We start from the raw sequence: 71164 nt of genomic DNA on the forward strand, positions 1-71164 counted from the left end.
TATAAAGACTCCCGTTCAGCTCGTCTATAAAGACTCCCGTTCAGCTCGTCTATAAAGACTCCCGTTCAGCTCGTCTATAAAGACTCCCGTTCAGCTCGTCTATAAAGACTCCCGTTCAGCTCGTCTATAAAGACTCCCGTTCAGCTCGTCTATAAAGACTCCCGTTCAGCTCGTCTATAAAGACTCCCGTTCAGCTCGTCTATAAAGACTCCCGTTCAGCTCGTCTATAAAGACTCCCGTTCAGCTCGTCTATAAAGACTCCCGTTCAGCTCGTCTATAAAGACTCCCGTTCAGCTCGTCTATAAAGACTCCCGTTCAGCTCGTCTATAAAGACTCCCGTTCAGCTCGTCTATAAAGACTCCCGTTCAGCTCGTCTATAAAGACTCCCGTTCAGCTCGTCTATAAAGACTCCCGTTCAGCTCGTCTATAAAGACTCCCGTTCAGCTCGTCTATAAAGACTCCCGTTCAGCTCGTCTATAAAGACTCCCGTTCAGCTCGTCTATAAAGACTCCCGTTCAGCTCGTCTATAAAGACTCCCGTTCAGCTCGTCTATAAAGACTCCCGTTCAGCTCGTCTATAAAGACTCCCGTTCAGCTCGTCTATAAAGACTCCCGTTCAGCTCGTCTATAAAGACTCCCGTTCAGCTCGTTTATAAAGACTCCCGTTCAGCTCGTCTATAAAGACTCCCGTTCAGCTCGTCTATAAAGACTCCCGTTCAGCTCGTCTATAAAGACTCCCGTTCAGCTCGTCTATAAAGACTCCCGTTCAGCTCGTCTATAAAGACTCCCGTTCAGCTCGTCTATAAAGACTCCCGTTCAGCTCGTCTATAAAGACTCCCGTTCAGCTCGTCTATAAAGACTCCCGTTCAGCTCGTCTATAAAGACTCCCGTTCAGCTCGTCTATAAAGACTCCCGTTCAGCTCGTCTATAAAGACTCCCGTTCAGCTCGTCTATAAAGACTCCCGTTCAGCTCGTCTATAAAGACTCCCGTTCAGCTCGTCTATAAAGACTCCCGTTCAGCTCGTCTATAAAGACTCCCGTTCAGCTCGTCTATAAAGACTCCCTTCAGCTCGTCTATAGAGACTCCCTTCAGCTCGTCTATAGAGACTCCCTTCAGCTCGTCTATAGAGACTCCCTTCAGCTCGTCTATAGAGACTCCCTTCAGCTCGTCTATAGAGACTCCCTTCAGCTCGTCTATAGAGACTCCCTTCAGCTCGTCTATAGGGACTCCCTTCAGCTCGTCTATAAAGACTCCCTTCTTCTTCTCGTAAGATTTAAAAATGTTCTGTTGTTGTTGTAGCAGTCCTATTGCTTTTACACAATGGGCTGAGGTGACAGACGTTGGCCGTAAGACTTGGGTCGCCTCGGATCGTAAAAATGTTCTGTTGCTTCGTTTGTTGCAAATATTTAAATTTATGCATTTTTTGTATTTCAATGTCATCGCTGGTAATTTTTTTTACCCGACAATCAAAATCAATAAATTAACTACATTATGGAAGGACATTGTGGACATGTGAATTAAACGCTCGTACATACTGACCCTTTACTACACAATAAAGATGCTAATGTTTCCTTTTTTCCTCCTTTCAATTTCTCATTTAGAATTCATATGGCATATTAATTGCTGCTGCTGGTGCTGCTGTCATTATTAAAGGAGGAGCTGTGGCGGAAGGGCGGACAACAAATTGGCATACTATTCCATTCTATTCTATTCTTCTTATCAAATGACAATTGCCCATTGTTGCTGCGACGATTATTAGTCAAGAAATTGTTTTGTCGTTGTTGCTGTTGGTTGGTGTGCCTTTGCAAAGTGATAAAATTTCATAAAGTGCTCTCTGCCACCCCCGCCCCCAACCCTCATCGAACAACTTAATCAAATAGAAGGCGGCATATTAAAGACGTCATTTGCGTTAAACGAACGGGGTGGTGTTGTTGTAAATATTTGTGACCCCCCAACCAAAGGCCAACAATTTTTGTGCAGTCAATTCCAATGGAAGACAAATATTGAAAGGGGCAACAACAACAGACACCAAGGAGATCAACCAAACAAAAAACATGAAGTCCATACCAGGCCGTCTTCTACCAACCAGAAATATTGTTTAAACAAAAATATCAAGTAAACGAAAGAAGACCCCACAAAAACGGCGGGCAGAACATTATTCACAAAATTGCGTATTTTCTTTTTGTCCAAACAAGGAGTTAAAATACCGACAACAACCACAACACCAACAAAATGCTAACCCGAACACAAAAATTAATATTGGGTGTTACCATACTCATAATGGTCGATGTGATATGGGTAACCTCCAGCGAATTGACAAAGGTAATTTCGAATTGAGTACTTTAATTTTGAATTTGAATAAATTGTTTGTTTTTTTTCGTTTTTTTCAGTTTCTCTACGACGATGAACACTTTGATAAGCCCTTCTTTTGCACATATTTTAAAACATCGATGTTTACAATTTATTTAGTAATCATTGGTTTGCTAGCACCCTGGAAGGAATCCTGCGATAGACAAAATGGCAACTATTCAGTAAGATAATTTTTATATATCGTTTTTTTTAAGAGCAAAAGGAAGTTTTATAGCAGACATAAGGATGGATTTATATGCCGGCAGAAAATGGTTTTTATAGGTCAACTGAAGGTGGTCATATAGACAAGTTGAAACGAATTTTTATAGAGCTGAACGTCGGGCCTTTAAATGTGAGCTATAGATCGGGGCTTTATATGCGAGCTGAAGGTCGGGGTTTGGAGGCGAGCTGAAGATCGGGTCTTTATAGGCGAGCTGATGGTCGGCTTTTTAGGCGAGCTGAAGGTCGGGTTTATAGGCAAGCCTTATAAAGGTCGGCTTTATAGACGCTAAAGGTCTGCTTTAAGGTTGGGTTTATAGCCAAGTTGAAGCCAATTCAAATATTCAAATAAATTTGAATATATATATAAGAAGCAATGGATTTTTGAAAATATTCGATATTATTATAATATTTCCTATTTTTCCCCTTTCCAGATGATGGATCAAAATTCCGAAGATGATAATTACTACTCCCACCAACCATCATTGGTAAGATAATAAATAAAATTTCAATAAAATTTCGTTATTAAAAAAAATGTATTAAAATTTCTTATTATCCTCAGAGTGATCCCACATTCGTTCCCATTCGCTCGGCAGCTAGTATCGGTAATGGTCCTATTTCCGGTACGGAAAGTGATGATTCCAGTATACGGTCAGTGCGTTTTAGTAAATTGGCCGAAGTGCGGGAAATGTCAGCACATGAGGCAACAGAGGCCCTAATGGCCAGACTCTCTTATACGGCCAGTATGCGTATAAGTCGTCAAAAGTCGCATCATAAAACAGCCAAAACGGCATTGCTGTTTTGTGTTTTGGTAAATAATACTCAATAGATTTTTCGATTTTGAAAATTGATATTAAATTTTTGGTTTCGTTTTTCAGTGGTTCTTGGCCAATTATCTCTTTCAAGTCTCATTGGAAATGACTGAAACAGCAGTGGTGACTTTATTATCATCCTCCTCGTCCCTATTCACCTTGGTGTTGGCAGCATTTTTCCCCTCAGCAACGGGTGATAAATTTACCATAACAAAAATTATTGCAGTGGGTTTGAATATTGCTGGGGTGGTAAGTTTTAAGAAATTTGTTTATTTTTTCCTTTCAATTAAAGTGTTTTTGTTCTTCATTTCAGGTCACAATAACAATTTCCGATATCCATGATACGAATTTTTCCCGTGGTGCTTTGTTGGCCTTGTTTAGTGCATTCTTCTATGCTGCCTATTTGGTGTTTGTCAAAAGAAAAAGTGACACAGAGGAGAAAATCGATATTCCATTATTTTTTGGTAAGCCGCCTTTGGGAAGATTTGTGAATTATTCTCATTATTAATTTTTTGTATTTCATTTGAATACAGGATTTGTGGGCCTTTGGAATCTTTTGTTGATGTGGCCAGTATTTTTCATATTGAATTTTACAAAAATCGAAAAATTCGAATTACCAAATCAAAATCAATTTGCCATTTTATTTTTAAATGGCCTAATTGGTACAGTGGTCTCTGAGGCCTTGTGGCTGTGGTAAGTTTTAGTGGAAATTTTTGAAAGAAAGAATTATAGAATATTTAACTTTTGAAGCTATAGCAAAGCATAGATTTTTTGAAAAATATATAGAGAAATATAGAGTCTTTATAGACGAGCTGAAGGGATTCTTTATAAACGAGCTGAAGAGAGTCTTTATAAACGAGTTGAAGGGAGTCTTTATAAACGAGCTGAAGGGATTCTTTATAAACGAGCTGAAGGGAGTCTTTATAGACGAGCTGAAGGGAGTCTTTATAGACGAGCTGAAGGGAGTCTTTATGGACGAGCTGAAGGGAATCTTTATAGACGAGCTGTAGGGAGTCTTTGTAGACGAGCTGAAGTGAGTCTGTATAGAGGAGCTGAAGGGAGTCTTCGTAGAGGAGCTGAAGGGAGTCTTTGTAGATGAGCTGAAGGGAGTCTTTGTAGATGAGTTGAAGGGAGTCTTTGTAGATGAGCTGAAGGGAGTCTTTATAGACGAGCTGAAGGGAATCTTTGTAGACGAGCTGAAGGGAGTCTTTATAGACGAGCTGAAGGGAGTCTTTGTAGACGAGCTGAAGGGAGTCTTTATAGACGAGCTGAAGGGAGTCTTTATAGACGAGCTGAAGGGAGTCTTTGTAGACGAGCTGAAGGGAGTCTTTATAGACGAGCTGAAGGGAGTCTTTATAGACGAGCTGAAGGGAGTCTTTATAGACGAGCTGAAGGGAGTCTTTATAGACGAGCTGAAGGGAGTCTTTATAGACGAGTTGAAGGTAGAGTCTTTCTTTACAACAATTTAAATTTTTCTTTCTCTATTGAAAAACTATTATTAATATTATATTATTTTCATTTTCTTCCAGGGGCTGTTTTTTAACCTCCTCCCTAATCGGGACAATAGCCATGTCCCTGCAAATTCCCCTATCAATATTATTTGATGTCTTCCTCAAAAGAAAACCCTACTCACCGCTATTCTATATTGGCTCTTTGCCAATATTTTTTGCATTAATATTGGTGGCACTCTTGATGCGTAATGATGAATCGGATCCGCTGATGCGTCTATTTAAGGTTATCTATAGAAAATGTTGCAGTTGTAAAAAACCAAATATTGTTAGGTAAGTGAAGATTACTCTCAATTCTAAGTTTTTATTTTCCACTACTAAATATATTTTATTTCTTCCTACAGAATAAATGATGAAGAACAACAAGAATCGCTTATTGGAAGCAATGACTGATCATTTTACTAAGTTCACGATGTCGATTTATACCCCGCGCCCGCCTTTTTCACTTATTTTCAATAAAAAATAAAAACAATACACAAAATTCTTCAATTTGATTGCAAACCTCTCCCCACACACACACACACTCAAATGCCTCCAAACATTTGCTCATTTCTAAAAGAAGAAGTAGAAGAAGAAAAATATGAAGTTCAAAACATTCTTGCACGCATTTAGTTGAAAGGTTATTTTTATTTATTCCCTCTCCTGAATTTCTTTGCTATTAAGATCTCTCCTTTATTTCATTACATGTTACTTCTTTAAATATTCCATTAAATCCTCTATTTTTTTTGTAGACAAAAAAATCCTCTCCCCTCCTCATCATCAGCTTACCACCCCTCTAATTGTACAAAGAAATTGTAAATTATTTGTTTTTTGTTTTTCGTTCTCTTTTAGCTGTTTTTTATATATCGCATAATTAGTAAAAATATACATACTCTCATTATTAATATTATTATATGTTTAATTCATCTACATATATAGATATATATTGTATTTTAGTAGTATTTAAGATATTTTTATTTTATATTTATTAATTATAATTATTATATATACACACACAGGATAACTATAAACTAGGCTTAGTGGAATGTTTTTTTATTTATTACGTACTATTTTTAAGTGTAACTGAATGCATAAATTTACATATTTTATTTATTTTTTTTTTAATTTAGAAAAAAAAACAAAACAAAAAACCCAATAATTTATGCTACAAATATTATACATACATATGTGGTATTTTATGTTAACAACAACAAAAATAAAATAAAACTGGAAACATTATATGAAATAATTTAAATAAAAATAGCATACAAAAAATATTTAAAAGAGGAATGGATTTTTAATATGATCAATGATGAATGAAGACTTTATAGATCGGATGAATGTGGTCTTTATTTAGACGAACTGAAGAAGGAGTCTTTATAGACAAGCTGAGCAGAGTCTTTATGAACGAGCTGAGGAGAATCTTTATGGACGAGCTGAAGGGAGTCTTTATAGACGAGTTGAGGGGAGTCTTTATGGACGAGCTGAAGGGAGTCATTACAGGCGAGCTGAATGGGAGTTTTTTTTTATTTTATTTTTTTTTTTTTTGACGAGATGAGGGGAGTATTTATAGAAGAGCTGAAGGGAGTTTCTATAGACGTACTGAGGGGAGTCTTTATAGACGAGCTTAAGGGGGTCTTTATAGACCAGCTGAAGGGAGTCATTACAGGCGAACTGAATTGGTTTTTTAGATGAGCTGAAGGGAGTCTCTATGGACGGTATAAAGGGAATCTTTGTAGACGAGTCTTTATAGACAATATGTAGGAGATCTGTTTTTATAGACGAGCTGAAGGTGGTCTTTAAAGCCGAGCTGAGTTGAAGGTAGTCTTTATAGACGAGATGAAGGGAGTCTTTATAGACAATATGTATAGGCAATATGTTATAGACAATATGTTTTTATAGACGAGCTGAAGGTGCTCTTTAAAGACGAGCTGAGTTGAAGGGAGTCTCTATAGACGAGATGTAGGAAGCCTGTTTTTATAGACGAGGGGAGTCTTTACAGATGAGAGATGAATGGAGCTGAGGAAGGTTTTTTAGAGACGATCTGTTGGGAGTCTATAGACCAGCTGAAAGTGGTGGATCTTAAAATTTATTTTTCAAAAATTCGCACTTCTGTGATTTTGAACACTATTCTTAAAAAATCGACCCATTAGGACCATACTAAATTATTTTACACTTTTGTTGGGGCCTTGAAAAAAAATTTAGAAAATATATATATATATATATATATATATACAGTGAGTGTAATAAGTATTTTGCCTCGATACAAATTTGACAAAATTCTAATATATATATATATATAAATTCTATATATCTTAGAATCTGACCTCCTTATTGCTATTTTCATTGCATATATTGGTTCCTAGATCAATATTAATGGACCATAAAGTTTTCAAAGTCTGAAAAATGGGGTTCCGCGATAGTTTTTTATTAATAATTTGTTTGTCGGATTTTGGTTTCAATAGTTTTTAGGGTCATGTCCTCGCGATATATTTTGCAAAACCTCCTTTTTATTATTCTAAAGTTATTTGGGATGTTTTGAAGCCGCGACGACTATATCTAATACTCTCATTTTGAGATTAGGACGTGAAATTAACAAATATTAAATGAAAAATTGTTGGAGAATGTATTGAACGTAAATGTGGGCAAATATTCGCGAAAAAATGCCGTGGTTTATTGGAATCGTCGCCAAATCGCTTTTAGTATGTGGTTACCCGCAATGGTAACTATAAAAAGACAAAGTGTGTGTTATATAATGATTTTTTTCAAAAATAATAATAAAAAGCAAAATACTTTTTTGTGATAATCATTTTTGGGTTGGTATAGATTTTGGCCGATAACTTCAAGACCAATAGGTCTTTCGCAGTGCTGGTTTTAGGCGTATATATTAGAATTTTGTCAAATTTGTATCGAGGCAAAATACTTATTACACTCACTGTATATATATATAGAAAACGGATATATTTGATATTTTAACCATACGTCTTTCTGGAGGCCCTAATTATAGATAATTTTATCTTGTGGATATTCATATATCCTGAGATATGGATTAAAAGTGCGTTTAGATTTACGAAATCCACTCGATCTCAAATGTCAATTCCACGTCAAAAATAATACACTGGATTAAGATGACGTATACGCTATTGAATTGACAGTTGAACTCGGGTGGGTTTAGTAGTTTAGTCCAAGTTCCTGAGACACTTGTTTTTCCCCATAATTTTTAAATTGAATTTACTAATAGTACGTTTAAATTGTACCGGATTTCTTAAGGAATAAGGTGATCTGGCCAAACCGTAGGTTCCGTTGATTAACTTCGTCGGATAGGAAGATGTCATTCAAATAACTGTCGACTGGTAACTATTTATCTTCACTGATAATCCCGTCAGATTCAGCTCGACCCATGATTGCTACTCGCAGATCATCCAGTTCATCTTATGGAGCAGCAGAGTCGCTAGGCGCCGTTGTAGGTTTCTGGGCTATATGTTTCGAGACAGCGGGTTTGACTTTCACCATACCCTCACCGCTCTTAGCAGGTTTCTCCATCGACACTACCGATGCGAACGAAGCCGAACGTTTTGCAACTGACGACTGCGTGGGTCTCTTGGCAGCAGGTTGTTGCTCGTCCGAGGACCTCATTCTCTTCACAGCTGTGATAGATTCGGTTCCCGGGGTCACAATTGCCGCAGAGATAGGCCCAGCCGACGCAGGCACCTGCTTCGCGCTCGTTACCTTTGGAGCATCCATCAACAACTGCCCAATTGTCACAACCTTGGATATCAGTTTCGACATTTCCAGAGGGAGGTTGTGCCTTATCAGTCTTCTTGGAGGCCTTTTTACGGACTCTCCGTCGGGCTGACTTCGACAGTCCGTCTTCGTGGATGCTGGTGTCTTAGGCGTCTCAGTACTCAGTTGTCCCTTGGGGGGTACTGAGTGCTTAGACGTTTCAGCCAAGAGCTTCCTGGATGTGCTAGGACCTTCAACAGTTTTGTCCTCTTTTTCCATATTTTGAACAATTTATTTAAACAATTAATTTAAAATCAACTGATTACATTTGATTACCTACACCTCTAACTTCCCATCTCTGCCAACACTGTCAACACTCTCTTGCTATTTCTTTCTCTGTGAGACACAAGAAAAGAGAGAGGTAGAATAAAATAATCACATTTTTCTTGTTGTGATTTTTATAACAATTACGTGTCCCAACACAATGGAATACCCACCAGTTCATAGCTAGCCGAACTGTTCTAACTCATTGTGGAATAAGGGAAGGAAAACCATAACAGCACGCGAAGACTGTTATCTGTACGAATGACAGATAAATGGGGGGAAAACGCTGCTCTGTTAAAACAACGACGTCGCCGTCGTCATCTACATGCCCAGTCATCACTAGAGGCTAAGGTTTTCCTTTTGGAAGCAAACAAAACATTCGTTAGTTGATACTGGACTTGAAAAGTTATTGCGCGCCGGACGTACAAAACCGTATTGAAAACAAGAACCTGAACAAAACCAACAGTAACAACAACAATGAAATTGTTTTTGTGTTTGTGCCTGGTGGCCGCCGTGGCTACCACCATTGTTAATGCTGATGATAGCAAAGGACCCAAAGTAACCGAAAAGGTAAGCTCAGAGCAAAAATCAAAATGGGGTTCTTGTGCTTAGGGGAACAAAGAAGTTGAAAGAAGAAATTGAAAAATTAATAAACTATTAAAAAGTGATGTTTCTGCAGCTACGTTCTTGTGCTTCTTCTTCTTCTTCCCTTTGCCAATTTCTGTGTTCTCTTCATAATTTTTATTTTGCATATTATAAATTATTATTTTGGCAAATGTTCTAATAACAACAAAATTGTGTGTATGTATATATGTTTTTCGTTCCATTGTTTGTGCTGATGATGACGATTATGGACTTGCTGATGCCTGCCCTGCCTTCTCTGCATAGGTTTACTTTGACATAACCATTGGCAACGAACCGGCCGGCCGCATTGAAATTGGCTTGTTTGGCAAAACCGTACCCAAAACCGTTGAGAACTTCAAACAATTGGCCGACAAACCCGCTGGCGAAGGGTAAGTTGATTGTCCTTTTGGCAATAATGAAGTTTTTCTTTCTTTTATGCGACTTTAGGAATGAAACAAAAGGGTGAAATCACAAAAGTCATCATCAAAAGAATAGAAGTAGTAAAGAAAGTAGACGATGATGGTTGACATATTAATTATGGCAAAAACAAAATTGCTGACTTGTGTGTGTGTTCGTCTGTTTGTGTTGCTGTTTTTTTAGGTTAGGTTTAATTAAGTCTCAAGCTTTTGTGTTTGCTGCTGCTGTTGTTGTAGTTGTTTCTTTTGTCGTTGCTTGCCTGGCCTGGCATGCACTGCAAGATTCTGATTCTAGATTGTGAAGATAATAACAACAACAGCAAAGTAGTACAGTGGCGGGTAATGTTATAGCAAGACAAATCATGATGAGTCCATTGACTGTTGTTGGATGGAGTGTTTTGTGTATGGATGGGTTGGTTATCAGAAGAAAAGAAACATTAGAACCGCTTGGCAGTGATATAAAATTTGTTATTAATTGATTAAATGTAATTTTTTAAGGTTTTGAATTGTAGGGCCCGGAATCGGTTATGTTATCAAATATATTTTTTCTTAAATAAAATAAATACATTTTCGTGAGGTTTGAACATGCATAGTTCCGTTGAGACATTTGTATTTCCAATGTCTTTTAGGCTTTATAGACCAGCTGAAGATGATCCCTTTATAGACTAAAGTGAACCTCGAGTGAAGCGCTGAATTTTTTAAAAGATCTACACATCCGATGGAATATTAAAACATATTTTAAAAATATTATTTTTATTTATTCTTTCAATAATAATGAAGCCTTAACGGCCAATGATATACGCCTGAGAATAATTCAATATCAATAAAAATTGCAAAATATATATTTACAAAAGGTGAATAATGAACCGAAATACTTGCTTGATGCTTGCTTCAAAACGTTTTTTTTTTTAATAATCCCTCGTTTTCGGTGGACCTTCAAAAATTAAACCAGTATAGGGATCGGTGACGGATATACTTTTCTCTTGCGGAAATCCATTCATCCTAAGTTATGATCCCCCCCCCCCCCCCCACCATTGCTCCGTCGAGACCCCCCATTTCTTCAATGCATTTTAGTCTTTATAGACCGTCTGAAAGTGGTCCTTTTATAAACAAAAGCATGAAATTACGTTTACAAAATTAAAAACCTGGATTGTTTTAAATGTCCCACATATGAAGCTCTTTTGGGAAAAAACACTTAAAGGCCTTTTGGCTTAGGAAATCAAATTTAGGCGCTCCACGCTCCACATATTACCATGCTGGAAATAGTAAAACAGCTGATTAAAACAAAATACTCTCCGAACTTTCATGGCCCATATTTCGGGAAGTATACATTTCCCCCACATAACATGTATATCACTGTAATTAACTCAAAGAGGACTAAAAATTATCCTAGTAGAGCCCCTAAACTTGACTTGTTCCCACCTTTTTAAATAAATCCTCGCTTTCGTGGGACCTTAAAAAATTTGTAAAAAAAATAATAACCGCTTCCGGAGGTACTTTACAAAATATGTTTTTAATAAATTATCTCTTCTGATAAGACTTAACGACTATGTTTGAGAAATCTACACTTCTATGTGGTCCTTAAACATTTTTTTGAGATAATTACACATTTGATGTGACATTAAAAAATTCACAATATTCTGTTCGAAAGCAGTTCTGTTGGATCCTTGCCAATATCTATGTTAAAGTCTTGATTACAAAAATGTAACTATTATACCCTACACAACTATGTTGTTTGGTAATTATTGTTAAAAATTTTGGGAATGAAATGGTCTGTTTTTCTAACAGCTCTAGAGGTAACAATAATATAACCCGAACATGACGAAATTTTACAAGGAGATATGTATCAGACCAAGGAACAAGTGTGGTCCTTATCGTTCCGTTTATGGTCAACAACGTAGCCTATAATTTTCGATGATGATCAGATGATATTTTCGAATGATATGGACCGAATACTTTATTTATATACTGAACATCACAAAATATGCATGGAAAGGCGATCTGACAAACTAATTTGAATGACTGTCTTGAAATTAAATGTGTAAAATAACAAAATGTCAATAATATGGGCAAATTATTACTTCCAGAAATAAAGATTCGGAAAATATGCCGCAGAGTAGCTTTTGCGGTAAGCAAAATATTATCCAGACTTGGAATATTGAGCGTATCATATGGTCGGTCCTGTCTGACCCTTATATAAACGTTCTCCTATATATATTTTATATATTTGAATATAATAGTTTTTGTGGGTGGGGGACCCTCAGTTGGGGATTTAAAACTCTTCAATGAGCACCCTTCCTATATTTGTATCAATCGGACAAATATAGGGAGTTGTGAGCTATATCTAAATCTGAACCGATTTTCTCCAATTTCAATAGGGTTCGTCCTTGGGCCAATTAAGTGACATGTGCCAAAATTCATCCAAATAGGATTATAAATGCGACCTTTGTTCACAAAAATACATGGACGGACATGCATAAATCGACTCAGAAAGTGATTCTATGCATATTCTCAAAAGGAAACATATGCACAAAGACATAATATCCTGTACCACAGTGTTATGTGAAGGGTATAAAAAATACATTAGAAGCATTAATAAAAATGACTTGATCTCTTTTTCAAATAATGAATTTCTTGTTCTTGTGATAAAAAAAACGTTTTGAAGACTGTCAAAAATGCAAGCATGTTTCTATATTATTTTCGAAGAATTGGTTTAGGTATTCCTTAGATATTGTGTTATTAAAAATATTTTTTTAATGCCTAGCAGTGTCATAACCTCGTGTTCAAATATCTTATCTGCCACGAAAAATAATTTAATTCCTAGATTTTGTCTACATCTTAGAAAAATATAATTTTCAATACCCAGAAAAACATAAATCCTTATCAACAAAAACCCAAAACATAGCATATAATGTAATGAAAGTGATGAACAACAACACGCATGTACATTTGAATACTACTATATACAAACTAATATACATACAGATGTGGCACTTCTTTAATGAAATTGTCAATAGCACTAAAAATTAGGTCACACACAACATCTCTTATCGTTAATATACGAGAGCTATATGCGGCTGCAACAACCAAAAACCACAATCAGTGGTACCCAATAGCCTATTTCAAGAAGATGATATATACTATCAACATTATTTGTTGCATTTAAAATAGTTTTCAATTTCTTTATTAAAATGCAAGAAAAAAACCCTTGTAGTATTCATGTGCAAGTTTATGGTTGTTTATATTAGAATGTTAAGGTCCGACGACGGCCATTATATATTTTTAAAATTTGACAATTTTTGTTTATTTTGTATTTGAATGGCAGAAGTGTCAGTGGTGGCAAGGTGGCTGCAAATTGTGTCCATATACAAACCTCTACTACACATGTATAAAATGTGTGTGAATGAATTGTACTAACCCATGTGGCCAAAAATTTAATGAAGACAAGAAATATGAAACAAAAACTAGAGCTATGGAATATAACTGAAAATTGAAGAATTCTTATTTCTAGTTATTTCAGGCATCTTGCATTGGAAAGTTCCTATTAGGTTAACTGAGGACCGACCAATACATTCTTCAAAACGAATGAATGTTTCGTATGCTGTAGACTAGCGTTTCTAAAATGTATCTTTTCTTAATGAAAACAAACAGAACGCTTTAAAACAATGCCGAAATTGTTATCTTTTATTCATGTATCTTCATCTTTTCTATTTTTTTCGATTGGGGCTAATGAAAACCTGTTTTTCAAAATTTCGCAAATTATTTGAATATACCGCTTCTATTATTATGTTTTATGCTAATGAACTTTTTGGCTGTCTATCAAGATAAATTGTAGAAAATTAAATAGTTTTAAGTTTGATAATTAAAATAGACTTTAAATCGACCTAAATTTAGAAAAAAACGAATGGTGTAGATAGGACAAAAATACGACCGAGGGAGAAAGTTGAAATTATGTTTATTGACATGAAAAATATTCAGAAAAAACGTTTGGCACTATAAACTATAAGGGTGCTATCCCAAAGTTTGGTTCCTGTTACAACCTTTAAAAAATATGTTTTAATCCGACCCTTTCAAAAGTATGTTTAAAAAATCCTTTCTTTATAGAAACCAAGATTCTATTGGCCCTTGACTTGAAAAAATATTCTTTAAAAAATCCAAGCCTTGGTTAGGCCTGGAAAAAATATTCTTTAAAACATCCTAGCCTTGTATAGGCCTGGAAAAATATTATTTAAAAATCGACGCCTTTCGTAGGCCCTGAAAAAATATTCCTTAAAAAATCCAAGCCTTGGTTAGGCCTGGAAAAAATATTCTTTTAAACATCCTAGCCTTGTATAGGCCTGAAAAATATTATTTAAAAACCACGCCTTTGGCAGGTCTTAACAAATATATTATTTAAAAAATCCACAACTTTGGTAGGCCGTAAAAAATATTCTTTAAAAATCCACGCCTTTCGTAGGATTTGAAAAAAAATATTCTTTAGAAATCCAAGCCTTTGGCAGGACTTAACAAATATATTATTTAAAAAAACCACAACTTTGGTAGGCCGTAAAAAATATTCTTTAAAAATCTACGCCTTTGGTAGACCCTGAAAAAATAATCTTTTTTAAAAATGTCATATATTTAGTAGGCCTTGAAATTTTCTTTAAAAAATCCACCACTTTGGAACGCCAAAAAAATGTTCTGTAGTTGTCTTTGAAAAATATAAAGGTCATTATGCTTTTTCGAGGACATTTCCAGGTCTTCCTTAAAATACCTGTTATTTTATTGAAAATACCTATTGGTTTTTATGAGAAGATATCAGGGTCTTTCAGATCATTTATTAGCTTACCTTTTAGCCTAACGTTCTATGGCAATATATTTTTCCCTATCTTTTCTTCCACTTTGAGTGTTGTGACTTATTTCCTTGTTAGAAATCATAAATCACATTTCTCTACAATGTGTCCAAACAACACATTTAATTCAATTTAGACAAATTGCAACGAATCCTCACCACCTCTTTTGTATTTCAATCAACAATTAATTGATACAAATAACAACAAAGTAGCAACAAATAATCTAATTCCAAATTTTTTATTCTCTCTCTTTTTTAGCTATGCTGGCAGCAAATTCCATCGTGTCATCAAAGATTTCATGATCCAAGGTGGTGATTTCACCCGCGGTGATGGTACCGGTGGCCGTTCCATCTATGGTGAACGTTTCGAAGATGAAAACTTCAAGCTAAAGCATTATGGTGCTGGTTGGTTGTCCATGGCCAATGCTGGCAAAGATACCAATGGCTCGCAGTTCTTCATTACCACCAAACAAACTTCCTGGTTGGATGGTCGTCATGTTGTCTTTGGCAAAGTGTTGTCGGGCATGAGTGTTGTACGCAAGATTGAAAACACCGCCACCGATGGTCGTGATCGTCCCGTTAAGGATGTCGTCATTGCCAAGAGTGGTTCATTGCCAGTTGCTGAACCCTTCTCTGTATCGAAGTCTGATGCTACCGATTAAATAGTAGATGTGTTGTGAGATCAACTTCCGAAGTGTGTCTCCGTATTGTAATAAGTTTTCCTTATTTAAGATATATTTTTTTTTTGTGGAAGAGAAGCAATTTTTTTATTTGTTATAATAACAGAGAAAAAAATATTTAAAGAAGAAATAAAATTTATTGTAGATTTTAACAGAAATGCAAATGAGATATCTATGTTAGGTTAACAATCAAACACACACAAAACAAAGAAACGAAAAAAACAGAGTTTATTAAAACAAAGTTGTTGCATTTAATTCTCATCATAGATTTAATAAAGAAACCCAGAGAATATTAGAGGATAATTTTATTATCTTTCTCCAACTCTAAAAAGAAAAACAAAAAAGATGTTCATTGTAAAGGCTAAATAAAAATTGATCTTTTGTGAATCTAAATAAAAATAAAATACAAAAACTATAAACCAAAAAATCCAATTTTTGAAGTATTTATTTACGAAACAAAGAAAAATCCAACTTGTCTCTTGTACAAAATACCTTATCAAGACATTGAAAACATATGTCATCTAAGCCTTGAAAAAATATTCTTTAAAAAATCTTAAAAAAATTTTAAAAATCCACGCCATGAAAATATTGTTAAAAAGTCTTTACCTTTGAAAAAATACTTTTTAAGAAAAATATTCGACTTTGGAGGCCCTTGAAAAATATTTTTAAAAAAATCCATGAAAAAAATATTTTTTTAAGAAACTCTGCACCTTTGATAGGCTTTGAAAGAATTTTTTTTTTTTGAAGAAATCTAAGCCTTTGATAGGCCTTGATGAAATATTTTTTTTAAGAAATCAAAAATATTCTTTAGAAAATTTAAGCCTTTGGTATGCCCTGGAAAATATTTTTTAAAAAATCTTTGAAAAAATATTTTCATTTTTAAATTCTGCACCTTTAGTAGGCTTTGTAAAAATATATGTATATCAGGAAATCTAAACCCTTAATAGGCTTTAATAACATTCTTTAGGGCATCTACGCCTTTGGAGGACCTCGAAAAATATTTTTTAAAAAATCCTTATTTTTTTTTTAAATTGCAACTTTAATACTCTTGTAAAAATAATGAAAAAATTAAAAATATTCTTTAAAAATCTACGCATTTTGTAGAGATTGACAAATATGTATGTAGTTATATATATTTTTTTAAATCCAAGCCTTTGGAAAGCCATGAAAAATATATATATTTTTTTAATTTACGCCTTTTGCATGTCTTGTAAAAATAGTTGTTAAAAAGTTCTCGAAGATCAGAGCTTTTGATTAATTTTTTTTTTTTTTTTGCATTTAGCAAATCCCATAACTTTGCGAACATTATGACCTTTAATTGAACTTATATTACAAGACCAAAGCCGACCAAACAGAGAACGAACGAACCCACATCTTTATCTTTTTTTTTTTTTTTGATCTCAAAACCGCTACCAACGGGTTATTAGCATGTCCGATTAACTTCTGGCTTGGCTTTTTTTGTTTACTTTGTCATCTTTGCTCAAACAATTCGAATGTTGGTGGCTAGTTGTCGCTTGTTTGCCTGCTTGCTTAACTGTTTAGCGATTTTTTCCGAAATAGAACTGCTGGCTGCTAATCGATCGTGATGAGAATTTCATATTGGCACAGATTGGTAAACAAAAAAATGAAATAAATGGAGTCAAAAGAGACGTAGGTTAAGACAATATTGAGTGGTTGTTGTTTTTGTATGGACTATAATTAAATTGAAAGTTGTAGTGAAGTGGGATACCATCTATCCAGAATTTTCCACAAAAACGTTTTGTAGATGAAAGTTTAACCTTTCACTTTTGATTGATTCGAACTCTTATAAGAACATCAATATTGAAATAAATCATTATTGGAAATTTATTTGAAAACAATTAGAAGACCCTTGTTCCTAGTTGAAGATGTGCTGGTAATGTGGAGCTAGACTGCTAGCACCTACGGCTTTTTCACATTTATTTTGTATTTTTCGAAAATGTATACGTTGTCTGTATGAGAATTTGTTTTTGCAAAAATTTACATTTCATGGACAAATGGACTACATCAAATTACAGTAGAGTCAGCAAAATCAAAAATCCATTATAAGTAATAGTAATACCCAAAATAAACAACAATTTGGGTATATAAACACCGAAGAATGCAATTATAAATGTACTTCTAAGCTTTAGTACAATGAATGCAATCTAAATTAGATTTAGATTATCTTATTCCACATATATTTTTGATGAAGATCCCTTGGCAATTTAGATTCTCTCACAATCCATAATTTGTAAATTAGTGTTATTTACTATTTTAGCGCCTAAAAATATGCTACATATATTTCACAAATTCAATTAACATTTTGTGGCCACATCATAATTACCACCATAGACAAAAAAGTTCATCACGATTTTTACTGCTATGGCAAATGACTTGGGATGTTCACAATTAGCCTTTGGCATTAGGGAAAGTAAAGATGATGGGTTTATTACCAAAAAACACAAAATCATGATTGAAAGTCATCGATAAGAGCAGAAAGTAACAATGGTCACTACTCTTTTATTAGAAAGGGGGTTGAGCCCAATTGGCATTTGAATTTTAAGTGGATTAAAAAATATCATGGTAGCTATTTGTAATGATTGATTACGTGACTATTGAAATGAAAATAATTTTTAACAATCCATCCAAGGAGTGAATTTTTTAAAAAATATTTTCTATGTCGACGTTGGAAAAAAATTATTATTTAAGAAATCCACGCCTTCTGTGCCTTGAAAAAATGTTCTTTAAAAAATCCACGCCAGGAAATATTTTTTCGGTTTTTGTCGACGTTGAACAAAAATATCCTTTAAAAAATCCACTTTTGTAGGCCTTCCACAGAAAAAAGAATACCTGCAGCACTTGCACATGAAGAAGAATGCCTACAGTTTTCCTCTAGGAAGAAGATAACCTCCAGCTCTCCCATAACAATAAATTACCTCCAGCTTTCCTATAGGAAGAAAATTACATGCAGCTCTCCTATAGGAAGAATAAAACCTGCAGCTCGTCCACAGGAAGAAAAATACATGAAGTTTTTCCACAGGAAGAAGACTGCTGCAGTTCTTCCACAGGAAAAGGAACTCCTGCAGCTCTTCCACAGGAAGAATATTACCTCCAGCTTTCCTATAGGAAGACACAAGCAGCTATCCTATAGGACGAAGAATACCTCCAGGTCTTCCTTAGGAAGAAGAATAGATGCAGCTCCTCTACAGGAATACCTCCAGCTTAACAATAGGAAGAAAATTACATGCAGCTCTCCTATAGGAAGAAGAATTCCTCCAGGTCTTCCATAGGAAGAAAAATACCAGCAGCTCTTCCATAGAAAGAAGAAGACCTCCAGCTCTTCCACAGAAGAATAATACCTGCAGAACTATCGCAAGAAATATTGCTACAATTCCTTTAAAAATCCACGCATTGGTTAGGCCTTTAAAAAATCCACGTCTTGGTTAGGCCTTTAAAAAATCCACGTCTTGGTTAGGCCTTTAAAAAATCCACGCCTTGGTTAGGCCTTCTTTAAAAAAGAATATCCTGGATAAAATATTCTTTAAAAAATCCACGACTTGGATAGGCCTGGATAAAATATTCTTTAAAAAATCCACGCCTTGGATAGGCCTGGATAAAATATTCTTTAAAAAATCCACGCCTTGGATAGGCCTGGATAAAATATTCTTTAAAAAATCCACGCCTTGGATAGGCCTGGATAAAATATTCTTTAAAAAATCCACGCCTTGGATAGGCCTGGATAAAATATTCTTTAAAAAATCCACGCCTTGGATAGGCCTGGATAAAATATTCTTTAAAAAATCCACGCCTTGGATAGGCCTGGATAAAATATTCTTTAAAAAATCCACGCCTTGGTTAGGCCTGGAAAAATATTCTTTAAAAAAATCCCCCCTTATAAAAGTAAAGTCTAAATTTTACGTCTCATTTTCCTCATTAAAAAATATCTGTAAGAGGATCTTCCTCATATACAAAAGTTTTCATTTTGCATTTTTCCTACTCAGCATATTTAAAAACAAAAACATTACAACAATTTTGCAATTAATCCACAAATGTGTATGTGTGTGTGTGAGTATGAGTACATGAAATTCTACAAAACAAACGATTCCATGCTCACCATCATGTTCCGGCTTTTGTGCTTCTTCCCACAAACCGCAAGATACTTGCACAATATCCCGCCGCTGAAGACATATCCCCACCACCTCCTCCAATCGCTCCCTATCCCCTCATTGCCATCAAACACTATTCCTCTTGAAGCCCCAAGAAAACACACAAAAAGCAGAACTATTCTATAAACACAGAACTTGAGTCTGGCAGCCACAGCAGAATTTGATATGGGGGAGACGAGAATTGAGAATTTGTTTTTTATTATTTTTTTGTGCGAGTGACTATTCACTCGCTCGTCAAACAACAACCGCAGCTGCCCGGGATGGACTCCAGAACAATGGAAATGTTCTGAATGAAATCAGTATAGAATGCGAATTCAAAAGTGTAACAACAAGTGGAAATTGGAATAAACAAAAAAATAAATTATGATAACAATTTTGAAATAAAATTTTGAAAAAAAGAAGAGCAAACAGAGGAAATATTAGATCATACAAAATATTAAGTGGAACGAATAATTATTCAAAAAATTGTTGAGAGATCACAATTTGTATAAACCAAAACTGATCGTGTTCAGCGAAGTGTTCCGAACTAATAAACATAAAAATCTGAGAGCAAAACTGCAGTAACGTGCAACAAGTAGCACATCAAAAAACAACAACAACAAAAACATTCACAAAAAAATTGTTCTGCAATTAATCCAAAAGATAAACTACATCTGGTCCCCCCACCGAAGACATCCGCAACAACATGCAACAACGTGACTCCAAATTGGTTAGTTTCTTGAAATTTCCAAATAATTAAAAATAAAATATTCCAAATAAAACAACAATTACAATTAATTTGAAAAAAATTACAACAACAATACCAACACGAAATGTTGACACAAATCATGGCCACAGTAGTGGTGGTTCAAATTTTCTTCCGAGATAAGACTAAGGCCGGACTAAACTAACTAACCCAGAGGCCAGGCCAGCATTCGACAGAGATTATTTCGAATCGTCAGAAGAAAAAAAAACTCAGCACAACACAACATGATGTGTCCCAATCATGCCTTGGTTTCGGGCTTTTTGTTTATGTTCCGGTGACATTTTGGGTCAAGGCGCCAGCCGCAGCATCGTAAATTAGTTTCAATGTTATTTCCCACGTATTGATTTGTAATTGATTAAAAATTAATGACAACAACAACAATTCGAGAATGACCTTCGGAAGAGTTGGGAAGCGCAACAACCTTCAGAGGCCTTGGAATGTAAAAAAAAAAAATAATTTCAATGACAGATTTTAATAGTGGTAGGAGGAGGTGCGCAAACAAATTTAAGGGGCCACTGAAGGCGTGGATTTTTTAAAGAATATTTTTTTCGAGGTCTATACAAGGCGTGGATTTTTTAAAGAATATTTTTTCGAGGTCTATACAAGGCGTGGATTTTTTAAAGAATATTTTTTCGAGGTCTATACAAGGCGTGGATTTTTTAAAGAATATTTTTTCGAGGTCTATACAAGGCGTGGATTTTTTAAAGAATATTTTTTCGAGGTCTATACAAGGCGTGGATTTTTTAAAGAATATTTTTTCGAGGTCTATCCAGGCCTAACCAAGGCGTGGATTTTTTAAAGAACATTTTTTCGAGGTCTATCCAGGCCTAACCAAGGCTTGGATTTTTTTAAAGAATATTTTTCGCTTGGATAGACAAGCCTAACCAAGGCGTGGATTTTTTAAAGAATATTTTTTCGAGGTCTATACAAGGCGTGGATTTTTTAAAGAATATTTTTTCGAGGTCTATCCAGGCCTAACCAAGGCGTGGATTTTTTTAAAGAATATTTTTCGAGGTCTATCCAAGCCTAACCAAGGCGTGGATTTTTTAAAGAATATTTTTTCGAGGTCTATCCAGGCCTTACCAAGGCGTGGATTTTTTAAAGAATATTTTTTCGAGGTCTATCCAGGCCTTACCAAGGCGTGGATTTTTTAAAGAATATTTTTTCGGGGTCTATCCAGGCCTAACCAAGGCGTGGATTTTTTAAAGAATATTTTTTCGAGGTCTATCCAGGCCTTACCAAGGCGTGGATTTTTTAAAGAATATTTTTTCGGGGTCTATCCAGGCCTAACCAAGGCGTGGATTTTTTAAAGAATATTTTTTCGGGGTCTATCCAGGCCTAACCAAGGCGTGGATTTTTTAAAGAATATTTTTTCGAGGTCTATCCAGGCCTTACCAAGGCGTGGATTTTTTAAAGAAGGCCTAACCATGATATTTATTTCGTATATTTTCAGGTCTTTAGTCATTTTATAAAATGGCTAAAAATATTCATTATCCTGACCATTGTGACTGGACAAAATCCGGCAGATGCAGCCAAAATCTTAGGCATCTTTCCACATGCCAGTGAAAGTCATTTTGTGGTAATGAGGACATTTATGATGGAATTGGCTAGACGGGAACACAATGTCACAATTTTTACCAGTCATCGATTGGATGATCGCCTGGACAATCTAAGGGAAATTGTGGTCGAACCGGAATTTCCATTTTGGCAGGAGGGTATGCAGAAAAGCACAAACATTTTTTTACGAAATATTATTAAATTTCTATTTTGCAGTTCAAAAACAATCCGGTGCCAAAGATCTGCAAGAACTCAGCAAATTCGGCGAGGAGAAGCTTAATAAATATTTAGCCCAAGCTGGCCACTTACTAATGGATTATTTCCTATCCAATTATCAAGTAAAGGATATTCTAGATATGCCTCCCGAACATTTCGATTATGATTTGATAATTGTGGATTTATTCTATACGGAAGCTTTGTTGGCATTGGGTTATTACTTCCGAACACCTGTAGTCGGTATTGTTAGTACAGATTTTGCAAATTATATGGAACGGGTTCAGGAGATAATGGTACCGGCGGCATGTTTACCCTATGATTTGGAAAATTATGATACCAGTATTGGATTTTGGCAAAGATTGACGAATATTAAGCAGTGCAAGCGGCAGCGAGAGGCATTCATTTCGGAACATTATGCCAGACAGGAGAAGATTATGCAGAAATATTTGCCTAAAATTCAAGGTATGGAGGAGAAAATGGGAATATAATCTAAAATCGTTGGGCGCCACTCAGTCTTGTTGTATAAATGAGAGGAATATTTAAAAAAATCTTATACATGAAAATTTTTTTTTTTCAAGGCCTACCCGAGGCGTAGATTGTTTAAAAATATTTGGATTTAAAAAAATTCAAGGCGTGGATTTTTTTTAAATATTTTTTCAAGTTGTGGATTTTTTTTTTAAATATTTCTTAAGGCGTGGATTTTTTAAAAATATTTTTTCATGTCGGCGTTTTTTTAAAAATATTTTTTCAAGTCGTGCATTTTTTTAAATACATTTTTTAAGGCGTGGATTTTTTAAAAAAAATATTTTTTCAAGCCGTAGATTTTTTTAAAAATATTTTTTCAAGGCGTGGATTTTTTTAAAAAAAAAAATTTTTTCAAGTCGTGGATTTTTTTAAAATATTTTTTCAAGCCGTAGATTTTTTTAAAAATATTTTTTCAAGGCGTGGATTTTTTTAAAAAAAATATTTTTTCAAGTCGTGGATTTTTTTAAAATATTTTTTCAAGTCGTGGATTTTTTTAAAATATTTTTTCAAGTGTTTCTATAAACGTAGAATTTTTTTAAAATATTTTTGGATTTTTTTAAATTTTGTTTCAATGATTTCCATATGTTGGGCGCCATTTCGGGAACAATTCAATTTTTTTACACCAAATCAAATCAATTGTAACATGCATCCCTCTCTTCTCCCCTCTAGGTCCCGTACCCTCTATCGTTGAACTTCAAGCCAATCTGGCCCTGCTGTTGGTTAACGACTACTACCCCTTGGCAATACCCAAACCTTTGATACCAAACATAATACCTGTTGGAGGATTACAAATTCGTGCACCACGAGAATTACCCTGGCATATCAGACGTTTCTTGGACGAAGCTCGTTCTGGGGTAGTCTACATAAATTTAGGAGACGAACAGCTTTGCAAAGAAATTCCCAAGGAAAGGCTTGAAGTCCTAATGCACGTCTTTAGTAAACGAGAGGAACGTTTCCTATGGACTTGTCATGACCTACAGAAGCTTGAAGGCCTTCCGAAGAATGTAATGTTGAATCACTTGGTGCCACAGACAGATATTTTGGCCCATCCCCATATTAAACTGTTCATAATGAATGGTGATTTAATGGCTCTGCAGGAGGCCATTATTCGCCATGTTCCGATTGTGGGTATTCCACTGTTCGACAATGAATTGGAAAATGTCCAGACCGCGGTGAAGTTACAATTCGGTTTACGAATTGATTATGGCAATTTTTCGGAGGTCTCCCTGAATTGGGCTTTGGACACAATGGCCAATAAGGAATTCTATGTGTTGAATATCAGAGATATATCGAAAATATATCGTGATCGGCCATTGGGTGGTCTGGCGAGTGCCCTATTTTGGTTGGATTATATTCTGCGTTATGGCAGTCTGCCGCTGAAGACCCAGGGCATCGGAATGCCTTTGGATGAGCTGCATTTAAGCGATTTAATTTTATATAATTTCTTACTGCTGATACTTATTTTGCCCTGCCTAGCGGGATTATACTTTTTGGGAATGTTTCTGTGGAGGAAACGTCAAACGGAGAAAATGTTTTCAAAACTAAATTAGTTTTTTAAGAATAATTTTTAAGAACGAATAAAAAAAACTGTTATTTTTTTAAGAAAAGGAAAAGGGGTGTTTTTCAATATGAGTCTGGATTTAAAAGAAATATTTTCAAAAAGGCTTTGGACTTAAAAAAAATTACAAGGATTTTCAAGGAGCTTCATAGTCGTGTTTTTATAACAATATTTTTTCAAGGGCTAACATTGGTGTGGATTTAAAAAAATCGTTTTTCAAGGTCCATCATAGGCGTGCATTTTTTAATAATATTTTTTTGAGGCTCCAAATAGGCGTGGATGTTTTAAAAATATTTTTTAAGGGTAAAAAATCCACACTTGCAATTTTTTTATTTTAAACAAAATTCGCGCTTGGAGAATGGCTCTTAAAAAGTATTATTTAAAACGACACGTCTTTGGTAGTCTTCGAAAAAGTATTTTATTAAAAATCCAAACCTTTTTCATTTATTTTTCCATAGATTTGTTACAATTTTAATTTATTTCTTCACAAAACTCCCAATTCCCAACATTTGCTTACATTACGTTACGTCTACGTTACGTTGCACACCACCACTTGCACATTCGCCACTAATCACAACAAGTTGTTGATACAACATTCGCATCTGGCAATGCCATTGAATACCATATTTTGTTGTCAACCATATGACTGACTTTTATTCCTATCCATCAACCCTTGTGCGAGAAAGACGACGAATTTTTGCTGTTTTCCTTTTGGTCCCACGGAAAAAGAATAGAGACCCCACATATTTTGGAGCCACCGATCCACAGCAGAGCACAGGTATTTCTTTACAATTGACCATAACAACAAATAGCAGTGCATCCATTTTTGGGACACTGGAAGTGACATTTCTTCCATCGCTCTCTCATATGGACATTGTTTTGCTTATACAACTTTAGGGAGAGGGCGACGGCGACTACGATAATGGCAACAACCGAGGAATATGAGGAGACGGTGCCAATGAATGGCGTTGTGTCCCTGTACACATGTAAAAGATGCAACAAGGTGGGTACAGTGTCCAAAATATAATCCCCCTATGTTATGGCTAATTAATTGTCTGTTTTCTTCTTGGGTGCTTTTCAGATATTCCCCTGCAAGCGGGATCAACTTCTACACAAAAAAGAAGTCCATTCACAAACCAAGTCTTCGTACGAATGCAAAATGTGCCAGAAGTATTTCTGCAACAGCGGCAATTTGGAGCGACACATGAAGGTGCACAACGATGTGCGCCCCTTCGTCTGCCGCATCTGTGGGAAGGCCTTTGCCCAGTCTGTGAATTTAAATCGCCACTATTCCGTGCATAATGGCGAACGACCATATCAGTGTTCATTTTGTACAAAATCATTTACCCAGCAATCCAATATGCAGCGCCATCAGCTGACCCATACGGGTGAGAAACCATTCCGTTGCAAACGTTGCGGCCGCTACTTCTCGCAGCGTGTCAACCTTAAGAAACACATCATGGGCCACTTGAATACGAAACCCTATTCGTGTCGGATTTGTGAGAAGTCGTTCATACAGCTGGGAAATTTCAAGAAACATTTGCATTCACATGTCAAGGAGGGTCTGGAGATAGATATGAAGGCCACCATTGAGGAGGCCCAGGCCATAGCCAAACAAAATCTAGAATTAGCTGATGAACAGCCAGTGTATGTAGTATTCAATTTTTACTGAATTATTTGAAATAACTTCTTTTACTCTCCCATTTCGGGTTTCTTAGGGGTTTTGAGTGTGCCGTCTGTCGTTCGGTCTTCAATAATTTCACCGATTTCGAAATGCACGAAGGCGAGTGCAATGATAATGCCCAAACGGCCTTGGAACAAAAGTATACCCCAGAACAGATACATGAGGTGATTGTGGAAGAAACGCAGGAACATGTCGATGATCATATGTTGCCGATTGAGACTGGCGCCAGCTTGGGAACATATGCTCCATTGAAATTCAGTGTATCCCAATTGGATACCCACGAGATAATTATTGAGACCAGTCGATAAAAAGTAAACAAACAATCACACCAGCAACAACAACAACACAAACACACAGACAGGAGACATATACTAAAGTACGTAACCCACACATGCAAACATACGTATATACGATGATGTTGATGATGATAAGGAGAACAGGTTTGGGAGCCAAGCCAAAGAGGCGCGCAAAAAATACGAAAATTTTTTGTCGTCTTTGTAATTTTTTTTCTTGTTTAGTTCAAATAATTTTAAAATTTAAAGTAATAATTCAAAATAAAAATAATGAATAAATAATAATAAAAACATACAATGAAGAAAAATTATTCATTAAAAATAAAAATAATTAAATACGAAAGTTTTTATAACTTTTTTAAGACAGAAGATAAATAGCAGATGAGGTGGTCTGCAGAAATTTAATATACAAAATTTAAATAAAAATATTTTTTTTGAAGACCAACATGGACGTAGACTAAAAAATATTTTTTGATTTAACCAAAAAGTAATTTTTATTTCAAAAATCAAAATAAGCGTGGATTTAAAAAAAAAATATTTTTTTTTTCGAGGAGCGGATTTTTTAAAAATATTTTTTTTTCGAGGCGCCGATTTATAAAAAATATTTTTTTCGATGCCTGGATTTTCAAAAACATTTTCTTTCGAGGCGTGGATTTTAAAAAATATTCTTTTCGAGGCGTGGATTTTTAAAAAAATATTTTTTTCGGGCGTGGATTTAAAAAAAATCGAGGCGTGGATTTTCAAAAAACAGATTTTTTCGAGGCGTGGATTTTCAAAAAATATTTTTTTCGAGGCGTGGATTTTCAAAAAATATTTTTTTCGAGTCGTGGATTTCTAATTTTTTTTTCGAGGCGTGGATTTCTAATATTTTTTTTCGAGGCGTGGATTTCTAATATTTTATTTTCGAGGCGTGGATTTCTAATATTTTTTTTTTCGAGGCGTAGATTTCTAAGTTTTTTTTCGAGGCGTAGATTTCTAATTTGGATTTTCAAATATTTTCTTTAGTAATTATCTTAATCTAAGATTTTCGAAAAATATATTTTTTAAAATTAATCCGAATAAAAGTTGTAAATAATGTTTAATTAATCTTAAAAATTATCCAATTATTTTTTTTAATAGCGTATTTCTGAAAACATAGCTTAAGCAAGGATTTTGAAAAATTATTTGTTTTATATAATTTATTTTCAATAACTATCTTAAGCGAGGTTTTTTTTTAATTTTTTTATCTGCAAATATTTCCAAATCTTACTACTGAAAACATATTTCCCTTTATTATATGATATTCAACGTGTAAATATCATATTAACGCCACATAGCTGGCAACACCTTCAATTATCACTTAACTGCAGCCAACTTCACTGGCTCTCCCTCTCTCTCTTTAGGAAAACAGCTGTTTTTCATGTGCTGTTGTACAAAATATTAAGTGTCAATACACACATTTCCAATTGTCTTCAACACAAAATTTATAATTAAAAACTAAAAATGGCTCTATCCGAAGGTGTTAAAGAACGTTTGGAGGTTGTCTATGAAATTGCCAAGACCACTTTCCATTGGGGTTTTGTACCCATGGTCTTGTATTTGGGTAAGTTTGTGAAAGAAGACGAACTATGGAAAAAACTGAAGTTTTTGTTGTGTTATGTAGTCATTTATGAATGAAAAATTTATGTTTCCAAATTTGTCTGCTTTATTGTAGGTTTCAAGAAAGGCGCTGAACCCGGTATGCCACCATTGTCCTTGATGTCGTTGTTGTGGCAATAGAGGAGGAGCATTAGCATTTTTTCTGCTTAGTAATAGTTTTTAAAATGCACCAACTCTGCCAGAGCGGGGTGCTTGATAAATTGTGGGGGTCAATCACCGGGTATAATCAATGTGTTCGTTAAACATCATTGACAATTGAGCATTTGCTTTTAATAAATAAAACAATTGTTAATAAAAAATGTAAGTGTCTGTAATTATTCTTGACAAATGGTATTGGAATGAAACTCATCTTTTAATCCAGAAAGGAAGAAAAGTGTTGAATTTTGAAATGCAAATGGATGAAGGTCATCATTGTAAACCTCATTTGCTTTATCAAAATATTTGATACCGAATGTAGATTTTAAAAGACAAATGAAATTGACATACCTGGCTTAAATTGCAAATTTTCATTATCGGATTTCTACATATTTTTAATAACTTGCAGTAATATATGGAATTTAAGAAGATGTTCAGTTCACGATTTATATTCTTCGGGGATACCGATGTTGACAGGATGTTGAATTCACACATTTCAGGCGGTTTTAAATGTATTATTTAATGTTGTTCAAAAGATACAATACGATTTTTTATTGTCTAGGTTCAAGCTTCTTTTCGTCGGCAAACCTGATGTTCTGTTCATCGACAACATTCCGAGGACAACATAGGACCTTTTTAAATACATTGTTTTAAAAGGTCCTACACTTCATAGCGCTTCCGGCCTTTTCTCTACCAAGCTCTCCCGCAATAAATCGGCTCTACACATATTTAAAAGTATTTCCATTGAAAATTTTGATGTTTTTTCAATTTGAGTAATATTACTTCGTAGCATTTTCACTTAATTTTTTCAATTCAATTTATTTCGTATGCGAGGCACACACAATTTCAATTTTATTTTTTGGGAATTGCAATTTGCTTCTGAATTACGGGTTTGTTTTTTATTATAGAATATGGGCGATGTATTTTTTTCTTGGAATTGTCCGCAGGATCTTAAGAATTGTCGTTTTTGTTGGACCTTATTTCATATTTAGTTTTTTTTTTAACCAAATCATGTTTAGGTTTGTTCCCAGTTGACACTATGTACTGTCACTGGAACAGGTACTCTCTCTTTTTTTCGCTCTTCGCTTTTGTATTAACACACAGATTTTGGCATATAATTTGTTGTTATTTGTTTGTTATTTTTCCCTGTTTGTCCTTTATTTTATGATGTAATTAATAAAGTTTATTTTAATTGATATCACTTTTTTTACTTTTGCACAAATCAATGGCAGGATCACTGAATTTTCCTTGTTTGCAAATTAACAGTTAGACGAAAACAGAGATGCCAGAGTATCAATGCAATTGTTGTGCATGTATGACAGCATTGCCATTAGAAATTGATTATTAAGGGTGCTGTAGACTATGGGTGATGTAGACCTTTAATGATTAATATTAATGTGATATTTGTCAAAATAAATAGATTTAGAAAGTATAAATTGAAAGTTTTTAGTGAGAGATAAATGATAATCAAATTAATGTCCTGGTGCAATTGAAACTTAAAATAACTTTGATAAGTTAACTAAATTATAATTAATTTAAATAAATTAAATTTTCTAAGTAGTTTATTACATTTTAAAATAAATGAAATTAAAAAAAAAAATGAAATGGACGATTTTCAGTCCATGAGCACTAAAACGGCATTTACTTTAGATTGTTTTGCATGTTTAACAAACTTTATGATGTTTCATTTGACAAATATGAGGATTTACTTAACAAATAGACAATGGAATTGACAATTGAAACCCAGTGGGTTAACTAAACCCGGTACAATGTAAACATACTATAAGTTTTCCAATATAAGAAATCTGTAATTTTTTGAATCGTCGTTAAATCGTCGGATGTTTACTGCCTTGATATGCAGGTAATGATGAAAAAATAAATCACCAGGTAAAGGACCACAACCAGTACGCTTCGAGAATCATGTTTTATGAAATTTTGCATAACCAAATCCAAAAATGCTATTTTTGAGGAACGAATCGCAAGATGGGCTTGGATCTTCAACATAACGAAAATGGTAGGGAGATTTGCTATACAATGGGAACTCAAAAGTAGTACTTCTTATATTTCGATTTTCTTAAACCACACTATAATATTAGGTTTGAGAAAAAGAAATCCATTATTTTTATATGAACTGTAAGACTTTATTTAACATGCTTCGGAATGTTCGATTTGGGCCAAATATGCACCGTTTTGTTATATGATTTATTGCCATTTTAAGGTAACTTCATAATGCCTCTCTCATAGAAATCCTGCTCTCTATTTGCAAAAAAAAAAAAAAAATTGGCAGTCGATTTTGGCAATCAACCCTAGATACCAATTTTTTTATCATTAAAGAAATTTTGCAATGCAAGAAAAATACGATAAATGGTTCGGTGCTAAGTCCGGAATGCATTAAAACTTCCCAACCAAGCTCCCGAAGTTTCTGACGAGTCACTGTAGATGTGTGTGGCCTAGTGTCGTTCTGGTGGAAAACGACACCTCTCCTGTCTTGGTCAATTCTGGCCGTTTCTGGTCAATTGTAAATGGTTTAAAACAGTTTTATCATCGATTTTTAACTCCCGGGCGATGTTACGACTGCTGACATGCCTGTCAACTTCGGTAATTTCTACGATTTTATAGAAATTTTCGACGACCGGCACTGGAAAATATCACCCTTTCAACGAGCATAAATCTGAAATTATTTTGATCGATACTTTACGAGAAAAAATAATAAATTTCTTTTTCCCCAACCTAATATTTTACTGCAAAGTATTTTACTAAATAAAAAATGGCATGCTATTTTTGTATATATGGTTATAGTTTTTGGAAAACGTATTCTTTTAAATAATCGAACACATTGTGAAAACAATTCAACTACTCATAGTTTCTTGAAAAGTACCCTTTGTTACCTTCTGATTAGTTCGATTCCAAAGATAAAAATTGCATTAAAAATTTTTAGATGGAAATCAAATGGTTTTGAATAAATTTAATTCCAGTTCTAAACAGAAAAAATGTTTACTATCCTTCAATGTCTTTACGGCGACTTTTAGTTTTGTCAATTGTGACTAAAGATGTTTTCAATTTTGTAGTGAATTTTTAATGCATTGCTGAATCATTCCATATTTTGTATAGTCGTAGTTTCTTCTAAAAATATGTCGAAATTAATGCTAAACCTCATTTCTTGTTGGAAACCCCTTTATTATTTTATCATGCTAATATCAAATTGAATTCTATATTTATATTTTCTTAAACACTTTTGAGTTTATCTCGATATTTCTTAAATTCTTTAATTTTTCATTGCGAATATTCCATCCGTTCCATATATTGTATGGGCTTAGTTTCTTGTAAACATATTTCAAAAGTAATGGAAAACTTAACTTCTTGTTGGAAACCTTTTTTTATACCAATCCTTCAAAATAATATTTCATATTTATATTTTATTAAACATTGTTTAGTTTATCTCTTAATATTATTTGAATAATTTTTATTTTCTAAATTTCTTAAATATTGCTATATCAACCACCTCATAGTGTTTCATAAATACCAATCTATGAAATCCCATAATCTAAAGCACCTTATAAACTAACTGTCAGCTGGCAATGCTCTTTTGCTACACACTTCATCATCTGGCATCATCTCTCTCGTCTAACTGTAAATTGAAAATTTATTGTCATTCTCGATCGTTTTTGCAGCTGAAAGAAGCTGTTTTCCCAATTGTGCAAATTTAGTTGTGAAATTATTGCGTTTATAATAAAGATTATGTTATTATAATTGTTGAAAAGTGTTTACCAGTTAATGCCAATGTTGAATTAAATAAAATTCGAATCGAATACAGTGTATTTATGAGTAAATAAATGAAAAGAAAATTTGGCAAATTTCTGTGGGTTTTGTGTGAAACAAGAACGTACAGAAACGGATGCAACAAATTGCAAATGGTTGTCGGCTATGTTTAAAATCGTTGTGATTTCCGTCGGTTGTGTGTGTGTGTCAGTAAAAAATTTGTTTAGTGTGTTATGTTGTTTGGTCGGCCATAGAAAACACGCCTAAAAGGCATGCCGAAGTTTGCGAGTGCGTGAAAGAGTTGAAATGTCATGAATATTAAAAGAAAAGGATAAACGTAAATAATGTAAAGAAAGAAAATGAGGTAAACTGTTGAGTTTTTGTGTTAAATTGAAACTAAAGCAAAAAAGTGAGTTAAAAAATAATATTATAATTTATAATAAAATAAAAAAAAATCGGTAATAAATAAAAATAAAATTTAACAAAAATATTAACAAAAAATGGCAAAATTGCAGTTCCTGAAGCAGGCAAAAGGTGAGTCAATATTTTAAATTTATTAAAAAACAAAATTCAAATATTTATTATTACATAAAATTGGATAAAAGAGCTTAGTGTTAAGTGAGTGAGTGACTGACTGACCCACTGATTGTGGGTCACTGATAGAATGTTAGAAAGATGTACAAAAGGGTATTTGGAAATTCGGCCTAAAAGTGTACGAAAAGTACTAAACTTTACTAAATTTAGTTCTAATTGTAGATATATTGAACATATATAGCAAGAATCTTGAAATTTTATATGGAATAAAGGTTGGGAAGTGGTGTTGATGTATGGAAATGGTTTATGAAATTAGTACATATTTATATAAAAAGTACAAAATGGTACTAAATTTAGTACTATTTGCGTTTAAATGAGATGGAAGCCAGAAAATCTGAATTAGAACTACTATTGGAGTACAGGATAAAGGCAGCTTTAAAAAATCGTACTTATGTGTACGAAAAGTACTAAATGGTACTAAATTTGGTGCAAGTTGGATTTAGGTGTCTTTAAATTGGTAATTAAAATGGCTGTTGGAGTGTAGGATTTAGGTAGTTTAGGAAATTCTTACTTATTGGTGCGAAAAGTACTAAATGGTATTAAATTTAGTACAATTTGGATTTTGGGAGAACGGATAGAGCTGAAAATCTGAAATTTGGAATTAATATTGCTGTTGAAGATTGAGGTATAGAGATATCTTTGGAAATTCGTATTTATGTGTACGAAAAGTTCTAAACGGTACTAGATTTGGTACACTTTGGATTTAGATGAACGGAGAGAGCTGGATGGATGAGATATGGAAGCATAGTACTTGTGTGTACTAAATGGTACGGATAGAGCAGGACTCAAGATTTTTTGAAATAAAATTACTGTTGGAGTGTAGGATTCAAACAGTTAGGGAAATTCTTAATTATAGAAACAAAAGTATTAAATGGTACCAAATAGTTTACAAATTGTGGTTGCGGGTCGGAAAAATATTAAACCAAGATTTTTTGGGCGCTGTTCAAAGGTGCCCCACGTTCAAAGGTGCCCCCCTCTCCCCTACTAAATATAGTACAATTTGGATCTGCGTGCTAGTATTAAATAATTAGCAGTTTTTGAATGCTAGCTTTAATTAAAAGAAAACAATGATGACTAATGTGAACCGATATTGATTACAGGATAATTACCCCGAAAAAATATTTATAGGAGTGGATTTTTTTAAATTTATTTTGCAAGGGCCTCAATAGGCGTTGATTTTTTTTAACATTTTGTTTTCAAGTGGCTCAATAGGCGTATTTTTTTTAAAAATTATTTTTTAAGGACCTTTCATGCCTTGGATTTTTTAAAAAATATTTTTCAAGGGCTTCAAAAGGCATGTATTTCTTTCAGATTTTGTTTTCAAGGGCCTCAATAGGCGTGGATTTTATTAAAAATTTTATTTTCAAGGACCTCAGTAGGCGTGGAATTTTTAATTTTTTTCAAGGTGCTCAGATTTCCATCATTAATATTCCGACAATCAGTTGCTTCAGTTCCATGGTTCATTGAACAAGAATATCTAAATGAAGCGAAATACATATCCAAATAATCGAACTACTACTGAAGCAAAAAGAACTAGTTAAACAAAATAAATGGAACTAGTACCGATTGTTTTTATTTGTATCATCGTTCCTGCGAACTAGTTCGTTCCGTTCCAACTCTAATTTCTAAGACGAATATTATTAAATTATTTTTTTTTCAAAAAATAAAACACATTGAACATTTTTTTTTGATTTAGTATATAAGATTTTCATAAATTATATTCGAGTTTCATTTTTCATGATGATTTTCATTCACATGGTTTTATGTTTTTTTTTAAGTGGGGGATAGGGGAAGAGATAAATGTTTGGGGGCGTGTAACACGACATATTTTTAAATATTTAATATTAAGAATAATCATAAAATATTAAAATAAAATTAAAAAAACAAAATAACTAGAATTATAACGATGCCAATTTTTTTTGCAACAAAAATACTTATTAAAATAATTTTTAATTATTGTTTTTTTTTTGCACTTGCACTTAATTTAAAAAACTACAATGTAAAGATTATTTAAATAAAAAACAAAACATGATTATAAACTGGTAAAAAAAGACGATGAGAAAAATACATTATTATCGATACTTTCAGGGTGTTATTTTTTTCATTATTTATTTCGATTTAAGATTTGTGTTCGTCTAGCCTCGGTGCAGACGGTTTGTTGTTGGGCCAGACGATCGGTTACCTCGCGTACACGTTCGCTTAGCCGGAACGTAGTAAACGGATACGTCGTCTTGCGTGCTGGTATTGGTGAGCTGGGCAATGAAGTTGAGTGTGTTGAGGAGGCTGAGGATGTTGGATGGCTGGCTGAGTTTGCTAAGAAAAGAATGACAGAATATTTAATTAATTTGTGAAAAAGATTGAGGAGAGAAAGACAAATTACTTTGTTTAAGACAAGCTTCATTTATAACTTTACGCTTTAGCTTTAAAACATCCATGCAATCTTTACTTTTAACAGCTGTCGTTTGATGTTGGGCGCCACTACTCACTTGCTGTTCCATACAGGAGAATTTATTGCGCAACATATTAACCTTACCGGATTTTTCATAGAGCGGTGATTTACTCGTGACTTTAGGCTTCTCTTTAAGTAAACTATTCTCAAGGGATTTTTTACGCATTTGTATGGTATTGGTAAAATCGGAACGCATAATAATCGGACCAGAGGGAGAGGTGTTAAGTACTTCAACATCTTCGATGACGGTAATGGTATGTGGCGGATCTTTCTCGGGTATTTCCAGCAACGGCTTCAATTCATTCTGATTTGCATCGAGTTGAGGAATTTGTTTCTGGCTGATTGTTGGTACCACCAATTCCAGTTTAACCTCCTCAATATTGTGATCCGCCTGATGGGCAATTTCTTCGAGTTTCAATTTCAACAAATCATGGGGTACGGAAATGGAGAGATCTTGTAATAAATCACTGGCATTGGCATGATCCACACTATCCTTGTTATTGGCACATTGACACTGCAGCGAACCCGAGGCACTGCAGTTGGAACATTCACTGTAACCGGAATCACTGCGTTCACTACACTGAGATTTGGTCACCACCTTAGGACTGCGTCTCGGTATGTCTTGATGGACAACAGCGGGCAATTCAATACTAAAATCATCATCTTCTTCGTGCAGTGATCCCATGGGAGCCGATTGAAGTGTTTGGTTCGCGCTGAACATGGATGACATACCCGAAATTGAAGGTCGTGGACTGTTGGGGCTGCTACCACCAGCTGCACTCGTGGTGGTTGAGACAGCGGAATTGCGTCTAGAAGCTGATAAGGTAGCCATGCGGCCTAAAGCTCTGATAGCATTACCAGTTTTCTAAGCCATTGCGAACAAAAATTAGCCAAAGCAAACGAAAAGAAAAACATAAGCAAACAAAAAACAAAACAGATAGCGGAACAAAACACATGTTAACAATTTAAATGACTAAGCCATTAAAACTGGCAAAAATAACATCAACAATAACAAATTCATGCCGAGTAGGTTAGCAATTGGTAACAAAAAATTCCTCCAATACTTACTTGCCATTTGCGGCGTATAATAAACTTCTTAAGCTTATCGGTGCAGATTTTCTTATTGCCCAGATTTTCATCATAATGACCCTGTTTCAACCATGGCGATTCTAGGCACTGCTCTGCTGTCCAACGATCTTCTTTGCGATGTATCAGCAAATTCGATATGAAATCCTTGGCCAGTTGGGAAACACAATCAAAGGCCTCATCATCGAAATCATATTCGGCACGGGTAATATTGGAAAAGGTCTCGACATCAGTATCACCCATAAATGGTGACAGGCCAGATAAACTGAAATCCAAATAATTAAAATATATCTCTCTCAAATCGTATCATCGAAGTCCTACTTACAGCACATAACATATTACACCCACACTCCACATATCCGATTGAAAACCAATCGGTTCATAGCTAATAATTTCAGGTGATATAAATTCCGGTGTACCGAAAAGAACTCGCACAGGCGAGCCGGTATTCAGACGCTGAGCCAAACCGAAATCAATAATTTTAATCTGGTGGCATGTTCGTGTCTTACACATAATATTTTCGGGTTTCAAATCTAAATGCACAATCGATTGGCTGTGCATATAGGCAACTCCTTCGCAAACCTGGCGCACAAACAATATGCAATCACGTTCGGTGAGGGTAAAATCATCGGCCACCACGCGTTCGAATAATTCGCCGCCAGTAATGCTGTGAGGAAGAGAGACAAACAATGACATTAATTTTACAGTTATGTAGTGATTTAGCCAAAGATGTAGATTCGTGTGACGATGTGGGAGCTGGCTGCCTTAAAAATGTCATGGAGTTGGCAGAGAAGTAACAACATTCCAAAGGCAAAATTGACCTGAGGAAGTCTAACCGAAGTAATGATACCACTTGATGCAAACTGAATATGAAGAAATACCTCTATAGGAAATCTGGCACTGTATATCGGGATTTGCGATCGCTTACAAGGTCTCATACCATTTCCGATTAAATAAATTAAAAATCAAATTCAAGCCTCCAATACTTACTATTCCATGACCATTACAATTTCACGCGGACTCTCGAACGATGCAGCCAATTGCAGCAGTTTGGGATGTTTCAATGATTTCATTATGGAAATCTCTTCCTGGACTTTAACACGATCCTTCGATTTAATACATTTAATCATTTTAGCAGCCAAAATACGTTTGGGATCCTCCTTCTCCTGGACTTTGTAGACAACACCGAAACGACCCTTGCCCAATTCTTCGAGAATTTGAAAACGATCCTTGAAATCACCGCCAGATTTAATGGATATTGGCCTTTGGAAGTCTAGACAAAATATAAATTTCTTATTAGTAAAGGGTTAACAGAAAAAGAGAAGTTTGGGCAGCTTACCTTCTGTGGAATCTTCTTCAGTTTCATCCGCAATATGTACTGGATCGCTGGGTAAGCCTGGCTCACTGCGTCCATGTATATTTTCCGCTCTTACACGAAACCGATAGGTAAAGAGTGGTTTTAAATTTTTCACGGTATAGGCCAATGAATCCACAACGCTGGCAATTTCCAGCCAATCGGCATCGTTTTCTTGTTCTTCAAGGGACGGGGCATTTGGATCCAATTGTTGTCGTTCAATGCTGTATGAAAATTAGGGGGAATTTGTTATCAGTATAGTAAAGAAAATTTCATAACAAGAATATAAAAACTGTTGGGCGCCACATTTCACGATAGGATACCACAACACATTTGCCTAGTTTGGAGAAAAATTTTAGTTGCTCATCTGCTATGAAAAAAAATTGGATTACTGTTGGGCGCCATTTGGGCGCCACATTTCATGATTCGATACCACAACACATTTTGTTAGTTTTGAGGAAAATTGTAGTTGCTTATCTGATATGATAATTGTTTGGCTACTGTTGGGCGCCATTTGGAGCTTGTGTTTAATAAGCAGGAACTGAGGAATAATTTGCTGAGAAAGCATTGGGTAGCCAAATGGTTCAAGTCCCTACAGCCCAAATAAAACTTCGATTATTGAGGTAAATCTTAGCAAAAACCTATAAATATCGATCGATGGTCCTAGTGAAGAATATGGGTACCTTTATTTTTGTCTTACGAAGTGATTTCAGGGACCTTTTACCAACTTTTTGGGTAAATAACTTCGTCACAGAACATTTTTAGCACAAGTCCATGTTTTTATACAGTCCCAGTTTACGCTTCATTTTCAGTATATTCAACGATCTGGACCAAAGTTTAAACCTCTTTGTCTGTAGCCTGGTACTTCGTTTTCTTCCGAGAACAAATTGCCCACATATAAAAAGTCCTGATCGATCATATGTATTTTGAATGTGGTGGTACTAATCTGGTGTATTTACCTACCGTTGGGCGCCACATTACACTAAATATTAAGGTTTCCACACAGAACATTTTCAATATAAGGCCAAGTTTCTACATAGCCCCCAAACAATGATTAAGCACCTTGCCTAATTTTCCTATTTCAATTAACACTTATCCGTTATCAGTAATGCTTGTGCCTACCGTTGGGCGCCACTTTCCAAGAAACATTAGACCATTCAGGGTATTTTTTGTTATTTATCCACTAAGCGCCACTTAAATGCAGTATTGCCTGTGCCCACCGTTGGGCGCCACTTTACAAGAAATATTAGACATTCAATATATATTCATTATTTATCCGATCTTCGTCTAACCATAAGCGCCACTTCAGAGATTTTTCCTACCTTAATTAATACTTATCCGTTATTAGTATTGTCTGTGCCCATCGTTGGGCGCCACTTTTCAAGATATTTTCGTTATTTATACGATCTTCGTCTAACGCTAAGTACCACTTAAATTCGGAGAAAAGTTCTCATATTGAAATTATAACTTCTTCACAGAACATTTTCGATATAAGCTTATGTTCCTAGATAGGTATGTTCAAGGTACTAGCTTAATTTCCCAAACTGAGTTCGGCCTAGCTGATCTTCATCTACCTTACCGCATTAGAAAATGCAATCTTTTCATATTGAAATTATTTTCGTGCTCATCTCTTATCAGTAATGTCTGTGCCCACCACTTTACCAGAAATATTAATTTGTCGGAATTGAAAAAGTATTTCAGGGTGTTTTTCGAGTAAAAACCAAAATGCTTAGCCCTAGTCCAAATTCCCATAAACCAGTTCGAACCAGTCGATCTTCATATATTGTGCAATTAATGTTTTCATTTTGAAATTATTTTCGTATTAAAAACAGATGATATCAGTTATGTCTGTGCCTACCGTTGGGCGCCACTTTATCCAAAATTAGTATTAAGAGCATTCAGAATCTTTTACTTATCTGATCTGCATTTTCTGTTGGTGACCCCATTACAAAATTCAATGCAAGAAAATGTTTAGATACCCAATTGAATTCGTAGCCCCCAAATTCCTTATCAATAATGTATCTGCCTACCGTTGGGCGCCACTTTACAAGATTCTATACAAGAAACGTTTGGTCATATTGAAAAATTGTTCGATGATCACCCGATATCCACCGATTGATAACGGATGATATCATTTATGTCTGTGCCTACCATTGGGCGCCACTTTATCTGAAATATTAGAGTATTCCGAATCTTTTACTTATCTGATCTTCATCTTCTGTTGGTCAGCCCGTTACAAAATTCAATGTAAGAAATTTTTTGGATATTCATATATATTATTCCTTACTAATAATGGATCTGCCTACCGTTGGGCGCCACTTTATCCGAAATATTAGAGATTTAAGAATCTTTTATTATCAGATCCTCCTCTTCTGTGGGCAAGTACTTGACAAAATTCAATGTAAGAAAATTTTTGGATATTCAATTATATTCGTACCCCCCCCATTCCTTATTAATAATGGCTCTGTCTACAGTTGGGCGCCAATTTACAAAATTCTATACAAGAAACGTGTGGTCACATTGAAAAATTGTATATCGATGATCATCCGATATCCACCAACTGATAATGGATGATATCAGTTATGTCTGTGCCTACCATTGGGCGCCACTTTATCTGAAATATTAGAGCATTCTGAATCTTTTACTTATCTGATCTTCATCTTCTATTGGTCAGCCCATTACAAAATTCAATGTAAGAACATTTTTGGATATTCAAATATATCATTCCTTACTAATAATCGATCTGACTACCGTTGGGCACCACTTTATCCGAAATATTAGAGATTTATCTTCTGTGGGCCAGTACTTGACAAAATTCAATGTAAGAAAATTTTTGGATATTCAATTATATTCGTACCCCCAATTCCTTCTAATAATGGCTCTACCTACCGTTGGGCGCCACTTTACAAGATTTTGTACAAGAAATGTTTGGTCATATTGAAAATATGTTCGATGATCATTCGATAACCGTCGAAATTTAATTTGATCATGGAATTGGTTATTTAAAAATTTTACGCCTATTGGGCGCTACTTTATAAACATCGTTGAATTTTTTTTATTTGTATATGACAAATACCCTTCACTATACACTTACATAAATCCAGTTATCATACAACCACCATCATATGGTGGACCACACCATGCAATCGCCACGCGATCCGGACCTTGGGAAATACTTGGCTTGCCACTGGGCGGCTCAGGTGGTCCCTCAACGGCCACTGAGGCCGAGGCTATATCGGCACCAAATTCATTCATAACTTCTACCGAATATTTGCCACTGTCATCGGTGTCGATATCGGAAATCTGTAATATCGATTTGCGGGATGAGGTGTTGATAATTGTATTTGATGTTTCCATAATGCGGCGGCTCTGAAAAAATAAAAAATAGACAAATTAGGTTAAATTATTTATAAATTATGGTTTAGCAAATTGTTTTTATTATTTTTAGTTTGGAAAAAAATTAAAAAAAAATACATTGTGTGTTTTGAGTTGTTGTTTTTTGTTTCCTTCGAAAAAAATGTGTGTCGTTATTGTTTTGCGGTTTGCAACAACATCATCGAAATGCTATTACGTTGCCTTACCGCAACCTCTGATCGTGACACGATGTTGAGATCCAATGGTTATTCTGGCTGGCTAATGTGAATACTAATAATAATGGAATATATTTGTTGTTATCTAGTTTGGAACACGGGGAGAGGAGGTTCGGAGATGAGGCCTATGGCTATGCCTGTCTTTACATATGTTTGAATAGTCTCTAGCCGAACACGCATACATTATAGGACACATCAACAAAAAACGTTTACAATAATTGATTGCTGTTTGTTGCTGACAACAATAAAATTTAACGCCAAAACCACCACTTGCCTAGCATGCATTCTAGTCCAACCGATTCCGCTGAATATTAATTGCTTTCTAAACGGTTTCTTTAGACCTAAATTTTAAAAATTGCATTTTAATTGATGGGTTTCATCTTTTGTGTTTTTTATTGTTGGCAAATATCCCATTTGTCTAGATATTCTGGCCAAAAACCTTGGGAAAATATTTAAAAACTGTTATTCCTCGGAATTGTGGGAAAAAGTCTTTCAAAGAGGTTTTCGAATATCCCTAAAAAATTATTGTATTCCCACTAAATGGAAGACAATTGAAGCCACCTGATATTGTAATAACCAATCTCGCCCTCAGCACTTGAGGATAACTCAAAATCGAAATGACAAGAAATAGTGCCTCCAAGAGGAAAATGGCAACACTAAGGAAACAAACATTCAATGAAGCGTTGTTTCCAGGTAACGATAGATGGCAGCCTCACCAACTATGGCAGTTTGTCTTTTGGAATATTTACAAACGGTTAATTCGGGGATTTGGAGTGGCTTAGTGCAGTGTATCAGACTACAACGCGATGAGTCCTGTGTTTGAATCCCAACGTAAGAACAATAATTTGTAGTTTTCTAATATTTCTAAACGCTAAACTCGCTGGGTAAAAGCGTCCTACTTTTAAGTCAATTGCATCACTAAATAGTGATGAGAGGAGATAGCTCCACCCAGAGAAAAATGACAATACTAAACGAGCTAGGACTACAACCATTGCACACACAAATTCAAGAAGGCTTTGGTGCTAGGCAACGATATATGGCGATATATTGTCTGTCCCGCCACCTGGGACAGACAAATTTTCTCAGCAAATCTACTTTTGGCTAAAATTTTCCATAACTAGACGAAAGGGAACATTCCGAAGCCCCCTGATATTCTAAAAACCAACCTCGGCATCAGCACATTAGGATAACAAAAAATAGAAATGATAGGAGATAATGTTCCTCTAGGGACATTGAAACCAAAAATAGGCTAGGACATCAACCACTGCACAAACATTCAATGAGGCGTTGTGTCTAGGTAACGGTAGATGGCAGCCTCACCACCTATGACAGGCTATATTTTGGAGGTTGAGGTTGGTTAGGGCAGTTGATGGGATTTCAGACTACAAACCGATGGGAAGAAAAAAATCATTTATATATTTTTCAAATATTTGTAAAAAAAGACTTTTATCCCCCTGCGTCCAAAATGCATCCAAATACTCCTGGCATTCTAAAAACCAACTTGGAATCAACATAAACATAAAACAAAATATAAATGACAGTAGATAGCGCCACCTAGAGGAAAATAACACAGAATAAACAAGGATTACAACCATTGCAATACAAATTCATGAAGATGTTTTTTCTAGGCAATGCCAGATGACAGGTCCACCACCTAGTGCTGGAATAAAAGGGGAAAAATCATCGCAATATTGTAGCAGCCATGATCTAGACAAAAACAAGGACCCTGGCTGATATAGACTTCGTTATTGCCTCCGACAAATCAATTCTTGGCGAACATTTTGCAATAGCCATAGGGGAAATTCCGAAGTTCCCTGTCATTCGAATAACCAAACTCGGTACCAATATCAACTCATGAGAATAATACCAAATAGAAATGACAGGAGATACCGCCACCCAATGAAAAATGACAACCATACATAAGCAAGGACACCAACCACTACATGCAAATTCAAGGAGGCATTGTTTTTAGCAACGGTAGATGGCAGCATTACTAGAGGGTATTCAGGACATACGAGACAACGCAGAGACTGCAATTGCGAGGTCTCAGGCATATAGCGAGCAACGGTCTAAGGCAAAAGGGAGCGTTGTTAATACATATAAAGCAGGTGACTTTGTAGTGATACGAAATGGACCAATAAAAGTTAGTGCCGAAATAAAGACGTTCTTATGAATTGAGTAAAGTGATAACAGATATAGAAAACTGCCAGATCACACAAATACCTTACGATGGAGTAATTGAAGCCGGCAATACAAGACCTTGGAAATCTGAAGACTCAGCTAGGGGCACCTAGGGCTGTCCTTACCAATATTAAATTATATTATATTGTATATAGTAGAATGTAAGTAGTATAATTAGTAGGTGACCAAGTCGGTCACAACCGTCAGGTTGGCCGAGCTGTAGTAGATTTGTTTAGATTCGCATCATCTTTGTCAAAATGCAATCATATACTTGATTACCGACTTTCAGTTAGATCATAAGATTCAAATGTAACGAAGAAAGAATGATGAAAAAAGAAGATGCCAGGAAACGAATGGATCAAGGTGATGTATGAAAGCTTTGTGGAAGATCTATGCTCTCAAGAGAAGAAAGAGAAGAAACAAGTCCATCTCTCGCAGAACCAAACTCTCACTCTACAAGACGTTGATACTATCCGGGCAGTTATACGAGTTGGGAGCATCAATACCTGCGCAAGCAGATGAGAAAGCTGTTGGAGTGTTTAAGAGAAAAAAAATCGAAAGATCTATAAATTAAACTGCGTCGATGGGGAATATCGGCATCGAATTAAACTCCATATCTATAAAAGCATATCGACATATTCAGCGACAGTAATGGCTATGTTATGAGGGAATCTTGTGGCATCCACGTGAAAGCAAATCTGGGCCTGATCATCATTTGAAGTCGACAGGCGTACAAGCGATGGAATTGTAACAAATAATTAAATTATACGAATTTTTCTCATGCAATTATTGGAATCAAAGTACAATTCCGACAACTATCAACCGTTATAAATATCAACCAATCAATTGTCAAGCGGTGTCATCTTTTTATGCCAAGCAAAAACCTAACCTAAACATTCCAAAGGCACAGTTTGCATATTGATCAGTTATCGCCAAGTACAACTTAGTTAGAAGAGAATCTGGAAGCAAAATGTTGTGGCGGCAATGAAAATTCTCCAGAATCAATAAAATACCATTGGACCACCTAGTCTATATGTGATTAGAATAGCATTCAATCGGCTGAAGAATAATAAAGCAACAGGTGACGTTGGGTTACCAGCAGAACTATTAAAGTACGGATGACAAAAGGCTGATTAGAAGTATGCATCAACTGATTCGTACAATTTGCCTATTGTCACATGATTTGAACCTTAGCATCATATGTCCAGTACACAAAGATGTGGAAGAGAGATAAAACCGGAAGGCGCAAATTCATCATATAAAGGATTGCAAATCGGCGAAGCGTAGATGAGGTTGAATAAGACGCATCAGTCGAAGGGGCCTGCAAGGAAGATAATGTTGTTCAAGAAACTTCTATCAATGAAGCTGTAAGTCGGAGGGAAGATGGTGGATCATCTAAATGAATTTAGTACAATTTGTGAGAATCTGAATAAAGATGAAGTTCAGTTGCCGGGCGAGATTTTGGATTTAATTCTGCTATCAAGCTGCCTACATTCAGTGCCTTAAAGGTGAAGTTATTGGAAGAAGGGGCAAGACAAGATGAAGCAGAAAGAGCTGCCAATGATGAGTGAGCAAGTGCAATGAGAGAAAAACAGTTTAGGAAACAGAAAATGTACAAGAACACAGATAAGAAGAAATTTGTCAAGAAATGCTACACTGTGGTCAGCCAGGACATTTTGCAGCTAAGTGTACGCAACCTATGAAAGGGGAAAAAAGTTCCTGCCTCATGACACGGTTAATGGGACCCAATAGCAAAAGCAAAAAGGAGAATATTATTAAACATGATTGTTGCATTGATAGTGGAGCGACCAGTCATTTATGCAGTGTGCGAAGTTGTTATATTGCCGAACAATACAAATGTGAAAGCTCTAGGTCGTGGAGACGTATTTATAGGAGAAATAAACGTAACTTTCAAGAATGACCTACACGTTACGTCCACACCTCATAATTTTATATCGGTGTCTAAAGAAACAGAAAATGGCTCAAGAATAATTTTTGAGATGAATTCAGTAAAGATTTGGGATGACCAGCGCAAGTGTATAATAACCGCGGCACACGGAGAACACAAAATAAATGTTATAATACTTCAAGAGCTAACGGGGAGGCAATAAATGGCATAATCGATATGAACATGTTAATTTTAGCTGCTTGAAGGAAATTATAAAGAAGAAAACGGTACGTAGAAATAATACAAAGGAACTGAGTGACCCGATAACGTGTGCAAAAGGGAAGATCTGTGTGGAACCCTATTCTCAAGATTATCAAGAATTGAGAAATGAAGTGTCAAATCAAGATGTTGAAACGAGCGAATGTGAGCCAGTAAATTATTCTCAAGAACGAGAAGAAAATGTGGTAGCTGGAGAAACTCAGGCAAATGAATTAGAAGGTACACCGGGACAACGTGAACCAGCGGAAAATGTTCAACATGCCAATAATAGTGAAATCGAGCCTTTAAGAAAAAGGCCAGGAAGATCTCGAATTGTATGTGATGGAGGCAAAGGAAGACCACGAAAGCTGTACAATGAAGAAAATGCAGTAAGAATATGTGGTGTTGAAACATCAGAAAATGAGAAACAGGCATCTATGAAGGTAGAATATGATTCTGAAATGAAAGGCGATACTTGGCACTTAGTATGCAAATGGGGTAACAAAAGAAGATGCGTATATTCAAAAGATGTCTGAATTGAAGTTCCCTCCAAAGGGACCTATGGTGGAATACAACGACATTCAAAGTCTACAACGTTTTCTGAAAAAGCCTACATATATTTGAAGTAATAATAAAGAAAAAATAGACCTTGTTTATGAAAGTAAAATCGAGTTGAGAAGGAATGTTGAAAATATGCAACACAATTGTAAGAGTAACATAGTAGCCTCTGCATATTGAAATAATTTATTGTAACGTAGTATTCCTTGCCTTATACATATTTCGGTATTGTTTGTCGTTATAAATATTTGGAATGTTTGTCTCTATTGAATTGTCTTGCTGTAAATATTAATAAAAAATCTCGTCGGAAGTTTATCTGTGTGTTTCTTTTCTAAGATAAGAAGACCTGGAAATTCTCAATAATAACATTATTGGACTTGGGAAATCCACCATAGACCAGATATTCACAACTCGTGGGATTCTAGAAAAGTAGTAGTTACCACCAGGTAACTTTGAAAAATATTTCTTTAAAAATCTACGACTTAGTTAGATTTTTAAAAAATCTTCGACTGGTGGTAATTTGAAAAATAATATTATAACAATTAACTCCAGTTTGTTCGTTCAGAAAATATTTTTTTACAAAATCTACTTTTGATGGACTGTGAAAAATGTCTTCAATTATTTTTTGTTTCGTAGTTAACCTTCATTTGCAAAATCGTGATGTACTATTTAAAAACCTCAAGTGTTTGTTGCAAATACGAAAAAAAAATTGAAACAAAAGTTACGATTTATGACCCCACAGGCACGGTTACTGCAAAGGTATTTTTTTTGTTTGTTTTCCGCCTCTATTGTCAATAACACCCATTATCTTTTGGGGAGATACAAAAGATCGCAAATTAGGCAGACAGATAGGTTAACACCACAGATTAACACCAGCTAACATTCCGTGTGTAGGCCTGGACCAAGATATAAATAATCTAAAACAATGGCCAAGTATGAAATACCCTATCAAGATGTTTTACTTATCCGCTGGAAAAAAAACTTTGCCAAAAATGGTTAAAACAACCACCTTTCAGTATCGGTATCTGGTATGACATGTGGCTAATTACAACAACAACAAAACAGATACATATTAATGAGCTGCGTTTTTTACTTTGACGTCATTGGCTAGCTCTGGAGGAAAACAGAAAATGGCAATGGCCATAAAATCAGATGTTCCTAACCAAAGATAGATATCGAGATAGGAAACTTATTACCTCACAACAATAACAACAATAGTAATAAATAATAATTACATTTTAAAAATAGAAATTGAAAATTCCATAAGGTGTTGTTGTCATTTTTTACTTACCGCCTTATACCAAACAATTTGTGGTTTTGGCAATCCTTCATAGATCACGGACAAGCGGACACAGCCACCAATTAGGGCGGTGCAGTCTTGTGGACCTTCTAAAATACAAGCTGGCTGTTGGAGTTGACGATGATGTTGATGCGGATGATCATTAAGATGATCATTGGAGGAGACCTCACACTCTTGGTCTTGCTGCTGTTGTTGGTGCTCCTCTTGTTGTTGATCATCAAGGGGTTCAAGAGCAAACAATTGTTGTGCCCTTTCGTCAACAACAATGATGTCGTTGTGTTGTTTCGTTGTTGTTGCTGCGGGTGTTTTGTTGTTGTTCGGTATCACCGCTAAAGTGGTATATGCCTTTTGACTCGAATACGGTTTACCGGGATGTGTTACGACCAACTGAACTTCACCGCTGTGGGCCAAGGTAACATTATTGATATTCAAAATGCGTAGACCATCTGATGATGTGGATTCCAACTGAAAACGAAAATAAAAATAATAAATAAAAATAAGTAAATAAAAAAAATATGGAGAAATGTAAACATCAATAAAAACATATGTTATGTGGGGTATTGATCGACCCTTGAGAAAAAAATGTTTTAAAATATTGAAGCTCCAAGGTCATTTACAAATTTCTAAACTTGATGGTCTTTGCAAAAAAAAAAATTTTTATATACGCCTGATGGTCCTGGATACCAAAGACCACCATCAAGAAATACGTGGTACGATCAGGAGTGTCGTAATGCTACTGATATGAAAAACGCAGCGTGTAGGGCAACCCTGCGGGCAGTAGCAACACGTAATGCGATGGAGAACTATCGGGAGAAAAGGATAGAGGAGAAACGTGTTTTCAGAAAAAAGAAGAAAGAACAAGAAAAACGTGAGCCTGAGCAAATCGAGATATACAGGAGTCAGAATGAAGTCCGAAAATTCTACCAACGGGTAATACACCAAATCAAAGGCTTTGGTGCAGGCACATCTTCCTGTAGAAATGAAGAAGGAAACCTGGTGACAGATACGGACAGCGTGCTGAGGATCTGGAAGTAGCATTTTGAAAAACTTCTGGTATCAAATAGTAGCGTTGAAGAGGGTACCCCAGAACCAATAATAGCAATCAATCGGCTGAAGAATAATAAAGCAGCAGGTGCCGATGGGTTACAAGCCGAACTATTCAAGACTGGTAGTCAGATGCTGATAAGGAGCATACACCAGTTGATTAGTACAATTTGGCTAGAAGAATGCATGCCCAATGATTGGAACCTCAGCATCCTGTGTCCCGTACACAAAAAAGGAGACAAGACGATATGTGCCAACTATAGAGGAATAAGTCCCCTTCCCATCGCATATAAGGTGTTATCCAGTGTGCTGTGTGAACGACTGAAGCCAATGGTCAATGACATTATTGGACCATACCAATGCGGCTTCAGACCTGGCAAATCCACCATTGACCAGATTTTCACTCTGCGCCAAATTCTGGAAAAAACCCACGAAACCCACGACAATAAAGCCGCATTCGACAGCCCTATCCGTTCAGTGTCGTGTAAAGCCATGTCTGCGTTTGGCATTCCTGCGAAATTAATACGGCTATGCAGGATAACTTTAACTGGCACAAGAGCCCTTTAGTACCGAACGAGGATTCAGACAAAGTGATAGTTTGTCGTTTGACTTTTTTAACACCCTGCTGGAAAAGGTTATGCGAGAGGCAAAAGGGAACAGAAATGGATTTTCACTCTGAGCAAAATCCTGGAAAAAAACACACGAAAAACACATCGACACATTCCACCTATTCGTCGACTATAAAACCGCATTCGACAGCCCTATCCGTTCGAAGGTGTATAATGCCATGTCTGCGTTTGGCATTCCTGCAAATTTAATACGGCTATGCAGGATAACTTTAACTGGCACAAGAGCCCTTTAGTACCGAACGAAGATTCAGACAGGGTGACAGTTTGTCGTGTGACCTTTTTAATATCCTACTGGAAAAGGTGATACGAGAGGCAAAAGTAAACAGAAATGGCACTCTGAACACCAAACAACACATGTTACTCGCCTACGCCGATGACATCGATATAATGGGTCGAACACTGAGAGCGGTAATAGCCACCTTTGAATAAATTGAGAAGGAGTCTGCCAAAGTGAGTCTGGCATCAACGCGCAAGACGTCCAGTAGACTCGGACCAAATGTCGAACTTGAGAACTACAGCTTCGAGGTAGTCAAAGATTTTATATACCTTGGTACCGCCATAAACAAAACGAATGACATCAGTTTTGTAACTCGGAGAATGATAGTGATGGCCACCTGATGCTACTATGGTCTGAACAAACAACTCAGAAGCAAAGCCACGCCCCGCCAGACCAAACTCACACTCTACAAGACGATGATACTACCCGTGCTGTTATATGGATCTGAAGCATGGGTGCTTGCGCAAGCAGATGAGGCCGCTCTTGGAGTGTTTGAGAGAAAATTTCTCCGAAAGATCTATGGACCGATCTGCATTGACGGTGAATATCGCCGTCGAATGAACCATGAGTTGTACCAGCTATTCTCGGACATCGACATTCTTAGACGTATTGAGCTGCAGGGACTACGTTAGCTAGGTCATGTTGTGAGAATGGATGAAGATGCCCCAGCCCAGAAGGCATATAAAAGCGAACCAGCTGATGGTTCATGCAGAAGGGGAAGGCCACGGATTAGATGGAAAGACCAAGTGGAAGACAACATTGCCGAATATGGTCTTTCAAATTGGTAAAACTGCGCAAAAGACCGACGTGCATGGAAATCGTTTTATACCCTCCACCATAGTATGGAGGGTATGTTAATTTTGTCATTCCGTTTGTAACACATCGAAATATTCATTTCCGAACCTATAAAGTATATATATTCTTGATCAGGGTAAAATTCTAAAACGATCTACCCATGTCCGTCCGTCTGTTGTAATCACGCTATCTTCTGAAGGAATTGAGATAGGGTGCTGAAATTTTGCATAGGGTTGTCTTTTGTCAAGTTCGCAGCTCATGTTCGAAGATGGGAAATATCGGTCCACGTTTAGGCATAGCTCCCATATAAGGGTACCCCCCAATTTTCGGTATTTTGGTGTTCTTGAGGGCATTTTTCAATCGAATTCGATGAAATTTGTTACATTGGTTTCTTATTGGGTACCAAATATCTCTGCTAAAAATTATAAATATAGGTCCACTTTTTCTGTTAGCCCCCATATAACGGTACCTCACAATTTTCAGTAATTTGGGGGTTTTGGTCGTATTTTTCCACCGAATTGGCTGTAATTTAGTAGTTTTAGTTCTTAATAGGTTCCAAATCTCTCCACAAAAAATTATGAATATAGATCGATTTTTTCGGGTAGCTCCCATATAAGGGTACCCCCCAATTTTCGGTATTTTGGGGTTCTCAAGCGCGTTTTTCAACCGAATTCGCTGAATTTTGTTACATTGGTTTCTTATTGGGTACCAAATATCTCTGCTAAAAATTATAAATATAGGTCCACTTTTTCGGGTAGCCCCCATATAAGGGTACCCACAATTTTGGTTTTTTTGTGGTTCTTGATCGCGTTTTTCAACCAAATTCGCTGCTATATGGTATTTTATAGTCGTATATGGTAACAAATCTCTCTACCAAAAATTATTAATTTTTGGTAGGGAAATTTGCCACCTTTTTGGCGTAGTCCCCATATAACCCCTTTTTTTATATTAAAATAGTTATCCGATTTGTTCTGCGTTTTGGGTTTGGTTCTAAGACTCTGTTGCAATCATTTCATCTGCGGAGGATAGCGATATAAAAAATTAGAAAAAATTAGGTTTGTAGAAATGTCGGTATAGGTCCAATGTTTGGAAAGTTCCCTATATTTTCATTTCAAGTACCTGTCAGTATATCTATGATTGAGGGTATCCAATGTTCGGCGCGGCCGAAATTAAGGCTTTTTCACTTGTTTATATTAAAATAGTTATCTGATTTGTTCCGCTTTTTAGGTTTGGTTCTAAGACTCTGTTGTAATCATTTCACCAGCCGATATTTCCCAGCTCGGCTTATGGGAAATTTTTAAAAAATCTACGCCTTATGGTTCATTCCAAAAAATATATTTTAAAAAATCTTTAATAAATAACGCCTTATGGCAGCTATCAAAAAAAAAATATATATATATATTTTTTTAATAATTCAAAGCTATATATTTTTTTAAATCTACTTTAAATTTTTTCAATTAGTCCCGTGGTCCCGCTTATTTTTGTTTTAGTGTTTTTTTCTTCATTTAATTTCACAAACAAAACAAAATAATCAAATAAATTAAACACTGTGTCATATTCGATAATTTTCGATTCAAAATATGGATCATAATTATTTGTTTTCGCTTTCCTTTCATTTCAATAAAAAAAATCACTTAGTTTTTTTAATATCCATTTTTTGTATAAAAACAACAACACAAACATTAATTTTAATGAACAAAAATCAAAAATAAACAACAACAGCAACCACCACAATAATATTCAACGAAATTCTATAGCTCAACGAAAACGAACCAAAAAAGGAAAACCCAAGTCCATCGTCAGCACAAAAAAGGAACAACAAGTCAATGCACAAAATAATAGGGAGGAGAGCAGCAAAACTTTGAGGCGATCAAGCCAGAATGCCAACAAACCCAATATACAATTTCACAACAACATCAACACGTACAATATTGACAACAGCAACGACAGCCCGGCACTGAGTGTTCTAAATAATAATTCAAAAATTTCTAATTGTTATTAAATAAATAAATTTGAATTTATTTTTCGTTTTGTCGCGTTTTGTTTGTTTATTTTCTTTTCTTTTGTCACCATTCAGCCCGACACGCTTGCCTACCGACGGACGATATTTTTCAATTGTCGCGCGCGATACTTCAATCCGAAACAATTCTTTTTTTGTAGTAGAACACCGAACACTGAACGTGTGGAAAATCGCCGCTGAACTAAATTGAAAAATCAATTACAAGTGGATTTAAAAAAAGAAACGAAACTAACGAACAGGAGCAACGGCATAACCACTGCATTAAGAAGAGATAGTTACTGGCTTGTGGTATAGAATATTTTTAGAGTCAAGAAAATAGGGTTAAGACGTCTATGCCTCTCTCTCCTTAGATGAATGGCATTTTTATTTGCAAAGAAAGAAAATTGAGAGAGCGAGAGAGGTAGAGAGTTGAATATCAGTTAAGAATTGTTCTCTGTTTATATTGGTGGGGATACACTGCGTGTGGGAATAACAGTTATTCTCCCGTTTTGCAATGTGGTTTTACTGGCATTACACTGGGCAACAGAAATTTGATTTTTAAAGAAAATATTTTTGGATGGTATCAGCAAGAGTTACATTTTGTATATAACAATTATTAGAAAATATTTTTGAAAGTTACTCTCCCGTGTAGATTTCTAAAAAAATATTTTTGGGATGTACTATCAGGCGTAGATTTTTTTAAAAAATATTTTTGGAAGTTACCATAAGGCTTAGTTATTATAAGGCATAGATCTTTAAAACATATTTTTGATAGATTTTTTAAAAATATTTTTTTAACTAGCATATACCCGCTACTTCGTTAGCGAATGTGGGATGAATGTAAAACCCTATACCGACCATTATTAAAATTTTAGAACCATTTAGTACATATGTTCTCTTTAGTACGTTTTTCAAATCTACCTCTATATCTCAACCGTACACACCCATTCCGATCGCAACAGAAATCGACCTCTATACTAAATTTGGTTTAATTTTTTACCCTTTGTACTCAAATCAGATATAGCTTCACCCATATCCAAATTGAGTATCAGTTAGTGCACAATAATATAAATTTCCATAACTACCTACTTTAACGATCATAAGTACGAATTCCCACATACCCCAATCTTAGTTCCAACATACCTCAATCTTAATTTCAAATTTCAGAATTCTATCGGTTCACCTAAATCCAATTTGTATCACATTTAGTACCACTTACCAAATACTGCATATGTCAGAATAATTAATCAATCTGCTCATTAATATCGACCATAAATGAAATTTGAGTACCAAATTTCATGATTCGACCTCTAAAGGTTCACCTAAATCCAAATTTAGTTCCATTTAACACACACTTCAATCATCCATAAAATCGTATAATCGATTTCATTTCCATTGTTTTCCATTACTAAATACTTCATATAATCCAATGAAAAGCTTATTTCCCCAATTTCAGTATTCCAGACTTATCGGTTCAAACAAATCCAAAAGTATCAAATTTTGTACATAGTTGTACCAATTTCCCAAACTTCCTACATACTCCAATCCTACACCGCCACAGTCACCCTAAATCCAAGTTTCAGGATTCCAACTTTATCGGTTGAACCACAATTCAAATTGTACCAAATTTTGCACACAGTAATACGAATTTCCAAATTTTATCGGTTCACCCACAATTGAAATTGTACCAAATTTGGTACACAGTAGTACGAATTTCAAAAACTTCCATCTTAACGCAAACCAACACCACCACAGTGATCCTAAATCCATGTTTCAGGATCAAATCTCTATCATTTCATTCACAATTCAAATTGTACCAAATTTAGTACACAGTAGTACCTATTTCCAAAACTTCCTACATACCCCAACCCTACACCCCTAAAGTGATCTCAAATCCAAGTTTCAGGATTCCAACTCTATTGGTTCACTCACAATTCAAAATGTACCAAATTTAGTACACAGTAGTACCAATTTCCAAAACTTCCTACATACCCCAATCCTATACCTCCTCAGTGATCCTAAATCTAAATTTCACGATTCCAACTCTATAGCTTAATCCACAACTTAAATTGTACCAAATTTGGTACACATTAGTACAAATTTCCAAAACTTCCTATATACCCCAGTCATACACCCTCACTGTGACCTAAATCCATGTTTCAAGATTCAAACTCTATCGGTTCACCCACAATACAAATTGTACCAAATTTAGTACACAATAGTACCAATTTCCAAAACTTCCAACTTAACCCAAACCAACACCACCACAGTGATCCCAAATCTAAATTTCAGGATTCCAACTCTATCGCTTAATCCACAACTTAAATTGTACCAAATTTGGTACACATTAGTACAAATCTCCAAAACTTCCTATATACCCCAGTCATATACCCCCACAGTGATCCTAAATCCATGTTTCAGAATTCAAACTCTATCGGTTTACCCACAATACAAATTGTACCAAATTTAGTACACAGTAGTACGAATTTCCAAAACTTCCAACTTAACCCAAACCAACACTACCACAGTGAACCTAAATATAAGTTTTAGGATTCCAACTCTATTGATTCACTCACAATTAAAATTGTACCAAATTTAGTACACTTAGTACAAATTTCTACATACCCCAACCCTACACCCATACATTGATCTCAAATCCAAGTTTCAAGATTGCAACTCTATCGGTTCACTCACAATTCAAAATTTACCAAATTTAGTACACATTTCTAAAACTTCCTACATAGCTCAATCTTACACCTTAACAGTGATCCTGACTCCAAATTTCATGATTCTAGCACTGTTGGTTCACCTAAATTTCAAATTGTACCAAATTTAGTACACTTAGTACAAATTTCTAAAACTTCCTACATACCCCAACTCTACACCCCACAGTGATCCCAAATCCAAGTTTCAGGATTCCAACTCTATCGGTTCACGCACAATTCAAATTGTACCAAATTTAGTACACAGTAGTACGAATTTCCAAAACTTCCAACAAAACCCAAACCAACACCACCACAGTGATCCTAAATCAAAATTTCAGGATTCCAACTCTATCGCTTCACCCACAATTTAAAGTGTACCAAATTTAGTACACTTAGTACAAATTTCTACATACCCCAACCCAACACCCCTACAGTGATCTCAAATCCAAGTTTCAGGATTCCAACTCTATCGGTTCACTTACAATTGAAAATGTACCAAATTTAGTACACATTTCTAAAACTTTCTACATAGCTCAATCTTACACCTTAACAGTGATCCAAATTTCATGATATCTATTGGTTCACATAAAATTCAAATTGTACCAAATTTAGTACACTTAGTACAAATTTCAAAAACCTCCTACACACCCCAACCCTACACTCCCACTGTGATCCAAATCCAAGTTTCAGGATTCCAACTCTATCGGTTCACGCACAATTCAAATTGTACCAAATTTAGTACACAGTAGTACGAATTTCCAAAACTTCCAACTTAACCCAAACCAACACCACCACAGTGATCCTAAATCAAAATTTCAGGATTTGAACTCTATCGCTTCACCCACAATTTAAAGTGTACCAAATTTAGTACACTTAGTACAAATGTCTACATACCCCAACCCTACACCCATACAGTGATCTAAAATCTAAGTTTCCTAAATCAAAATTTCAGGATTTGAACTCTATCGCTTCACCCACAATTTAAAGTGTACCAAATTTAGTACACTTAGTACAAATGTCTACATACCCCAACCCTACACCCATACAGTGATCTAAAATCCAAGTTTCAGGATTCCAACTCTATCGGTTCACGCACAATTCAAATTGTACTAAATTTAGTACACATTAGTACAAATTTCTAAAACTTCATACATATCTCAATCAACAGTGGTCCTGACTCCAAATTTCATGATTTCAGCTCTATTGGTTCACCTAAAATTTAGTGCCATTTAGTACCCATAAGTATTATTTTCTTAAACGGAATCCTTAACACAATCCCACACCCCTACAATGATCCTGACTCCAAATTTCATTGTTCGCGCTCTATCGGTTCACTCAAATCCAAATTGTACCAATTATAGTACTATTTAGTACTTTTCGTACACATAAGTAAAACATTTCGAAAACTACGTACATATGTCAATCCTACACTCCGACGGTAATGTTAATTTCAAATTTCAGGATTCCAGCTCGATTTTTTATCTGCAAATTAAATTTGTACCAAATATAGTACCATATAGTACTTTTCGTACACATGAGTACACGCTTTAAAAACCATCTCCTTAAATAGACCCTACTTCTCAACCTTAATTTGCATTCCAAATTTCAGGTTTTTAGCTCTATCCATTCACATGCTATGAAATTGTACTAAATTTAGTACATTTTAGTACTTTTCGCATACTTATAGTTTGAATCTCCAAAAAAAACCCTTTGCTATATCTATTCTACACTCCGTCAGTGACCCTCATTGAAAATTTAAGAGTTCTTGCTGCACCGGTTTGCCAAATACACAAATGGTATCACATTTAGTACTTTTCGTACCGTTCTAGTACGAATTTCCAAAAACCCAGCCTTATCCCAGATATCGCATTTTTAAATTTCCACGTTTGGCCAATATCTGCTATCCTTCAGAACCTTTGTTGATGGAGAATTTCTGTTGCCATGTGTTAAACGTCTTCATGGAGAACATATTGTCACAAATAGATCATTTTCTTTAGAACTCGCAAAAAAAACCAAGGAGAAATAGAGAACGAGAAAATTCTCTCTCTCTCTCTCTCCCGATACCATGTAAATAGTACACTAGGGAATTTTCATGCACCCAAGTGACGTTTGAATCGAATGATGATGATGATGATCAATTATTAAATTTTGACAGGGTCGTCATATGTTTGCCTTAGATAAAACAGCAATTTTCTTATATCGTATTGTTGTTGCTGCTGTTGTTTATTTTTATCTAAATCTTGGAAATTTGTTTGAACAACTGATGACTGATGGCTGATAACAATGCAAAAAAACCTAATGTACAACCCGACAAGTGTTGAAATATTTTAATAGACCACCATATTTTTTATTAATTTTTGTTGTTGTTGTGTTTGATATAATTTATGTACTTTGTACATATCTGTTCGGGTTTTTATCTATTTTTTGGGGGGTTTGTTCTCTTTTCTTTTTTTGATTTTTTTTTTAATTTTGGGTTTTGAGTTATGATCTTACTTTAACCATTTTTTGAGATTTTAATTTTTTTGTTTTTCAATTTTTATTAATTTAAAAACTGCAGCTCCGTTAGCTGCATTAAATTCAGTTCGATCGATTATTGCTTGATCACGAAAAAAAACTATTAAATGAAAACTAACACATCGAGCCGTTCGCCGTACCGTAATATTCAATACTGATTGCCGCTGAATTTCGAAAACGCCAATTTACCCAACCGCCGAATATCATGTTTATAATATTTTTTATTTATTTTTGTTTTTTTCGTTTTTGAGCTTCATTTGTTGCGGCATTCATTGTTTGGGGTTTTGGACTCAAGCGTCGTTTTGTGTGTTTTTCTTTTCTTTCTCATTTTTTTCTTCATTGTTGTTGTAGTCGTCTTCTTCTTTTTTTGGGGTAGTACTGATCTCTCACACTTGAACCATGAATGAATGTCATTTAATAAATAAAAAAATAAGCAGATCTTATGTGGATCGGTACACAATGTGTTCGGAAAATGCAGCTTAGAGACAACAAGTCAACAGCTAACCCGACAAAGGCGTGGATTTTTTAAAGAATATTTTTTCAAGGCCTACCAAAGGCGTGGATTTTTTAAATAATATTTTTTGAAGGCCTATCAAAGGCCTGGATTTTTTTGAAAAATATTTTTTCAAGGCCTACCAAAGGCGCAGATTTTTTTTGAAGAATATTTATTCAAGGTCTACCAAAGGCGTGGATTTTTTTGAAGAATATTTTTTCAAGGCCTACCAATGGCGTGGATTTTTTAAAGAATATTTTCTCAAGGCCTACCAAAGGCCTGGATTTTTTTTGAAGAATTTTTTTCAAGGCCTACCAAAGGCGTGGATTTTTTTGAAGAATATTTTTTCAAGGCCTACCAAAGGCGTGGATTTTTTAAAGAATATTTTTTCAAGGCCTACCAAAGGCGTGGATTTTTTAAAGAATATTTTTTCAAGGCCTACCAAAGGCGTGGATTTTTTAAAGAATATTTTTTCAAGGCCTACCAAAGGCGTGGATTTTTTAAAGAATATTTTTTCGAGGCCTACCAAAGGCGTGGATTTTTTAAAGAATATTTTTTCAAGGCCTACCAATGGCGTGGATTTTTTTGAAGAATATTTTTTCAAGGCCTACCAAAGGCGTGGATTTTTTGAAAAATATTTTTTCAAGGCCTACCAAAGGCGTGGATTTTTTAAAGAACATTTTTTCAAGGCCTACCAAAGGCGTGGATTTTTTAAAGAATATTTTTTCAAGGCCTACCAAAGGCTACCAAAGGCGTGGATTTTTTAAAGAATATTTTTTCAAGGCCTACCACAGGCGTGGATTTTTTAAAGAATATTTTTTCAAGGCCTACCAAAGGCGTGGATTTTTTAAAGAATATTTTTTCAAGGCCTACCAAAGGCGTGGATTTTTAAGGAATATTTTTTCAAGGCCTACCAAAGGCGTGGATTTTTTTAAAGAATATTTTTTCAAGGCCTACCACAGGCGTGGATTGTTTAAAGAATATTTTTTCAAGGCCTACCAAAGGCGTGGATTTTTTAAAGAATATTTTTTCAAGGCCTACCAAAGGCGTGGATTTTTTAAAGAATATTTTTTCAAGCCTACCAAAGGCCTGGATTTTTTTTGAAGAATATTTTTTTCAAGACCTACCAAAGGCTTGGATTTTTTAAAAAATATTTTTCAAAGGCCTACCAAAGGCGTGGATTTTTTAAAGAATATTTTTTCAAGGCCTACCAAAGGCGTGGATTTTTTTGAAGAATATTTTTCAAGGCCTACCAAAGGCCAGGATTTTTTAAAGAATATTTTTTCAAGGCCTACCAAAGGCGTGGACTTTTTAAAGAATATTTTTTCAAGGCCTACCAAAGGCGTGGACTTTTTAAATAATATTTTTTCAAGGCCTACCAAAGGCGTGGACTTTTTAAATAATATTTTTTCAAGGCCTACCAAAGGCCTGGATTTTTTTGAAGAATATTTTTTCAAGGCCTACCAAAGGCGTGGACTTTTTAAAGAATATTTTTTCAAGGCCTACCAAAGGCGGGTATTTTTTAAAGAATATTTTTTCAAGACCTACCAAAGGCGTGGATTTTTTAAAGAATATTTTTTCAAGGCCTACCAAAGGCGTGGATTTTTTTGAAGAATATTTTTCAAGGCCTACCAAAGGCCAGGATTTTTTTAAATAATATTTTTTCAAGGCCTACCAAAGGCCTGGATTTTTTTGAAGAATATTTTTTCAAGGCCTACCAAAGGCCTGGATTTTTTTGAACTATGAAAAAGCAAAGAAAAAGAAAACCAAACCCCCAAGACCCCCCGCAAACAAACGTATGGAATGTGCGAATATTTTTTCAAGGCCTACCAAAGGCGTGGATTTTTTAAAGAATATTTTTTCAAGGCCTACCAAAGGCGTGGATTTTTTAAAGAATATTTTTTCAAGGCCTACCAAAGGCGTGGATTTTTTAAATAATATTTTTTGAAGGCCTATCAAAGGCCTGGATTTTTTTGAAGAATATTTTTTCAAGGCCTACCAAAGGCGTGGATTTTTTTAAAGAATATTTTTTCAAGGCCTATCCAAGGCGTGGATTTTTTTGAAGAATATTTATTCAAGGTCTACCAAAGGCGTGGATTTTTTTGAAGAATATTTTTTCAAGGCCTATCCAAGGCGTGGATTTCAAGACCTACCAAAGGCGTGGATTTTTTAAAGAATATTTTTTCAAGGCCTACCAAAGGCGTGGACTTTTTAAAGAATATTTTTTCAAGGCCTACCAAAGGCGTGGACTTTTTAAAGAATATTTTTTCAAGGCCTACCAAAGGCGTGGACTTTTTAAATAATATTTTGCAGAAAATAATATTTTTTCAAGGCCTACCAAAGGCGTGGATTTTTTAAAGAATATTTTTTCAAGGCCTACCAAAGGCGTGGATTTTTTAAAGAATATTTTTTCAAGGCCTACCAAAGGCGTGGACTTTTTAAAGAATATTTTTTCAAGGCCTACCAAAGGCGTGGATTTTTAAAGGAATATTTTTTCAAGACCTACCAAAGGCGTGGATTTTTAAAAGAATATTTTTTCAAGGCCTACCAAAGGCGTGGATTTTTTTGAAGAATATTTTTCAAGGCCTACCAAAGGCCAGGATTTTTTTAAATAATATTTTTTTAAGGCCTACCAAAGGCCTGGATTTTTTTGAAGAATATTTTTTCAAGGCCTACCAAAGGCGTGGATTTTTTTGAAGAATATTTTTCAAGGCCTACCAAAGGCCAGGATTTTTTTAGATAATATTTTTTCAAGGCCTACCAAAGGCCTGGATTTTTTTGAAGAATATTTTTTCAAGGCCTACCAAAGGCGTGGACTTTTTAAAGAATATTTTTTCAAGGCCTACCAAAGGCGGGTATTTTTTAAAGAATATTTTTTCAAAGATTGGATTGTTTAAAGAACATTTTTTCAAGGCCTGGATTTTTTTAATGAATATTTTTTCAAGGATTGGATTTTTTAAAGAACATTTTTTCAAGGCCTGGATTTTTTAAAAAATATTTTCTCAAGGCCTGGATTTTTTTGAATATTACACCTATTATAAAATTATATTTTTAACTCTTGTGGTTATTCACTTGACTGGCTAAATTAAATGTTTTTTCACGACAGAGCTCCATCCGGACCACCGCCCCTCTTCTTTATCTCTTCCACATGATTTTATTCCCACACAATTTGTTGTGATTTATTGTAAAGTGTTCGAATCTTGTGGACCAAATAACTAGAGACGTGACGTCTGTCGGTGGCTCGGTTGGCTACGATATTAACACTATGACTCAAGGTTTAATTAACGTGGTTTATCTCTTCGGTCGGTTGTAAACAAACAATTATGGGAGGCAAATACGCTACAATTTGATGTTTGAAGCTGTGTGTGTAAAGTGTCGTCACTCGGCTACAAATTCCAACCTGCAAAGTGAGCTGTTGTTACTGTTGTTGTAACTCATTGAAAATGCAGACGACATACCCAAGTTGGCTCTCACAGAACTAAAACAACAACAAAAAACTGGAACGTAAAAAAGAAACTTACCGTAAATTCAGGTGACTCATCACTGCCATCAGCATTGGCTCTTTCATTGACTTGATGACCGCACACGTACCAAGTAACCTGAGCATCTGCGGGATAGACGCGAGCACAAAATGTGGCCCGTTTCGAGCCATCGCCGGTCATTAGTAGAGGTAAAGGTGACTTGAGTATGGCCAAGTCGGCTACTTCGGACTGCTGCTGCACTTCGTCGCTTCGCCGTTCAATGTTCAGGTTTGTGGATGTGGAGCATTGCAGGCCATGACTGGTAATGTGGCAGGTATAGAGGCCAGAATCTAAATCGAAGGCATCGAATAGACGTAAACACAACAAACCGTTCCCATGATCAATGTAGCTGTGGAAGGGGGAGAGGAAGAGAAGGGGAAAGAGAAAAAATAAATGTAGTTATTGGCAGCAATGCACTTGGCAAGCAGGTTGCTCGAGTTGTTGTTGTTGCTTTAGCTTGTGCGCGGTTTCAACTTACTTAAAATCTTCAGAGTCTTTGATCAGTTCACCATTGCGGCTCCATGTGTAGCTATAGGGCTGATTGCATTCCAATTCGAAGCACAAATCAATGATTTCACCTTCGCTGTAGTCCACCGCATCTGGCAGTGGTTTTCGGATTTTACAAATGGGTTCAATGCTGCCAGAGGTGACGCCGGTGCGTATGTCACCACAATTAACGCTGTCACTACTACTACCATCGTTTCCGTTGTCATTGTCAGCTTCACTTGGCCGAAATTTAACCACAGTTGAGGTTATAATCGGTTCATGGTCTTCACCCTCAATAACACAGCTATAAATGCCCTCATCCTCCTGGGTAACCTCATCGACTACCAAAAACACCTCACCTTCCTCGGCGGAGAATTGCATGTGGATCCTCTCATTCGCCACCAACTCCTCGCCATTATGATAGAACTTACACGAAGGCACTGAGGAACCTCGGAAACCGGCAGCCAAGGCCATGCGACCACCAATTGCCGTCGACGGACCCATTATTCTTCTATGCATGTAGGCATTTCTTCGCGAAGACGAAGCTCTAATACTCCTACCCGATGGAGATTTTGAATAACGTGAACTGCGAATAACATCCAGGCGGGCCGATGCCTCAATTCGTCCATAATCATTTTCCAGCGTGATGCGATACAATCCCGCATCTTCAAAGCCGACATCTTCAATTTCCAAATAACGTAGATCATCCACTTCCTTAACACGAATGCGACCCGTTGGCGTGACAATTAAACCATCCTTATCCCAGGTGGCCCAGGGTGTGGGATTACCACCAATGGCACATTGGAAGCGTACACTATCACCCTCCTCCACAACACGACTATTCGGTATGGCCAGGAATTTCGGTGCCGATATGGGTAAATGCAATTCCTGATTAATGCGGCGACTTTCGTTGATTTCAATACCCGAACTGCGATAGGAGAGGCGTCGGGATGGCGAGAAACTTCGGACCGGTGTTGAGCGTGGTGTCGACAACGGTGTCGAGTTGCTGGAGAGTAATGCAGCCGGACGAGACAATTGACGATTTACCATATTCTCCTTTTCCTCGGGTACATCAACAATGATGCAGGCAGAGGACAATGTTCGACCGATATTGTTCTTCGCAACACAAGTATATTCACCCTCATCTTCGGGGTAAATGCGTGGTATACGCAACATGGCCTTAATACCATCATAGGTCATATCATAATCTTTACCACTGGGCAGCACTCGGCCATCTTTTTCCCAAATGATAATCGGTTCGGGCAGACCCTCAACGTGCGCCTCCAATGTTATGGCATCACCATCACAACAGCGTAGATTCCTCAGAGAGCGTATGAAACGTGGTAATGTTTCAACATTTCTGGAAGAGAGGAGGGATGGAGGAAATTAAATAACGGTATTTAGAGGAAGAGTGAGAAGAGAAATGTGGCAAAACTTACCCATGTCGTATTGATCCTTTCTCCATTTGTTTTTGATTGAGAATATCTGAAAGGGAGATGAAGAAGAAAAGTTAAGTATTAAGTTTTGAGTAACAAAAGAATATTTTTTTCAGCACCCAAAATGAGCTTGGATTATTTCAAAATATTTTTTTCAGGCCTTGAATAAATCTTCTTTAAAAAATTTTAAGCCTTGGATAGGCCTTGAATTTTTTTTTAAAAATTTTTTAAGTATTAAATGTAGGCCTTGAATAAAAAAATCTTCTTTAAAAAATTTTTTTAAAAACCCTTGGATAGGCCTTGAATAAATCTTCTTTAAAAAATCCACCCCTTGGATAGGCCTTGAATAAATCTTCTTTAAAAAATCCACGCCTTGGATAGGCCTTGAATAAATCTTCTTTAAAAAATTTTAAGCCTTGGATAGGCCTTGAATAAATCTTCTTTAAAAAATTTTAAGCCTTGGATAGGCCTTGAATAAATCTTCTTTAAAAAATCCACGCCTTGGATAGGCCTTGAATAAATCTTCTTTAAAAAATCCACGCCTTGGATAGGCCTTGAATAAATCTCCTTTAAAAAATCCACGCCTTGGATAGGCCTTGAATAAATCTTCATTAAAAAATCCACGCCTTGGATAGGCCTTGAATAAATCTTCTTTAAAAAATCCACGCCTTGGATAGGCCTTGAATAAATCTTCTTTAAAAAATCCACGCCTTGGATATGCCTTGAATAAATCTTCTTTAAAAAATCTACGCCTTAGATAGGCCTTGAATAAATCTTCTTAAAAGAAATCCAGCCTTGGATAGGCCTTGAACAAATTGTTTAAAAAAATCCACGCCTTGGATAGGCCTTGAATAAATCCTTTTTAAAAAAATCCATGCCTTGGATAGGCTTTGAAAAAATATTATTTAAAAAAGCCTCCTATAGCTTTTGCAAAATATTCCTTAAGAATCGAATTTTTTTTATTTTCAATTCTTTAAGCAAATGGTCCATTATAAGATGACAAACCAACCATTGGACTGTACGAATACAACTCTGCATTCAAAGAAAGATACATTGTGTACAAATATAGTTGGCAACACTACTGGCTATGTTCATTATTGGTGCATGAATTGACTAAAAAAGCTAATTAAAGACATAAACACACACACACACACTCAATTCAGCAACAGTAGATAAATCTATAGATAAATATCTTTCAACAATTCAATTCTTTTGTATCTAATTATTACAGCTGAAATTATTTGTTCTCTCCCTTTCTCTCTCACACACATGTTTTCTTTAAATGTCTCCCCTTTAAACGGTTATTTTCTCCTCTCATTTGTTTGCTTCTCTGTTCACACTCTCACGCAAGTTGAACAACAAACACATACAGCAATCGATAAAATCGATTACTGCTAGTTGGCAACACTGTTTGCATTATGCAATCGATATATCCACATCTCTAGTCTCACATTTAGCTATCATCTCCAATAAAAGGAAAACATTTAATTCGTTCGGTGTTGTTTTGCTAAACAATTTTCTAAATAAAATATTAAAAATAATAAAAAAATTAAAACAAAAACATCTCCACCATGATTATTATGCACGTTGAATTGGAACCGGGCTATCGCAAGGCCGACATCAATAATTTACCCACAGTGAATAGTCAGACGGTATTTGATTTCATAGCAAAAGTTGCCAAGGGACAACAGAATTTAGTGAGGTAAATAAATAAATTCGGTTTCTAAATAGATTCCAATAAATCTTTTTGTAAACTTCTTTAGGCAACAAACTCAGGATGCCGATTTACGTGTGGACTACATACAAATACGCCGCCTGGCCGAAGAGACAGATGTTAAGGCTTTGGTATTCCCTGCCGCCACAGCATTAGCTTCCCGTGTGGAGGGACATGTGCGTGTCAGTATTAAAGTGGATACAAAGAAGCAGGCAATCACGGAATCGGTGTGTGAACGTTGCGCGGGAAGGGGTAGGTGAAAATGTTTTAGTTACTTTGTGTGCACAACGCAGGAGGAGGAGGAGGAGGAGGAGGTTTTGGCGATAAAGAAGAGGCACAACTTGTAACACCAGAACGGTGTGAAGTCACAGGCGAATAGGAAGTTGGTGCGTCCACGTCTGTTTGCAGTAGGCGAGCTGAAGAGAGTCTCTAAAGACCTCTATAGTCGAGATGAAGGGAGTATTTACAGAGAAGCCGAAGACGGTCTCTATAGACTGAAGGTCGTCTTTATAGTCCAGAACAGACAAGCCGATGGTCGTCTAGTATGGATGAGTCGATAGTCTTCTTCCACAAACGAGCTGATGGTCGTCTATAGATGTTTTCTTCGGAGGTTTTCAAGGTCGTCTTTAAAGTCCAGTTGGAGCAGTCTCTAATAGACAAGTCGATGGTCGTCTAGTATGGACGAGTCGATTGTCTTCTTTCATAAACGAGCTGATGGTCTTCCATAGAGGTTTTCTTCGGCGGAGGTGTGGATTTTTTAATGAATATTTTTTAGGGTCACCAGATGCGTGGATTATCTAATTTTTTTAGTCCAACCTTGAATTTTGAAAGGCGGATTTTCTAAAGAAAAGAATTGCCAAAGGCTCCAGAGGCTTGGATTTTTTAAAGAAAAAATTGGAAAAGGCCTCCGGAGGCCTGGATTTTTTTAAAAAAAATTGTCAAAGGCCTCCGGAGGCCTGAATTTTTTAAAGAAAAAATTGTCAAAGGCCTCCGGAGGCCTGGATTTTTTTAAAGAATATTTTTTCAAGAGAGAATCGCGATCAGCTCTCCTTTAGAGAGACTCGCGATCAACTCGCCTATAGAGAGACTCGCGATCAGCTCGCTTATAGAGAAACTCGCGATCAGTTTGCCTATAGAGAGACTCGCGATCAGTTTGCCTATAGAGAGACTCGCGATCAGTTTGCCTATAGAGAGACTCGCGATCAGTTCGCCTATAGAGAGACTCGCGATCAGTTCGCCTATAGAGAGACTCGCTTCAGCTCGCCTATAGAGAGACTCGCTTCAGCTCGCCTGTAGAGAGACTCGCTTCAGCTCGCCTATAGAGAGACTCGCTTCAGCTCGCCTATAGAGAGACTCGCTTCAGCTCGCCTATAGAGAGACTCGCTTCAGCTCGCCTATAGAGAGACTCGCTTCAGCTCGCCTATAGAGAGACTCGCTTCAGCTCGCCTATAGAGAGACTCGCTTCAGCTCGCCTATAGAGAGACTCGCTTCAGCTCGCCTATAGAGAGACTCGCTTCAGCTCGCCTATAGAGAGACTCGCTTCAGCTCGCCTTTAGAGAGACTCGCTTCAGCTCGCCTATGGAGATTCACTTCAGAACGCCTATAGAGAGACTCGCTTCAGCTCGCCTATGGAGATTCACTTCAGAACGCCTATAGATACTCGCTTCAACTCACCTATAGAGGCTCTCTTCAGCTATCCTATTGAGGATCTCTTTAGATCGTATTGAGGTTCAGTTTAGCCACTCTTCAAAGACCGCCACCGGCTCTTCTATAAAAATCCTTCTTTGTAGCACACAAAGTCAATTTTCTTTCCCATAAAAAATTAAAATGTATCATCATCCTCTTCATAGAATCCTGTCCCCACATTTTAACGCTAATATTTTGGCTGCATCGCAAAAGCACCGATACGGATACCCCAATTGTTCACGATTTTTGGGGTCATGAAACAGAATCACTAATGGAAGAAGGACGCATCGAATCGTTACGACTACGCGATATATTTGCTTGTGAAGAGTTACGTATGGAATGTGATGTAGAAGCCGCTGCGGTGACAGATGTCGAAGGTGCCGCATTCTTAGAAGCTGTTCTCGATGAAATGGAAGGCCAAGGGCTAAAAGATTCTGCCTTATATCGTCACTTTAGGGGAGTAATGGAAGAATTCGAACCCATATTTATACATCATAGCCTTTTGGATTGCAAAAATAATGGTATTAAAGATTCGAATACTTTCCTACAATATATGGAGGAGCAGTGTAAACAAGGCCTTTTCGATCGGGTTGCTGCCATTTCAAAAACCAGTTATAAAACCTCCTTGTGGCTGGAGACCCAATATATGAGACTGAGATGTTCGCTAATACATCGTATTGCCTCGCGGAAGGACACAATAGAAGATGAACAAATTTTAGAGGCTTTGTTTTGTAAAAATCGTGATTGCAACATTGAGGAGAAACAGCAGATGAAACAGCATAAACGTTTCATATTGAAACAAACTGAGAAATTGGAAAATAAAACCTATCATGAATGTGGCCTGCTGATTAGTGAAAGTTATCCGTACATTTGTGCCTCACCCGATGGCATAACCGATGATCATATTGTGGAGATAAAGGCACCAAAGACCGATGAGGAATTTGAAAAATATCTGGAGGGTCGGGAGACAATTGCTCCCAAATATATGGCCCAAATACAAATACAAATGTATACGGCAAATGTCACGAAGGCGTTGTATTGTGTGCTGAGTCCCACCTTTGATACAAATGGGGCGCTACATTATGTCTGGGTCCAGGCGGATATGGAATTTGTGGCAAGTTTACTAAGTGCGGCCGAAGACTTTTGGAAGGAGGTGGTATTTCCGCGATTGTCGAAAATTTATTTTTAAATTTGGAAACAAAAAACGTTTGTTTTTTTATTATTATTGTAAAATTATGTTATGTGCAACACACACTCACACAGACCACACCATCGCAAATCATTTTCATCGTTTTTTTCTTTTCTATTTTTTTAAATAGGAAACATAAATAAAAAAGAATTGTGTTTAGAAAACCCACCACTACCCATGTTGTATTATCTTTGGACTGGAAAGTTGTTTCCGTGTAAATGTGTGGGAAAGAATGTATTTTTTTTTTTGTTTTATAAGAAGAAACACAACAACAACACCGACTTACCTTTGGCAAATATTTGCAATGAAATTACAGCCTTTGTTTCGCCATGACAATTACTGGCAATAACAGAATAGGTACCGGTAAAATCCAATTTGGCATATGGTATTTCCAAACGATATTCGGGTCCCTCGCCAATGCGTCGGAAGTGGGGAGCGTCCTTGTAATATTCGGGCTGGAAGTAAAAGAATGCAAAATAATAAAAATTAGAAAAATAAAATCAAAATTCTTTATGAATGGTGGATTGTTGGTGCGGATTTTTTAAAGAATATTTTTTCAAGGCAGGGATTTTTTAAATAATATTTTTTGGAGGCCTTTACAAGGCGTGGATTTTTTAAAGAATATTTTTTGGAGGCCTTTACAAGGCGTGGATTTTTTAAAGAATATTTTTTGGAGGCCTTTACAAGGCGTGGATTTTTTAAAGAATATTTTTTGGAGGCCTTTACAAGGCGTGGATTTTTTAAAGAATATTTTTTGGAGGCCTTTACAAGGCGTGGATTTTTTAAAGAATATTTTTTGGAGGCCTTTACAAGGCGTGGATTTTTTAAAGAATATTTTTTGGAGGCCTTTACAAGGCGTGGATTTTTTAAAGAATATTTTTTGGAGGCCTTTACAAGGCGTGGATTTTTTAAAGAATATTTTTTGGAGGCCTTTACAAGGCGTGGATTTTTTAAAGAATATTTTTTGGAGGCCTTTACAAGGCGTGGATTTTTTAAAGAATATTTTTTGGAGGCCTTTACAAGGCGTGGATTTTTTAAAGAATATTTTTTGGAGGCCTTTACAAGGCGTGGATTTTTTAAAGAATATTTTTTGGAGGCCTTTACAAGGCGTGGATTTTTTAAAGAATATTTTTTGGAGGCCTTTACAAGGCGTGGATTTTTTAAAGAATATTTTTTGGAGGCCTTTACAAGGCGTGGATTTTTTAAAGAATATTTTTTGGAGGCCTTTACAAGGCGTGGATTTTTTAAAGAATATTTTTTGGAGGCCTTTACAAGGCGTGGATTTTTTAAAGAATATTTTTTGGAGGCCTTTACAAGGCGTGGATTTTTTAAAGAATATTTTTTGGAGGCCTTTACAAGGCGTGGATTTTTTAAAGAATATTTTTTCAAGGCCTATCCAAGGCGTCGATTTTTTAAAGAATATTTTTTGGAGGCCTTTACAAGGCGTCGATTTTTTAAAGAATATTTTTTGGAGGCCTTTACAAGGAGACTTCCTTTGAACTTTGTAAGGCGTGCATTTTTTAAAGAATATTTTTTCAAGGCCTATTCAAGGCGTGGATTTTTTAAAGAATATTTTTTGGAGGCCTTTACAAGGCGTGGATTTTTTAACGAATATTTTTTGGAGGCCTTTACAAGGCGTGGATTTTTTAAAGAATATTTTTTTGGAGACCTTTACAAGGCGTGGATTTTTTTAGAGGCATTTACAAGGCGTGGATTTTTTTAGAGGCATTTACAATGGTTTTAAAGAATAATTTTTAAGTATTAAAAAATCAATGGTCCAAGCAAAATCCGACTTCTTTTGAACTTTGTAAGGCGTGCATTTTTTAAAGAATATTTTTCAAATGCCGGAGAAGAATAATATTTTTCAAGACTCGTGTATAGAGATTCACATCAGCTCGATTCGATAAAGACGATTTTATAAAGGTGAGCTTCAGCTCATTTTTTAAAGAATATCTTTCTACGGAGACCTCCTTCATCACGTCTATTGAGACTTCATCTAGCTCATCTAAAGAGGACCTTTTCTGCTCGTATATAAAGACTTCCCATAGTTCCCATAGTTTTGAAGAATATTTTTTCAAGGCCTATCCAAGGCGTGCATTTTTTAAAGAATATTTTTTCAAGGCCTATTCAAGGCGTGGATTTTTTAAAGAATATTTTTTGGAGGCCTTTACAAGGCGTGGATTTTTTAACGAATATTTTTTGGAGGCCTTTACAAGGCGTGGATTTTTTTAGAGGCATTTACAAGGCGTGGATTTTTTTAGAGGCATTTACAATGGTTTTAAAGAATATTTTTTAAGTATTAAAAAATCAATGGTCCAAGCAAAATCCGACTTCTTTTGAACTTTGTAAGGCGTGCATTTTTTAAAGAATATTTTTCAAATGCCGGAGAAGAATAACATTTTTCAAGACTCGTGTATAGAGATTCACATCAGCTCGTCGATAAAGACGACCTCTATAAAGGTGAGCTTCAGCTCATTTATAAGAACGAAAGACGATCTTCAGCTCGTCTACGGAGACCTCCTTCATCACGTCTATTGAGACTTCATCTAGCTCATCTAAAGAGGCCCGTTTCTGCTCGTATATAAAGACTTCCCATAGTTGGCCCATAGAGACTCACTTTAGCTCGACTAGAAAATAATACAGCCCGTATATAGGGCTCCCTTCAGCTCGTCTACAAATACCCTATTCAGTATGACTATAGAGACTCCCTTCATTTCGTCTATAGAGATTCCCTTCAGGTCGTCTCTTGGGACTCAATTTAGCTCGTCTTTTGAGTCTACCTTCAGCTGATAAAGACATCCTCTAGCTGGTCTATAGAGACTACATTTAGTACTTCTATAGAGACTGCCTTTATCTCTATAGAAATCCCCTTCAGCTTTCAGGTTGTCTTTAAAGACTCCCATCGGGTTGTTATTTTCGAGTAAATATTTTACAAATGTATTTTGTCGTAGTATGAGAACAAATATTCCAAAGGACAGACATCTAGATATAGAGAGTGCGTTTACAGAATATTATTTTTAGTCTATGACGCGATCTCTCCAATCAACTTATGTTGGACGGGGTGGTGGAGAATCAGGAAGGTTGTTATGCACCCATATAGGCCTGTGTAGCACATTACTCAAATGTGGCTGCAATTTTGTTGTTGTTGTCTGCCAGCCAGCCAGTGAGCCCGAGCTTGGTTCCGAACATAAAATCCATGATTCATAAAATATGATTTTATTACAGTTAATAATTTGTTTAATGTTATTTTAATGCCATATAAGCTGAAATTCAATAGAAGCCAGTTTTTTTTTTGTCTGTTTGACGTTTGTTGGTTGGGTCGTTCATTGTCTGTCTGGTTGCGTTTCCAACGACCGATCGACCACAAAACGATGCAAAACGTCAGCAAAAGTGTGCGTTAAAAAAAAAGTGACGTCAATTGGTTTTGCGGGTTGGTTAGCTGGGCTGGCTGGCTGGCTTGTAGACAATTACAAATCACCAGCCGACCGAACGACCAAAATGGAACGCACAGGAAGACATGATATAAAGTGACAGCAAATAAAAATCATAGATTGGGTGTTTTTGGGTGTAGGGTAACTATAAAGAAACGATTTGGAGGTAATTCAAAGGATTGGACTGTGAGCCATTCCTTTTAGAGGATCAGGTGGTGGCGGTGGATTTCTATTAGGATAGTAGCC

The 71164-nt window shown here is 35.8% G+C and overlaps 7 protein-coding genes across 7 annotated transcripts; 6 read left to right on the top strand and 1 right to left on the bottom strand.

Annotated features, from left to right (window-relative positions):
- The first annotated feature begins 2170 nt into the window (after positions 1-2170).
- LOC133324263 (solute carrier family 35 member F5) lies at positions 2171-5306 on the top strand. The gene is made up of 9 exons (XM_061533109.1): positions 2171-2322; positions 2391-2531; positions 3003-3056; positions 3131-3379; positions 3447-3629; positions 3694-3844; positions 3914-4073; positions 4910-5161; positions 5233-5306. The coding sequence occupies exons 1-9, from the start codon at positions 2233-2235 to the stop codon at positions 5279-5281; spliced, it is 1329 nt and encodes a 442-aa protein (XP_061389093.1). The 5' UTR covers positions 2171-2232; the 3' UTR covers positions 5282-5306.
- A 4063-nt stretch (positions 5307-9369) lies between these two features.
- Positions 9370-15447, top strand: LOC133324249 (peptidyl-prolyl cis-trans isomerase 5). The gene is made up of 3 exons (XM_061533097.1): positions 9370-9484; positions 9803-9927; positions 15045-15447. The coding sequence occupies exons 1-3, from the start codon at positions 9392-9394 to the stop codon at positions 15445-15447; spliced, it is 621 nt and encodes a 206-aa protein (XP_061389081.1). The 5' UTR covers positions 9370-9391.
- A 4869-nt stretch (positions 15448-20316) lies between these two features.
- Positions 20317-24242, top strand: LOC133324253 (UDP-glycosyltransferase UGT4). Its single transcript, XM_061533100.1, has 4 exons — positions 20317-20340; positions 21830-22091; positions 22150-22611; positions 23344-24242. The coding sequence occupies exons 1-4, from the start codon at positions 20317-20319 to the stop codon at positions 24222-24224; spliced, it is 1629 nt and encodes a 542-aa protein (XP_061389084.1). The 3' UTR covers positions 24225-24242.
- A 912-nt stretch (positions 24243-25154) lies between these two features.
- Positions 25155-26238, top strand: LOC133324251 (zinc finger protein 239). Its single transcript, XM_061533098.1, has 3 exons — positions 25155-25235; positions 25314-25879; positions 25951-26238. The coding sequence occupies exons 1-3, from the start codon at positions 25155-25157 to the stop codon at positions 26222-26224; spliced, it is 921 nt and encodes a 306-aa protein (XP_061389082.1). The 3' UTR covers positions 26225-26238.
- Positions 26239-27668: 1430 nt separating this feature from the next.
- On the top strand, positions 27669-27987 carry LOC133324252 (mitochondrial import receptor subunit TOM7 homolog). The gene is made up of 2 exons (XM_061533099.1): positions 27669-27791; positions 27903-27987. The coding sequence occupies exons 1-2, from the start codon at positions 27692-27694 to the stop codon at positions 27965-27967; spliced, it is 165 nt and encodes a 54-aa protein (XP_061389083.1). The 5' UTR covers positions 27669-27691; the 3' UTR covers positions 27968-27987.
- A 6440-nt stretch (positions 27988-34427) lies between these two features.
- LOC133324261 (myosin light chain kinase, smooth muscle-like) lies at positions 34428-47119 on the bottom strand. The gene is made up of 7 exons (XM_061533108.1): positions 46991-47119; positions 40319-40593; positions 37210-37448; positions 36861-37143; positions 36196-36537; positions 35853-36135; positions 34428-34648 (listed from the first exon to the last, which is right to left on the bottom strand). Exons 2-7 carry the CDS (start codon positions 40579-40581, stop codon positions 34535-34537), a joined length of 1524 nt encoding a protein of 507 aa, XP_061389092.1. The 5' UTR covers positions 40582-40593; positions 46991-47119; the 3' UTR covers positions 34428-34534.
- Positions 47120-64466: 17347 nt separating this feature from the next.
- On the top strand, positions 64467-67490 carry LOC133324255 (uncharacterized). Its single transcript, XM_061533102.1, has 3 exons — positions 64467-64595; positions 64630-64864; positions 66463-67490. Exons 1-3 carry the CDS (start codon positions 64470-64472, stop codon positions 67485-67487), a joined length of 1386 nt encoding a protein of 461 aa, XP_061389086.1. The 5' UTR covers positions 64467-64469; the 3' UTR covers positions 67488-67490.
- Positions 67491-71164: the final 3674 nt, after the last annotated feature.

Source organism: Musca vetustissima, unplaced genomic scaffold (assembly GCF_032173495.1).
Source record: "Musca vetustissima isolate MV318-11 ecotype Yass unplaced genomic scaffold, APGP_CSIRO_Mvet_v1 utg14495, whole genome shotgun sequence".
NCBI classification, from domain to species: domain Eukaryota; kingdom Metazoa; phylum Arthropoda; class Insecta; order Diptera; family Muscidae; genus Musca; species Musca vetustissima.

Coding starts and splice junctions, on each gene's coding strand:
- LOC133324253 (XM_061533100.1), top strand. CDS start 20,317: ATGCAACAACGTGACTCCAAATTG. Junction 20,341..21,829: donor AACAACGTGACTCCAAATTG/GTTAGTTTCTTG, acceptor GTATATTTTCAG/GTCTTTAGTCATTTTATAAA. Junction 22,612..23,343: donor ATATTTGCCTAAAATTCAAG/GTATGGAGGAGA, acceptor TCTCCCCTCTAG/GTCCCGTACCCTCTATCGTT.
- LOC133324251 (XM_061533098.1), top strand. CDS start 25,155: ATGGCAACAACCGAGGAATATGAGGAGACGGTGCCAATGAATGGCGTT. Junction 25,236..25,313: donor CATGTAAAAGATGCAACAAG/GTGGGTACAGTG, acceptor GGTGCTTTTCAG/ATATTCCCCTGCAAGCGGGA. Junction 25,880..25,950: donor TTAGCTGATGAACAGCCAGT/GTATGTAGTATT, acceptor CGGGTTTCTTAG/GGGTTTTGAGTGTGCCGTCT.
- LOC133324263 (XM_061533109.1), top strand. CDS start 2,233: ATGCTAACCCGAACACAAAAATTAATATTGGGTGTTACCATACTCATA. Junction 2,532..3,002: donor GACAAAATGGCAACTATTCA/GTAAGATAATTT, acceptor TCCCCTTTCCAG/ATGATGGATCAAAATTCCGA. Junction 5,162..5,232: donor AAAAAACCAAATATTGTTAG/GTAAGTGAAGAT, acceptor TTCTTCCTACAG/AATAAATGATGAAGAACAAC.
- LOC133324261 (XM_061533108.1), bottom strand. CDS start 40,581: ATGGAAACATCAAATACAATTATCAACACCTCATCCCGCAAATCGATA. Junction 37,144..37,209: donor TGAAGAAGATTCCACAGAAG/GTAAGCTGCCCA, acceptor TATTTTGTCTAG/ACTTCCAAAGGCCAATATCC. Junction 36,136..36,195: donor GGTGTAATATGTTATGTGCT/GTAAGTAGGACT, acceptor TTTGGATTTCAG/TTTATCTGGCCTGTCACCAT.
- LOC133324249 (XM_061533097.1), top strand. CDS start 9,392: ATGAAATTGTTTTTGTGTTTGTGCCTGGTGGCCGCCGTGGCTACCACC. Junction 9,485..9,802: donor GACCCAAAGTAACCGAAAAG/GTAAGCTCAGAG, acceptor TTCTCTGCATAG/GTTTACTTTGACATAACCAT. Junction 9,928..15,044: donor GACAAACCCGCTGGCGAAGG/GTAAGTTGATTG, acceptor TCTCTTTTTTAG/CTATGCTGGCAGCAAATTCC.
- LOC133324255 (XM_061533102.1), top strand. CDS start 64,470: ATGATTATTATGCACGTTGAATTGGAACCGGGCTATCGCAAGGCCGAC. Junction 64,596..64,629: donor CCAAGGGACAACAGAATTTA/GTGAGGTAAATA, acceptor GTTTCTAAATAG/ATTCCAATAAATCTTTTTGT. Junction 64,865..66,462: donor TGAACGTTGCGCGGGAAGGG/GTAGGTGAAAAT, acceptor TCCTCTTCATAG/AATCCTGTCCCCACATTTTA.
- LOC133324252 (XM_061533099.1), top strand. CDS start 27,692: ATGGCTCTATCCGAAGGTGTTAAAGAACGTTTGGAGGTTGTCTATGAA. Junction 27,792..27,902: donor ACCCATGGTCTTGTATTTGG/GTAAGTTTGTGA, acceptor GCTTTATTGTAG/GTTTCAAGAAAGGCGCTGAA.